The sequence below is a fragment of the Triticum urartu genome, chromosome 3A (genome assembly GCF_056163025.1).
Source record: "Triticum urartu cultivar PI428250 chromosome 3A, HENAU_Tu73, whole genome shotgun sequence".
NCBI lineage: Eukaryota > Viridiplantae > Streptophyta > Magnoliopsida > Poales > Poaceae > Triticum > Triticum urartu.
In genome coordinates, this window is record NC_141875.1 from 624,110,817 (window position 1) to 624,182,905 (window position 72,089).

General features: G+C 49.4%; 1 long non-coding RNA gene across 1 annotated transcript; it reads left to right on the forward strand.

Annotated features, from left to right (window-relative positions):
* Positions 1-30,835: 30,835 nt before the first annotated feature.
* LOC125545508 (uncharacterized) lies at positions 30,836-36,072 on the forward strand. Its single transcript, XR_007300058.2, has 2 exons — positions 30,836-31,419; positions 35,881-36,072. It is a non-coding gene; the product is annotated as an uncharacterized LOC125545508 (long non-coding RNA).
* Positions 36,073-72,089: the final 36,017 nt, after the last annotated feature.

Here is a 72,089-nt window from a genome sequence, read left to right on the forward strand (position 1 = left end):
ATAAAAAGGATCATGCCAAGCATTTGCGACTAGTGCCCGACAAGCTCAGAGAGTAATAATTCTACGCAAAGTTCTCCACATGTGAGTTTTGGCTTGATGAAATTCTTTACCTTGGTCACATCATCTCCGCCAAGGGCATTTCTGTTAATCCAGAGAAGCTTTCTGCAATTGTGAATTGGGAGCCTCCTCATAATGTCAAGCAGCTCCGTAGTTTCCTTGGGCTTGCAAGCTATTGTAGAAGGTTTGTGGAAAACTTCTCAAAGATTGCTAAGCCTCTTTCCAACCTCCTCCAGAAACATGTCAAGTATTCCTGGACTCCTAGTGTGACGTTGCCTTCAACACTCTCATAGAGAAACTCGTCACAGCTCCTGTCCTAACTCCTCCTGATGAGTCCAAGCCATAAGAAGTTTTCTGTGATGTGTTGTTGCAAGGTCTCGGTGTTGTGTTAATGCAAGAGAAGAAAGTTGCGGCCTATACTTCTCGTCAACTGAAGCCAAATGAAAGTATCTAACCCACTCACGATCTTGAGTTGGCAGCAGTTGAGGGAGTCCTGGATTAGGGGGTGTTCGGATAGCCGGACTATACCTTCAGCCGGACTCCTGGACTATGAAGATACAAGATAGAAGACTTCGTCCCGTGTCCGGAAGGGACTTTCCTTGGCGTGGAAGGCAAGCTTGGCGATACGGATATACAGATCTCCTACCATTGTAACCGACTTTGTGTAACCCTAACCCTCTCCGGTGTCTATATAAACCAGAGGGTTTTAGTCCGTAGGACAACATACAGAACAACAATCATACCATAGGCTAGCTTCTAGGGTTTAGCCTCTCCGATCTCGTGGTAGATCTACTCTTGTACTACCCATATCATCAATATTAATCAAGCAGGACGTAGGGTTTTACCTCCATCGAGAGGGCCCGAACCTGGGTAAAACTTCGTGTCCCTTGCCTCCTATTACCATCCGGCCTAGACGCATAGTTTGGGACCCCCTACCCGAGATCTTCCGGTTTTGACACCGACATTGGTGCTTTCATTGAGAGTTCCTCTGTCTCATCGCCGTCTGGCTCGATGGCTCCTACGATCATCAATAGCGATGCAGTCCAGGGTGAGACCTTCCTCCCAGGACAGATCTTCATCTTCGGCGGCTTCGCGCTGCGGGCCAATTCACTTGGCCATCTGGAGCAGATCGAAAGCTACGCCCCTGGCCGTCAGGTCAGATTTGGAAGCTTAAACTACACGGCTGACATCCTCGGGGACTTGATCTTCGATGGATTCGAGCCACTGGTGGGGGCAGCGCACTGTCACGACGAGCATGATCTAGCTCTGCCGCCGAACAGTGCCCTGGAGGCCGCACCCGCATCGGCTTCGACCCTTAATTTGGAGCCAACTGCGCCGATCGAGGATGGGCGGTTGGACGCCGCCTCAGGGGCTGCGATCCCAACGGCGATTGAGCCGAACACCAGCCCCGCACTCCGCGAGACTCATGACTCCAAGGAGCCGGACTCCTCTCCGGACTCCGAACCCTCCGTGCCCCTGCCGATCGAATCCGATTGGGCGCTGATCATGGAGTTCACTGCCGCGGACATCTTTCAGCATTCGCCTTTCGGCGATATTCTGAAGACATTGAAGTCTCTCTCTTTCTCAGGAGAGCCCTGGCCGGACTATGGTCAGCAGGGTTGGGATACGGATGATGAAGAAATTCAAAGCCCACCCACCACCCACTTTGTAGCCACTGTCGACGATTTAACCAACATGCTCGACTTCGACTCCGAAGACATCGACGGTATGGACGCCGATGAAGGAGACGATGAAGAACCAACGCCTATCAGGCCCTGGAAAGCCACCTCATCATATGACATATACATGGTGGACACCCCAAAAGAAGGAGATGGCGATGGAACAGCGGAGGATGACCCCTCCAAGAAACAGCCTAAGCGCCGGCGTCAGCGGCGCCGCTCAAAATCCCGCCGAAACAAATGCGGCGATTCCAGCACGGGAGATAATAATACTCCGGAAAGTGCCGAAGAAAACCCCCTCCAGCTAGATTTAGCACAAGAGGATGGAGAAACCAGCCCTCATGAGAGAGCGGCAGATAGAGAGGTCGAGGACGATAATTATATGCCTCCCTCCGAAGACGAGGCAAGCCTCGACGACGATGAATTCGTCATGCCAGAGGATCCCGTCGAGCAAGAGCGTTTTCAACGCAGGCTTATGGCCACGGCAAGAAGCCTCAAGAAAAAACAGCAACAGCTTAGAGCTGATCAAGATTTGCTAGTCGACAGATGGACTGAAGCCCTTGCGGCCGAAGAGCATAAACTCGAACGCCCCTCCAAGAGCTACCCAAAGCGCAGGTTGCTACCCCAATTAGAGGAGGAAGCGCTCGATGCGGCCGACCGGCCACCTCGTGGCCGCGACAGAGAGGCCTCTCGGCCCTCCACTCAAGCCGCACCCCATACCAAGGCACGGGAATATGCGTCGGACTTACGTGATATGTTGGAGGACAAGGCAAGGCAAACAAGATCGATCTATGGATTGCGTGGGCGCCTCACGGCTCGAGACGGTAACCATCATGCCGGCCACAAATTCGGCAGGGCCGAACACAGTAGACAAAGCTCATTGGAGCTATGTCATGATATAGCCCAGTACAGAGGCGCCGCACACCCACTATGCTTCACAAACGAAATAATGGATCATCAAATCCCCGAGGGTTTCAAACCCGTAAATATCAATTTATATGATGGCACAACAGATCCTGCGGTATGGATCGAGGATTATCTCCTTCATATCCACATGGCCCGCGGCGATGATTTCCATGCCATCAAATACCTCCCACTCAAGCTTAAAGGACCAGCTCGGCATTGGCTTAACAGCTTGCCAACAGGATCAATCAGTTGTTGGGAGGACCTGGAAGCCGCATTCCTCGACAATTTCTAGGGCACTTATGTGTGACCCCCAGACGCCGATGACCTAAGTCACATAATTCAGCAGCTAGAGGAATCGGCCAGGCAATTCTGGACACGGTTCCTAACAAAGAAAAATCAAATAGTCGACTGTCCGGACGCTGAGGCCCTAGCAGCCTTCAAGCACAATATCCGTGACGAGTGGCTTGCCCGGCACCTTGGACAGGAAAAGCCGAAGTCTATGGCAGCACTCACGACACTCATGACCCGCTTTTGTGCGGGAGAAGACAGCTGGATTGCTCGTAGCAACAATATGACCAAGAACCTTGGTAATTCGGATACCAGGGACAGTAGTGGCAGGTCGCGTCGCAACAAGTAGAAGCGCCGCATTAATGGCGACAATGCTGAGGATACGGCAGTTAATGCCGGATTCAGAGGCTCTAAATCCGGTTAGCGGAAAAAGCCATTCAAAAGGAATCCTAGGGGCCCATCCAGTTTGGACCGAATACTCGACCGCTTATGCCAGATACATGGCACCCCTGAAAAGCCGGCCAATCACACCAACAGGGATTGTTGGGTGTTCAAGCAGGCAGGCAAGTTAAACGCCGAAAATGAAGACAAGGGGTTGCATAGCGATGACGACGAGGAGCCCCGACCGCCGAACAACAGTGGACAGAAGGGTTTTCCCCCACAAGTGCGGACGATGAACATGATATACGCAACCCACATCCCCAAAAGGGAGCGGAAGCGCGTGTTAAGGGACGTATACACGGCAGAGCCAGTCGCCCCAAAGTTCAACCCATGGTCCTCCTGCCCGATCACCTTTGATCGAAGGGACCATCCCACTAGCATCCGTCATGGCGGATTCGCCGCATTGGTTCTAGACCCAATTATTGACGGATTTCATCTCACTAGAGTCCTTATGGACGGTGGCAGTAGCCTAAACCTGCTTTACCAGGATACATTGCGGAAAATGGGCATAGATCCCTCGAGGATTAAGCCCACCAAAATGACCTTTAAAGGCGTAATACCAGGTGTAGAGGCCAACTGTACAGGCTCAGTCACACTGGAAGTGGTCTTCGGATCTCTGGATAATTTCCGAAGCGAAGAGTTAATCTTCAACATAGTCCCATTCCGCAGTGGCTATCACGCACTGCTCAGGCGAACCGCATTCGCCAAGTTCAATGCGGTACCGCACTATGCATACCTTAAGCTCAAAATGCCAGGCCCTCAAGGAGTAATTACGGTCAATGGAAACACCGAACGCTCCCTCCGAATGGAGGAGCACACGGCGGCCCTTGCAGCAGAAGTACAAAGCAGCCTCTCCAGGCAGTTCTCCAGTCCGGCCATTAAACGACCGGACACCGTCAAGTGCGCCCGGAGTAACCTACAACAAGACCGCCTGGCACGATCCGAGCAGGCGTAGCAATGTGGCCCCAACCCCAACCCTCGCAAAAAGGCGACACCAGTACTTCGCGTACATAACTACACTCTAGAAATACCATGGGTACAGCGGGAGGGGCACCATCACGGCACGCCCGAAACATGGCTTAAACCGTACCAGGGGCTGCCGATTTTTTAATTTTCTCTTACTTTCAGGACTCCATCCTTCGGAAGGCCTGTTCGGCAGTTCAATTGCCGCACAAACGATGCAAGAACCAGGGAAACAGACAAGCCGCGCCACATTACGGAACTCCCAGGTGGTCTCTATCACGAGGAGTATACCTGTTTCGCATACTATTCCGCAGCTTGCCCCTGGAACGGACATGTTACATAGTCCAGCCTTTTGCTTATCGCATTATTTGTATCGTTCTGCTTTGATTGCAGCCCTCTTTAATAAACAGTGCATAGATTTTGTCTATTTTTGCATTACTCTTTTATATATATATGTGTGTGTGTGTGTGTGTGTGTGTGTGTGTTCCTTAACGACATATTGCACCCGTACATTTTGGTACGGCCTAAATACGCCAGGGGCTTTAGTACCCCTCAATATGGTGTGAGAAGTACGAACACTTTAACAAGTGCGGCACCCCGAACTTATAGCATTATATGCATCGGCTCCGAATCATGTCTTGGGTCAATAGTTGGGTTTGCCTAGCTCCTATGTTTTGGTGCCTTATGTTCCGCTATATCGGCTAAGGTAGCACTAGGAGAGCCACTGCGATTGTGCCCCAGTTGAGCTGAGTCGAGCACCTTAGTGGAGAAAGCTAAAACTGGCTGTCATGATGAAGCGAGAGCTGGTCGCTGTTCGAGAGGTTTTTGGAGTCCCTAAAGACTTATGCCGCTTAGGGCGAGGAGCCGGCTCTGTCCGGCCAAGGCGTGGATAGCGCCCCGAACTCGGTCTTCCAAATACCAGGGGCTTCGCCGAAATTTAAAATTATAGAATTCTATGGCTAAGTGAGAGTGTTCACGCATTATAGTCTGATTGCCTTGTTCGTTGGGCTGAGCGCCACCCACGAAGGACCCAAACATGGGAAAAAGAGCGCTCAGGTTTATCCCTGAACACCCCAGCACTAGCGGCACGGGGGCAGAAGCCGACGACTCGCCATCTCTCAGAATTGATAAACAGTCGCACAGAAGGTAATATTTTAAATTCCAACAGCATTGCTTAGCGCATATGAACAAGTTTTCAGCGCACAGGACAAAACGAGCAAGTTTCACTCAAAAATTACATCCCTAGAACATTCATCCGCCACAAGGCAGGCACCCTTCAGAACATCCTTATAGTAATTCTCGGGCTTGCGATGCTCTTTCCCCGGCGGTGGCCCGTCCTTCACAAGCTTCTCAGCATCCAGCTTGCCCCAGTGCACCTTAGCACGGGCAAGGGCCCTACGAGCACCTTCAATGCAGACGGAGCGCTTGATGACTTCGAGCCTTGGACAGGCCTCCACCAGCCGCCGCACCAGCCCGAAATAGCTCCCAGGCAGAGCCTCTCTAGGCCACAGCCGAACTAGGAGGCCCTTCATGGCCTGTTCGACCGCCTTGTGGAGCTCGACCAGTTGCTTCAGCTGGTCACTCAGGGGCACGGGGTGTCCGGCCTCAGCATACTGAGACTAGAACACCTTCTCTGTCGAGCTACCCTCCTCGGCTCGATAGAACGTGGCGGCATCGGATACACTCCGGGGAAGATCTGTGAACGCTCCTGGAGAGCTCTGGATTCGGGTAAGTAACAAGTAACTCACGTTTATGTGTTTGCTTTGCATAAAGAATGCCTTACCTGCTGCTATCTTCTTCACCTCATCCAACTCCTAGAGGGTCTTCTGGGATTCGGCCTTGGCAGACTTGGCATTTTAAATGGCCGCCGCGAGCTCAGACGCTCGCGTCTTTGAGTCAAGCTCCAAACTATCATGCTTTTTCATGAGAACCTGTAGCTCTTGCCGCACCTTGCCAACCTGGGCCCCATACTTCTCCCGCTCGGTGCGCTCCGTGGCCGCCTTCTTCTCGGCCTCGAGCAGCTCTTGCTTAAGGGTCGCCACCTCAGACGTGGCCCCTACAATAGCCACGATAATCCTGTCATTTTTTGCAATTGCACCTTTTAATATATATTTAAACAAGGTATTTCTTACCTTCATTGTCCTCGAGCTGCTTCTTGGCACGCCCGAGCTCTTGATCGGACCGCTCGAGGTTCTGCTTTAGCGCATCCACTTCTGCAGTCAGTGCGGCGGACGCAAGCAGAGAAGCCTGCATACGCATATTGACTGCTTTTTGTTAGACTCTTGCGAATTTTATTTGATCCTCTATTCGGCTTTTCTTCCCGAACACCAAATAGAGCATCAGGGGCTACTGTCTATGCGGTAATATTATTTACACATTCTTTACTTACCTCAAAGCCTGTTAAAAGGCTAGTACAAGCTTCAGTCAGTCCGCTCTTGACGGACTGAACCTTCTGGACCACCGCGCTCATAATGGTGCGGTGCTCCTCGTCGATGCAGGCGCCTTGGAGCGCCTCCAACAGATTGTCCGGCGCCTCCGGTTGGACGGGGGTCACCGGCACGGTGGGCTTGCTCCTCTTGGAAGGAGGTCCCCCGCCGGACTCTGGAACCTTTGAAGGTTCCGAAGCGGTGTCCGGCCTAGAGCCGGACTTGGAGCCCTGGGGGGTTTCATCCCCTTTACTCCTGGAGTCCGGGAGTTCGCCTTGCGGCGCCTCCAGGACCACCTCCTCCCGGCTTGGAACCTGTTGGGACAACACTTCGGTGTCGTCCGTAGGGCGGGGGGAGGAAGCCGTCGGAAGCGAGTTCACATCCGACGAGTCTAGTGAGCCGCTCGACGACGCGTCGAGCCGGTCTTTGGGTGGGCTGCATAAACATATTTCGACATAAGGGAAAACTGTGCAATAAACGAATACTATGAATTACTCTGGTATCCGGATACTTATGATTTTGCCAGGGCTTGGCCCTAGGCGGCCACTCCTCTCCGCCGTCGTCGGCGTCGGTGGAGTAGTCCGGAGGAAGGGTTTTCCCCTTCTTGGACCCTCCGGCCTCCCCAGAGAGGGCGGCCTTCCTTTTCTTCTCTCCTCCCGCTGGAGGGGGAGAGGTCTCTTCTTCTTCCTCCTCATCTTCACGGGAGGAATACGCCTCGGAACCATCGGATGATGGATCCGACACCTCCTGGCGCCGGGCACTCTTTCGAGTCCCCGTGGCCTTTTTCGCGGCCTTCTTCTCCGGAACCACATAGGGTGCCGGAACCAGCAGCTTTGCCAAGCGAGCGTCCGCTGGGCCTTCGGGCAAAGGAGCCGGACAGTTGATCTGTCCGGACGTCACCTGCCAATCCTGTCAAAGGTAAGGGAGCTTAGATCCCGCATAGAGTCAAACTATGAAAAACTGATACCCTGTAAAAGGAAAAAAATAGCTTACCGCATGAGTGTGACGCTGCGTACTGAATCCGTGATCCTCGGTAGCGGATGCGGGGGCCTCGGCGCCCTTGAAAAGCACCTTCCAGTCATCTTCGTACGTCATGTCGAAGAGCCTGCTCAGAGTTTGGTGCCATGCCGGGTCGAACTCCCACAGGTTGAAAGCCCATTGTTGACACGGGAGGATCAGGCGGATGAGCATAACCTGGACTACATTGACAAGTTTGAGCTTCTTGTCCACCAGGGTTTGGATGCAGGTTTGGAGTCCGGTCAGCTCTCCTTTTTTACCCCATGACAGGCCCGTCTCCTTTCAGGAGGTGAGCCGCGTAGGGGGTCCGGATCGGAACTCGGGGGCTGCGACCCATTCGGGGTCGCACGGCTCGGTGATGTAAAACCACCCCGATTGCCACCCCTTCAGGGTCTCCACAAAGGAGCCCTCGAGCCATAAGACGTTGGCCATCTTGCCCACCATGGCGCCCCCGCACTCTGCCTGGTTGCCGCGCACCACCTTCGGCTTGACATTGAAAGTCTTGAGCCATAGGTTGAAATGGGGGCGGATGCGGAGGAAAGCCTCGCACACGACGATAAATGCTGAGATGTTGAGGACAAAGTTCGGGGCCAGATCGTGGAAATCCAGGCCGTAGTAGAACATGAGCCCCCAGACAAATGGGTGGAGAGGGAAGCCCAGTCCGCGGAGGAAATGGGGGAGGAACACCACCCTCTCATGGGGCCTAGGGGTGGGGATGAGCTGCCCCTTTTCGGGAAGCCAGTGAACGATGTCGTTTGACAGGTATTCGGCCTTCCTCAGTTTTTTGATGTGTCCCTCCGTGACGGAGGAGACCATCCACTTGCCTCCCGCTCCGGACATGGCTGGAGAAGGTTGAGGTGTGGGAGTGCGGACTTGGGCGCTGGAGCTCGAGTGCGCGAGAATGGATAGGCAAAGGAGAAAGAAGGCGTGGGTGAAAGGGTGGATCCTTATCCCCTTATATGGGTGGACGCAACTACGTGTCCCCACCAGCCTGGTAAACTCGCTTATCTCCAAGCGCCGTAATCAAGGGCGCGGTTGGGTTACCCACGCCCGTATTGATGAGAATCCAGGAATAAGGGGACACGATCTCTGCTTTGACAAGACGTGCCAAGGAAACCGCCTCGCATGACGCGCTAAGGTCGGATAATGAAACAACTCGGATAAAGGCTTGGCTGTGGTGTGTCACACTATGGAATACGTCAGCAGATTAGATTTGTGTAAATATTATTCTCTCTATGGCGATATGTGGAAACTTATTTTGCAGAGCCGGACACTATCTTTGTGTTCAAAATCTCCTATGAAGTACTTGGAGGAGGAACCCGCCTTGCAATGCCGAAGACAATCTGCGCACCGGACTCGTCGTCATTGAAGCCTGGTTCAGGGGTCACTGAGGGAGTCCTGGATCAGGGGGTGTTCGGATAGCCGGACTATACCTTCAGCCGGACTCCTGGACTATGAAGATACAAGATTGAAGACTTCGTCCCGTGTTCGGAAGGGACTTTCCTTGGCGTGGAAGGCAAGCTTGGTGATACGGATATACAGATCTCCTACCATTGTAACCGACTTTGTGTAACCCTAACCCTCTCCAGTGTCTATATAAACCAGAGGGTTTTAGTCCGTAGGACAACATACAGAACAACAATCATACCATAGGCTAGTTTCTAGGGTTTAGCCTCTCCGATCTCGTGGTAGATCTACTCTTGTACTACCCATATCATCAATATTAATCAAGCCGGATGTAGGGTTGTACCTCCATCGAGAGGGCCCGAACCTGGGTAAAACTTCGTGTCCCTTGCCTCCTGTTACCATCTGGCCTAGACGCACAGTTCGGGACCCCTACCCGAGATCCGCCGGTTTTGACACCGACAACAGTTGTCCATGCATTAATAACATGGAGACATCTCTTGTTGGGAAGGCAAGTGGACATTTTCACCGATCACAAGAGCCTCAAATATATCTTCACTCAACCCAACCTCAACCTCCGGCAAACTCGTTGGGTAGAAATGATTCAAGAGTACAATCCAAGCATTGAGTACACTCCAGGCAAGGAAAATGTGATTGTAGATGCCTTGAGCATAAAGGCTTATTGCAACAGCTTAATCCTCAAGCCATTCCAACCTGATCTTTATGAAGCTTTCCGCAAGCTCAACCTCCAAGCTGTTCCTCAAGGTTTTCTTGCCAACCTTCAAGTCACTCCAACTTTGGAAGACCAAATTCATGAGGCACAACTCCTTGATACCATGGTGAAGAAGGTGAAACATGGTATTGCCAAGGGCCTTCCCAAATACAAGTGCTATCGCATTGATGACAAGGACACCTTATTCTTCGAGGACCGGCTAGTGGTTCCTAAGGGCGATCTAAGGAAGGTCATAATGAACGAAGCACACAATTCTCTCCTCTCCATCCATCCAGGCAGTTCAAAGATGTACCATGATCTCAAGCAGTCGTATTGGTGGACTCAAATGAAGCGAGAGATTGCTCAATCCATGAATGAATGTGATGTTTGTCGAAGGGTGAAAGCAGAACATCAATGACCAGCTGGTCCCCTCCAACCTCTTGCTATTCCAGAATGGAAGTTTGATCATATCAAAATGGACTTTGTCACTGGCTTTCCCAAGTCCAAGCATGGGAATGATGCTATCTTCGTTGTCATTGACAAGCTTACAAAAGTGGCTCATTTCCTTCCAATCAAAGATTCTATCACGACAGCTCAGTTGGCAGAGCTATACCCCTCCAGAATTTTCTCGTTGCACGGGATCCCGCAATTGATCTCTTTAGACCGTGGAAGCACTTTCACTTCCAAGTTCTGGGACTCTTTCCAGAAGGCCATGGGCACAAACATTCGTTTCACCACGGCCTTTCATCCTCAAATGAGTGGCCAAGTTGAAAGAGTAAATCAAATCCTCAAATACATGCTCGGAGCTTGTGTCATCTCTTTTGGTATGAAGTGGGAAGATTGCCTCCCATATGCCAAGTTCTCCTATAACAACAGTTACCAAGCAAGTTCGGGCAAGGCTCCTTTTGAAATTCTTTATGGTAGAAAGTGTCATACTCCTCTAAACCGGTCCGAGACTGATGACCGCCAACTTCTTGGCAATGACTTGATCACAGAAGCTGAAGAAATGTGTAAAGTCATCCGTGAAAATCTCAAAGCCGCGCAATCGCGCCAGAAGAGTTACTATGATAGCAAGCACCGTGACTTGGCTTTCGAGATCGGAGACCATGTCTATCTCTACGTCTCTCCCATGAAAGGCACTCAACACTTTCATATCAAATGGAAGCTTGCCCCAAGATATGTGGGTCGTTTCAAGATCATTGGCAAAAGAGGCGACCTTGCTTATCAACTTGAGCTCCCTTCCAACTTCTCAAATGTGCATGATGTGTTTCACATGTCACAACTTCGCAAGTACTTTAAGGCGCCCGAGCGCACTATCAACTTCGCAGAGATTAACCTCCAAGAAGACTTGTCTTATCATGAGCATCCCGTTGCCATTCTTGAAGAAAGCGAGCGCAAAACTCGCAACAAGTCAATCAAATTCCTCAAAGTTAAGTGGTCTCACCATTTCGACCGAGAAGCTACTTGGGAGCACGAGGATCGCCTCTGTTCTGAATATGCAGAGTTCTTTCAGTCCTAGATCTCAGGACGAGATCCTCTTGTAGTGGAGGATAGTTGTAACACCCCAGTTGTAAACTTCCATATTTGGCAATATAACCATCTTGTTCTTCATCAATCCCAAGTGGTTTCCTCCTCGTGGTTTCATTTTGGGGTTTTGCGTTGTCTTGTCATTTCTTGTCATGTTTCTTTTTGCCTTTATTTGTTGCATCATGGCCTCGTCATAGTATTGCATTTGTGCCTCTTGTCATTTTGCATTCCATCCTCATCATTTGCATTGTGTGATTGTCTTCACACATGTTGTATTGTTGCATGCTCCATGTGTGGTTCTTGCACCATCACCCCCTTCCTCTCCTTCTCTTTCCTTCTTTTGGCAAGTGCCATTTTTCACTCCTCCTTTAATGTTCATATTTTCCCCAAAATTCTAGCACCATGCCCTAAACCTCTGTGCCAAGTTTCACCTATTTTGGAGTTGATTTTGTTAGGTTTTAAAATGGCTCAAGTTTGAATTTAATTCAAACTTGAGTATTTTACTTCCTTTAAAAATCTCCAAAGCAATTTTGTAAAATAGTGCACATTTCTAGGAGCATGAGGATTTTCTCACCTCCCCCAAACTCCTCTTCTAGCCTCCTGCACTTTTCCTATTGCTTTCTGTTTAAGGAAATATAGAAAGGGAAGAGAAGAGAGCAGCAGTAGCCTACCTGGGCCGGCCTCTTAGCGCTCCAGCCCAGCAGCGCGCCCGCAGCCCGCCTGGCATCTATGTCCTTTCCCCTGTTTTTCTCACCCGTTCGCCCCAGACGCAGCATCGCCACGTGGCCAAGTCGGGCCCGTTCGTCAGCGACCCCGCTCTCCTTCTCACCCACCTTTCCCCTTCCTTGGTCCCCTCTCGCAGCTCACGCACATGGCCACGGCCGCGCCACCGCGAGCTCGCCCCACTCGCCCTAGCCCCCTTTAAGACCCATCTCATTGTCTACCCACTCACTAGGGTTTCCCTCTACCTCCAGCCGCCGCCAGGCCACCATAGCCCACCAGATCCGCTGTCCCGACCGCATCCCAAGCGCATCCAGGAGCGCGTCAGCTTTGTCGATGAGCTCCCCGTCGACCTTCGCCCTGCTTACCGTGTCTGTCATCTTCCCCGACGTCGACTACGTGGAGCCGAGGGCCCCGTCCGCGTCATCTTGTTCCTCATCTTTGACTCCGGCCAACGCGAGTGTTCGTTCATCGCTGTGGCCTGCTCCAACCTCTTCCCGTCGTCCCGATCATGCTAGCGTGTTCATGGTGAGCCCCTGCTCCTCGCTGACCTTTTCCCCCTCTCTTTAGGCTGCTCTATCGCCGTGTTCATGTAGGCTGAACTCGTCGCCGCCGGGACTTGTTTCCGGCAAGAACCCAGACCCCTGTTTGTCGCTCGCTAGTGTCCCTCTCGTTCGCCGCGCTGCATAGGGTCGACCCGCGCCCTCAGTCACTCACCTAGACCTGTCACGCATCACCGTGCTCATCGTTGTGGCCACCTCTGTCGCATGTCGCCAGCGTCACCGTAGACGTCGTTAGGTGCGGCACGTCCCAGTCTCGTGTGCGGGTTCCTCCCGCGCACCGTTTCCACCCCTCCGCCGTGTTGTTTGGTCTCTATAGCCAACTCCGGCGAGTTCCACCGCCACGCCTCGCTCTTCGTCGGCAGACCATGTTGGGTTGGTTCAAATAATGCCGGGCCCCCTTCTGTCACACACGCACACGTAGCCGAGCTGGTCGACCGCCCGTGCACCCACCGTAGCGACCTGGCTTCGAATCCCAGGCGCACTCCTTTTTCCTCTGTGGGCTATTAACTGTTGTCTCAATGACAACTGGGGCCCACTGCTCAGCCTCACAGGGATCAGGACCCCACCTGTCATACCCTCTCCTCTTTTCTTCCTTTTTCTTTTATTTATTCCCAGCGAATATTCCATTTCTGGCATAGAGCATCTTTCCAATTCGGGCAAGTCCAATTCTAGACATTTCCAAATTTGGAAATTGCCATTTCTGTATATTCCATTTTAGGCTGGTTATGTTTTGCATATTTGTGATGATTTTTCTACAGTAACCTAGACATATTATATATGTTGTTGGGGTAGAAAAATCCCACCAATCCATTGGTGGCATTAGTTTTTGCATTTGAGCAAGTTCATGAGCATGTCATTTTACATCATGTTGTTGTTTTGTCTTTTATGTATGATTGAATTCTAACATGCTAAGTGGTATCTTCACACATGTGTAGCTTCCTTTTCATATCTACTCCATGCTATAATTTATTTCATTCCATGAAGTGCACTGTGCTGAGTGCCACAAGCTTGTAAACATGCTATCATGAATCTGGTATGACATGCCATTATTTCTTCTAAGATTTGTTCATATCTTTTTTCATGTTTGCATTGGTGATGTCATCAATTCTGTAGATCTTTGGGACAAGTTCAGTAAGGGAGTTTTATTAAGTGGATTTAGTACTATCATGCCATGATCTTGTGTACTGTAATATTTTCCTATAGCATATAGTTTACTGGGCATAAACAATGCAACCTGATGTTGTTCTGTCATGGCCAATGAATTTCTGCTAAGTCTGTTAAACTGTTAACTTTTTCATTTTTGCCATGCTGTTTTAGACTTGTTCAAGGGGTTTCTAGCAGTAGCTCAGTGTTCATGATTTGTAGAGCTTCACCTATACTTCACTGTCATATATTTTGTTTTCATGTAGAAGTGATGTAGCATATTTTTTAAGATGCATCTTAAGTGCTATGTTGCTGTTAAGCGCAATTTTGCATTGTTCCTGTTTTGCTCATCATTTGCAAACCGTGCATTTGTTTCCGGTGATCTTCATATCGAAATCTCTCAATCTATCCGGTGGCATGCTTGGTTTGCCATGTTAATGCCATGAACATATTTCCCCTTCCGGAGTACCCATATGCATTGCACATCATATATTGCATCCCATGCCATGTCTTGCATCATGTTGCTTACGCATTGCAGCGTGGTTGATTGTTGTTCCCTTGCTTGTGTTCTTGCTTTGGGTAGAGCTGGGAGACGAGTTTGTGTTTGAGGACCCTGTCGAGTATGTTCACGAGGAGCAAGGATTCGATACCTCTGAAAACATTGCAGGCAAGATGATCATTACCCCCGATATCACTTCTATCTTTGCTTTCTAGTTGTTCGTTCTATCGCTATGTCGCGCTACCTACCACTTGTTATCAAGCCTCCCATATTGCCATGTCAAGCCTCTAACCCACCTTCCTAGCAAACCATTGTTTGGCTATGTTACTGCTTTTGCTCAGCCCCTCTTATAGCATTGCTAGTTGCAGGTGCAGTGCAGGTTGTTCCATGTTGGAACATGGATATGTTGGGATATCACAATATCGCTTATTTAATTAATGCATCTATATACTTGGTAAATGGTGGAAGGCTTGACCTTTTGCTCGGTGTTTTGTTCCACTCTTGTCGCCTTAGTTTTTGTCATACCGGTGTTATGTTCCTTGAATTTTGTGTCCCTAACACGGTGAGGGTTTATGGGCCCCTCTTGACAGATCGCTTTGAATAAAACTCTTCCAGCAAGGCCCAACATTAGTTTTACCATTTTCCTAATAACAACTAAAATTTGCATAGGGAGTAATTAACCCGAGGATTCTTAATCAACCCCCGGGCCAATGCTCCTCCTGAGTGTTGGTCCAACCTAGAGCACTATGCGGGGCCGCCCCAGGGCAACCTAGGTTATTTTGGCACCTGTACGCGTCGCTCATCTGCCGTGGCCTGAGACGAGATACGGACGGCTATTATCAAGGTGTCGGCACGTCAGGAGGTCTTGCTGGACTTGTTTTACCATTGTCAAAATGTCTTGTGCACAGGGATTCCGAGTCTGATCGGAGGGTCCCGCGATGTACGATTGTATTCATGGATCATGAGCTTGTCATGGGCTAAGTTGGGACACCCCTGTAGGGTTTAATCTTTCGAGAGCCGTGCCCGCGGTTATGTGGCAGATGGGAGTTTTTATTATCCAGTTATTGTGAACTTGAAACCAAACTCTTTAAAATACACCAACCGCGTGTGTAACCATGATGATCTCTTTTCGACGAGGTTAGGGAAGAGAAAACGGTGGGGGATGTTTGAACGTAAGTAGTTCAAGATCACTTCTTGATCGTTACTAGTTTGCGACCGTTGCGTAGTTTCTCATCTTATTCTTGAATTCATAAGCTAGCCACCATACAATGCTTAGTGCCTGTTGCAACTCCACCATATACCCATATTTTTCCTATGAGCTTAAATAGTCTTTCTATCATGGGTTTTGAGATTGCTGAGTCCTCGTGACTCACCAGATACTACAAACACAATTGCAGTTACCGACAAGATTGATGCAGGTGATGCCACTGAACTCAAGTGGGAGTTCGACGAGGACCGTGGTCGTTACTATGTTTCCTTTCCAGATGATTAGTAGTTGTGCCCAGTAGGGTCGATCGGGACTTAGCATGGGTGGTTGTCTTTTATTCGTTTGATTACGTCTGTAGTCGGACTTTGTGTTCATATTGAATGATTGTATAACTTGATGATATTGTGTGACATTGTGGCGATTGTAAGCCAAAGCTCGTATTCTATCTATTCCGTACATGATATGAGCAAAGATACAACCACTCTTGCGACCATACCAATATGCACTTATACCCCAAGTCATGCCTCGACATGTATGGAGTATAGTCGCATATTGGGCATGATAAGTGGGTAATCAGAGCCATCCCGACTTAGGAGCCCCCAGCTTGGCAGACTAAACCTTCTCCACCACCACACCCATCAAGGTGCAGTGCTCTGCCACGATGGAAGCACACTGTAGTGCTTCCTCTACATTGTTGGGCGCCTCTGGATTAGTGGAGGTCGCCGATGGAGCTGATGCTCCTCCCCTCTCCTTCAAAGGGGGCTGCTCGCCTGATCCCGGAGCCGTGTTGATCCCTGGGACGGTGCTCGGCTAGGGCACGATGGAAGCACGCTGTAGTGCTTCCTCCAGAGCGTTGGGCACCTCTGGATTAGTGGAGGTCGCCGATGGAGCTAATGCTCCTCCCCCCTCTTTCAAAGGGGGCTGCTCGCCTGATCCCAGAGCCGTGTTGATCCCCGGGACGGTGTTCGGCTGGGGCCTGGATTTCTAGGGCTCCCCGCCGTCGGTGGTCATAGGGGTCGTCCCCCCTAGGTCTTTAGCGACCGAGGTATTATACTCGGACACTTTCTCGACGGCCTCGCTCGCCCCCCTCGTCTAGGAGAGGTCCTTCGGGACGACACTTCGGTGTCCTCCATGGTGATAGGCGAGGGGGCTCGCGGCGGCATGTCACTCTCTTGTTGGGGAACGTAGCAGAAATTCAAAATTTTCCTACGTGTCACCAAGATCTATCTATGGAGAGACCAGCAACGAGGGGAAGGAGAGTGCATCTACATACCCTTGTAGATCGCTAAGCGGAAGCGTTCAAGTGAACGGGGTCGATGGAGTCGTACTCGTCGTGATCCAAATCACCGATGATCAAGTGCTGAACGCACGGCACCTCCGCGTTCAACACACGTACAGCCCGGTGACGTCTCCCATGCCTTGATCCAGCAAGGAGAGAGGGAGAGGTTGAGGAAGACTCCATCCAGCAGCAGAACAATGGCGTGGTGGTGGTGGAGGAGTGTGGCTATCCTGCAGGGCTTCGCCAAGCACCACAGAAGAGGAGGAAGAAGAGATGCAGGGCTGCACCAACGAGAGATCGAATCACGTGTGTTATGGGCAGCCCCCTAGGCCTCATATATATAGGGGAAGGGGAGGAGGCTGCGCACCCTCTAGGGTTCCCACCCCTAGAGGGGCGGCAGCCCCAAACCCATCTAAGGGTGGCGGCCACAAGGGGGAGGAGAGGGAGGCGCAGGGTATATGGGCCTTAGGGCCCATCTGCCCTTAGGGTTTGCCCCCTCTCCCCTTCTAGGCACATGGGCCTTAGTGGGACTGGTGCCCTTGGCCCATGTAGACCAAGGAGCATTCCCTACAGCCCATGTGGCTCCCCGGGGCAGGTGGCCCCACTTGGTGGACCCCCGGGACCCTCCCGGTGGTCCCGGTACATTACCGATAAACCCCGAAACTTTTCCGGTAACCAAAACAGGACTTCCCATATATAAATCTTTACCTCCGGACCATTCCGGAACTCCTCGTGACGTCCGGGATCTCATCTGGGACTCCGAACAACATTCGGTAACCACATACAAACTTCCTTTATAACCCTAGCGTCATCGAACCTTAAGTGTGTAGACCCTACGGGTTCGGGAGACATGCAGACATGACCGAGACGTTCTCCGGTCAATAACCAACAGCGGGATCTGGATACCCATGTTGGCTCCCACATGTTCCACGATGATCTTATCGGATGAACCACGATGTCAAGGACTCAATCAATCCCGTATACAATTCCCTTTGTCTATCGGTACGATACTTGCCCGAGATTCGATCGTCGGTATCCCGATACCTTGTTCAATCTCGTTACCGGCAAGTCTCTTTTACTCGTTCCGTAACACATCATCCCGTGATCAACTCCTTGATCACATTGTGCACATTATGATGATGTCCTACCGAGTGGGCCCAGAGATACCTCTCCGTTTACACGGAGTGACAAATCCCAGTCTCGATTCGTGCCAACCCAACAGACACTTTCGGAGATACCTGTAGTGTACCTTTATAGTCACCCAGTTACGTTGTGACGTTTGGCACACCCAAAGCACTCCTATGGTATCCGGGAGTTGCACAATCTCATGGTCTAAGGAAATGATACTTGACATTAGAAAAGCTTTAGCATACGAACTATACGATCTAGTGCTATGCTTAGGATTGGGTCTTGTCCATCACATCATTCTCCTAATGATGTGATCCCGTTATCAATGACATCCAATGTCCATGGTCAGGAAACCGTAACCATCTATTGATCAACGAGCTAGTCAACTAGAGGCTTACTAGGGACATGGTGTTGTCTATGTATCCACACATGTATCTGAGTTTCCTATCAATACAATTCTAGCATGGATAATAAATGATTATCATGAACAAGGAAATATAATAGTAACTAATTTATTATTGCCTCTAGGGCATATTTCCAACAGTCTCCCACTTGCACTAGAGTCAATAATCTAGTTCACATCGCCATGTGATTAACACTCACAGGTCACATCGCCATGTGACTAACACCCAAGAGTTTACTAGAGTCAGATCATGTTGCTTGTGAGAGAGGTTTTAGTCAGTGGGTCTGAACCTTTCAGATCCGTGTGTGCTTTACAAATCTCTATGTCATCTCCTAGATGTAGCTACCACGTTCTATTTGGAGCTATTCCAAATAACGATTCTACTTGGAGCTATTCTAAATTGTTGCTCCATTATATGTATCCGCATCTCTACTCAGAGCTATCCGGATAGGTGTTAAGCTTGCATCGACGTAACCCTTTACGACGAACTCTTTTACCACCTCCATAATCGAGACAATTCCTTAGTCCACTAGTTACTAAGGATAACTTTGACCGCTGTCCCGTGATCCATTCTTGGATCACTCTTGTACCCCTTGACTGACTCATGGCAAGGCACACTTCAGGTGCGGTACACAGCATAGCATACTGTAGAGCCTATGTCTTAAGCATAGGGGACGACCTTCGTCCTTTCTCTCTATTCTGCCGTGGTCGAGCTTTAAGTCTTAACTTCATACCTTACAACTCAGGCAAGAACTCCTTCTTTGACTGATCCATCTTGAACACCTTCAAGATCATGACAAGGTATGTGCTCATTTGAAAGTACCATTAAGCGTTTTGATCTATCCTTATAGATCTTGATGCTCAATGCTCAAGTAGCTTAATCCAGGTTTTCCATTGAAAACACTTTCCAAATAACCCTATATGCTTTCCAGAAATTCTACGTCATTTCCGATCAACAATATGTTAAAACATATACTCATCAAAAATTCTATAGTGCTCCCACTCACTTCTTTGGAAATACCAGTTTCTCATAAACTTTGTATAAACCCAAAATCTTTGATCATCTCATCAAAGCGCACATTCCAACTCCGAGATGCTTACTCCAGTCCTCAGAAGGATAGCTGGAGCTTTGCATACTTATTAGCATCTTTCAGGATTGACAAAACCTTCCAGTTGTATCACATACAACCTTTCCTCAAGAAAAACGTCGAGGAAACAATGTTTTTGACATCCTTTCTGCAAGATTTCATTAATAATGCAGTAATCGCTAATATAATTCCAACAGACTCTTTGCATCGCTACGAGTGAGAAAGTCTCATCGCAGTCAACTCCTTGAACTTGTCGGAAAAACATCTTAACGACAAGTCGAGCTTTATTAGTGGTGACATTTACCATCATTGTCCGTCTTCCTTTTAAAATCCATATGTACCCAACAGACTTACGACCATCAAGTAGTTCTTCCAAAGTCTACACTTTGTTTTCATATATGGATCCTCTCTCGGATTTTATGGCCTCGAGCCATTTATCGGAATCCCGACCCACCATCGCTTCTCCACAGCTCGTAGGTTCATTGTTGTCTAGCAACATGACTTATAATACAGGATTACGTACCACTCAGAATTAGTACGCATCCTTGTCATCCTACGAGGTTTGGGAGTTACTTGATCCGAAGTCTCATGATCAATATCATAAGCTTCCACTTCAATTGGTGTAGGTGCCACAGGAACAACTTCCTGTGCCCTGCTATACACTAGTTGAAGTGACGGTTCAATAACCTCATCAAGTCTCCACCATCCTCCCACTCAATTCTTTCGAGAGAAACTTTTCCTCGAGAAAGGACCCGATTCTAGAAACAATCCCTTATTGCTTTCGGATCTGAGACAGGAGGTATACCCAACTGTTTTGGGTGTCCTATGAAGATGCATTTATCCGCTTTGGGTTCGAGCTTATCAGCCTGAAACTTTTTCATATAAGCGTCGCAGCCCCAAACTTTTAAGAAATGACAGCTTAGGTTTCTCTAAACCATAGTTCATACGGTGTCATATCATCGGAATTACGTGGTGCCCTATTTAAAGTGAATGTGGTTGTCTCTAATGCCTAACCCATAAACTATCATGGTAATTTGATAAGAGACATCATGGTATGCATCATATCCAATAGGGTGCAGTTATGATGTTCGGGCACACCATCACACTATGGTGTTCCAGGCTGTACTAGTTGTGAAACAATTTCCACAATGTCTTAATTCTGTGCCAAACTCGTAAGTTAGATATTCATCTCTATGATCATATCATAGATCTTCTATCCTCTTGTCACGACGATCTTTCAACTTCACACTGAAATTACTTGAACCTTTCAATAATTCAGACTCGTGATTCATCAAGTAAATATACTCAACATCTACTCAAATCATCTGTGAAGTAAGAACATAACGATATCCACTACATGCCTCAGCACTCATTGGACTGCACACATCAAAATGTATTACTTCCAACAAGTTGCTTTCTAGTTCCATTTTACTGAAACCGAGGCTTTCAGTCATCTTGCCCATGTGGTATAATTTGCATGTCTCAAGTGATTCAAGATCAAGTGAGTCCAAACGGTCCATTTGCATGGAGTTTCTTCATGCATATACACCAATAGACATGGTTAGCATGTCTCAAACCTTTCAAAAACGAGTGAGCCCAAAGATCCATCAACATGGAGCTTCTTCATGCGTTTTACACCGATATGACTTACGTGGCAGTGCCACAAGTAGGTGGTACTATCATTACTATCTTTTGGCATGAACATGTGTATCACTACGATCGAGATTCAATAAACCATTCATTTCAGGTGTAAGACCATTTGAAGGTATTATTCAAATAAACAGAGTAACCATTATTCTCCTTAAATGAATAACCGTATTGCGATAGACATAATCCAGTCATGTCTATGCTCAACACAAACACCAATCTCAATGGTAGAGGGAGCGTGCGATGCTTGATCATATCAATATTGGAAACACTTCCAACACATATCGTCAGCTCACCTTTAGCTAGTCTCCGTTTATTGAGTTACTAACACTTAGCAACCGAACCGGTATCTAATACCCTGGTGCTACTAGGAGTACTAGTAAAGTACACATCAACACAATGTATATCAATATACTTCTATCGACCTTGCCAGCCTTCTAATCTACCAAGTATTTAGGGTAATTCTGCTCCAGTGGCTGTTCCCCTTATTACAGAAGCACTTAGTCTCGGGTTTGGGTTCAACCTTGGGTTTCTTCACTAGGGCAGCAGCTGAATTGCCGTTTCATGAAGTATCCCTTTGTTCCCTTGCCCTTCTTGAAACTAGTGGTTTCACCAACCATCAACAATTGATGCTCCTTCTTGATTTCTACTTTCGCGGTGTCAAACATCGCGAATATCTCAAGGATCATCATATATATCCCTGATATATTATAGTTCAACACGAAGCTCTAGCAGCTTGGTGGTAATGACTTCGGAGAAATATCACTATCTCATCTGGAAGATCAACTCCCACTCGATTCAAATGATTGTTGTACTCAGACAATCTGAGCACAAGCACAACAATTGAGCTTTTCTCCTTAGTTTGTAGGCTAAGAAAAATGTCGGAGGTCTTATACCTCTTGACGTGGGCACGAGCCTGAAATCCCAATTTCAGCCCTCAAAACATTTCATATGTTTCGCGATGTTTCAAAACATCTTTGGTGCCTCAACTCTAAACCGTTTAACTGAACTATCACGTAGTTATCAAAACGTGTATGTCAGATGTTCACAACATCCACAGACAACGTTCGAGGTTCAGCACACTGAGCGGTGCATTAAGGACATAAGCCTTCTAAGAAGCAATGAGGACAATCCTCAGTTAACGGACCTAGTCCGCATAATTGCTACTATCAACTTTCAACTAATTTTTCTCTAGGAACATAACTAAACAGTAGAACTAAAGCGCGAGCTATGACATAATTTGCAAAATCCTTTTGACTATGTTCAGGATAATTAAGTTCATCTTATGAACTCCCACTTAGATAGACATCCCTCTAGTCATCTAAGTGATTACATGATCCGAGTTAACTAGGCCGTGTCCGATCATCACGTGAGACGGACTAGTCAACGTCGGTGAACATCTTTATGTTGATCGTATATTCTATACGACTCATGCTCGACCTTTCGGTCTTCTGTGTTTCGAGGCCATGTCTGTACATGCTAGGCTCGTCAAGTTAACCCTAAGTGTTTTGCATGTGTAAAACTGTCTTACACCCGTTGTATGTGAACGTAAGGATCCATCACACCCGATCATCACGGCGTGCTTAGAAACGACGAACTGTAGCAACGGTGCACAGTTAGGGGAGAACACTTCTTGAAATTATTGTAAGGGATCATCTTATTTACTACCGTCGTTCTAAGCAAATAAGATGTATAAATATGATAAAACATCACATGCAATCAAATAATAGTGACATGATATGGCCAATATCATATAGCTCCTTTGATCTCCATCTTGGGGCTCCATGATCATCTTGTCACCGGCATGACACCATGATCTCCATCATCATGATCTCCATCATCGTGTCTCCATGAAGTTGTCACGTCAACTATTACTTCTACTACTACAGCTAACGGTTAGCAATAAAGTAAAGTAATTACATGACGTTTAAGTTGACACGCAGGTCATAAATAAATAAAGACAACTCCTATGGCTCCTGCCGGTTGTCATACTCATCGACATGCAAGTCGTGATTCCTATTACAAGAACATGATCAATCTCATACATCACATATATCATTCATCACATCCTTTGGCCATATCACATCACATAGCATACCCTGCAAAAACAAGTTAGACGTCCTCTAATTGTTGTTTGCATGTTTTACGTGGCTGCTATGGGTTTCTAGCAAGAACGTTTCTTACCTACGCAAAACCACAACGTGATATGACAATTGCTATTTACCCTTCATAAGGACCCTATTCATCGAATCCGATCCGACTAAAGTGGGAGAGACAGACACCCGCCAGCCACCTTATGCAACTAGTGCATGTTTGTCGGTGGAACCGGTCTCACGTAAGCGTACGTGTAAGGTTGGTCCGGGCCGCTTCATCCCACGATGCCGCCGAATCAAGATAAGAATAGTAACGGCAAGCATATTGAACAAAATCAACGCCCACAACTACTTTGTGTTCTACTCGTGCATAGAATCTACGCAATAGACCTAGCTCATGATGCCACTGTTGGGGAACGTAGCAGAAATTCAAAATTTTCCTACGTGTCACCAAGATCTATCTATGGAGAGACCAGCAACGAGGGGAAGGAGAGTGCATCTACATACCCTTGTAGATCGCTAAGCGGAAGCGTTCAAGTGAACGGGGTCGATGGAGTCGTAATCGTCGTGATCCAAATCACCGATGATCAAGTGCCGAACGCACGGCACCTCCGCGTTCAACAAACGTACAGCCCGGTGACGTCTCCCATGCCTTGATCCAGCAAGGAGAGAGGGAGAGGTTGAGGAAGACTCCATCCAGCAGCAACACAACGGCGTGGTGGTGGTGGAGGAGCGTGGCTATCCTGCAGGGCTTCGCCAAGCACCACAGAAGAGGAGGAAGAAGAGATGCAGGGCTGCACCAACGAGAGATCGAATCACGTGTGTTATGGGCAGCCCCCTAGGCCTCATATATATAGGGGAAGGGGAGGAGGCTGCGCCCCCTCTAGGGTTCCCACCCCTAGAGGGGTGGCAGCCCCAAACCCATCTAAGGGTGGCGGCCACAAGGGGGAGGAGAGGGAGGCGCAGGGTATATGGGCCTTAGGGCCCATCTGCCCTTAGGGTTTGCCCCCTCTCCCCTTCTAGGCACATGGGCCTTAGTGGGACTGGTGCCCTTGGCCCATGTAGACCAAGGAGCATTCCCTACAGCCCATGTGGCCCCCCGGGGCAGGTGGCCCCACTTGGTGGACCCCCGGGACCCTCCCGGTGGTCCCGGTACATTACCGATAAACCCCGAAACTTTTCCGGTAACCAAAACAGGACTTCCCATATATAAATCTTTACCTCCGGACCATTCCGGAACTCCTCGTGACGTCCGGGATCTCATCCGGGACTCCGAACAACATTCGGTAACCACATACAAACTTCCTTTATAACCCTAGCGTCATCGAACCTTAAGTGTGTAGACCCTACGGGTTCGGGAGACATGCAGACATGACCGAGACGTTCTCCGGTCAATAACCAACAGCGGGATCTGGATACCCATGTTGGCTCCCACATGTTCCACGATGATCTTATCGGATGAACCACGATGTCAAGGACTCAATCAATCCCGTATACAATTCCCTTTGTCTATCGGTACGATACTTGCCCGAGATTCGATCGTCGGTATCCCGATACCTTGTTCAATCTCGTTACCGGCAAGTCTCTTTTACTCGTTCCGTAACACATCATCCCGTGATCAACTCCTTGATCACATTGTGCACATTATGATGATGTCCTACCGAGTGGGCCCAGAGATACCTCTCCGTTTACACGGAGTGACAAATCCCAGTCTCGATTCGTGCCAACCCAACAGACACTTTCGGAGATACCTGTAGTGTACCTTTATAGTCACCCATTTACGTTGTGACGTTTGGCACACCCAAAGCACTCCTACGGTATCCGGGAGTTGCACAATCTCATGGTCTAAGGAAATGATACTTGACATTAGAAAAGCTTTAGCATACGAACTATATGATCTAGTGCTATGCTTAGGATTGGGTCTTGTCCATCACATCATTCTCCTAATGATGTGATCCCGTTATCAATGACATCCAATGTCCATGGTCAGGAAACCATAACCATCTATTGATCAACGAGCTAGTCAACTAGAGGCTTACTAGGGACATGGTGTTGTCTATGTATCCACACATGTATCTGAGTTTCCTATCAATACAATTCTAGCATGGATAATAAATGATTATCATGAACAAGGAAATATAATAATAACTAATTTATTATTGCCTCTAGGGCATATTTCCAACATCTCTGCCATTTTGGGTGGTAGAGAGTTCCCCTACGATAATGGAGTTTGCGGGAGCTCGCATGGAGGGCTGAAAGGAAAATAACAAAATAACTTATATAATGGAAACAGGAAGACCAAAGATAAACACTAGGTTTCTGAATACTTACAATTCGGCCAGGGGCTTCACCCTAGGAGGTCTCTTGGGGACTAGTTCGGACTCTGAGTCCGAACTGTCCAAGAGGATCACCTTCCCTCTCTTGGGCTCCTCCCCCTTCGGGTCCTCGGAGGCGCCCTCTTCTTCTTCGTCCCCTTACATGGGGAGTCGCTTTCGACCACCTCCTCCTCTTCTTCCTCATCTCCCTCATGGGAAGAGAAGGCTTCGGTCTCTACGGACACCGTGTGCGAAGGACCTTTGTGGCGGGGGCCTCCCTTGGCCTCCTTGCATTTCTTCTTCCTGGCCTTGTTCTCCGGCGCCTGATAAGGCGTCGGGACCAGCATCTCTATTAGCTAGGGTGTGGCTGGGTCTTCAGGCAGCGGTGCCGGATAGTTGATCCACTCCGCCTTTGTCGTCCAGCCCTGTACAGAAGGCAGGCAATACATTATATCTAACTTATTGACCGAATAGGTCTTCAGAAAAATTATGCTTACCGGCGAGGCCGGGTTCTCGATGTCAAGACTGATGTCTTCGGTCTTCATCAGCCAACTTTTATGGGCCTTGAAGAGTTGCTTCCATATATCTTCGTGCATGGTGCCGAATAAGCGCTTCAAGGTCCGTGGCTCCTCCGGATTGAACTCCCACATGTGGGAGGCCCGGAGTTGGCAGGGAAGGATACGACGGAAGAGCATCACCTGAATCACGTTTGTGAGTCCGGTGTTCAAACCCAACATGTTGGAGATGCGTTTCTACAACATTTGCACCTCTGATTGGGACCCCCAATCAAGGCCCTTGGAGGTCCATCAGGTGAGTCTCGTGGGGGGTCCGGATCTGAAGTCAGGCGTGGCCGCCCAGTTGGTGTCGCGGGGTTCGGTGATGTAGAACCACTCCTGCTGCCACACCTTGACTGTCTCCACAAATGCCCCTTTAGGATAGACGGCATTGGGAAGCTTGCTTACCATAGCCCCGCTGCAGTCTGTGTGCTGTCCGTCGACCACCTTCGGCTTCAGATTGAAGACCTTGAGCCACAAGCCGAAGTGTGGTGGGACGTGGAGAAGAGCCTCACACACGACGATGAACACCGATATGTGGAGGAAGGAACTTGGGGCTAGATCATGGAAATCTTGCCCGTAATAGAACACGAGTCCTCGAACAAAGGGGTGGAGGGAAAACCCTAGCCCTCAGAGGAAATGGGGAATGAACATGACCCTCTCGCCAGCCTCCGGAGTGGGGATAACCTGATCTTTGTCAGGGAGCCTGTGTGCGCTGTCCGCGGACAGATAGCCCGCACTCCGAAGCTCCTTGATGTCCTTCTCGATGACGGTGGAGGTTTCCCACTTGCCCTTGGAACCGGACCCATCCCTTGCTGGGGGTGGCAGTGGTGGGAAAGATGCGAGTTTTTTGGGCACTAGAGCTTGAAGATGGGAAGGCAGAAGCTAGAGGAAGGCATGGGGAAAAAAGAAGGGATTTTTGCACTCTTATAGGCGGCGAAAATACCAAACTCCCCCCTCTCAATCCGTAAACCTCGCCTGTTCCCCAACGAGATCGTGCGTTAAGGCGCGGTTGGCTTACCCAAACCATATTGATGAGAATCCCGTAATAGGCGGGCACGATCTCTGTTTTGACAAGATGTGCCAATAAAGGTTAAGCCTCGAAACACGAAACGGGAGGCGTGAAAAGGGTTCAAAATGTTAAAGGGTCAAGTGTGACGATTCGCCGAAAAAGTTGTCAGTAAAAAACACTGTTCCTGTTTTGATGTCTTGCCTTCGTGGCTGTGGGTTGTATTGATTATGCAGAGCCGGACACTGCTCCTTTATGCAGGAAGCTGACTTAAAGGATTCAGGAGGAGGAACTTGCCTTGCAATGCCGAAGATAATCTGTGTGCCGAACACATATTCATCGAAGACTGGTTCAGGGGCTACTGAGGAGTCATGGATTAGGGGGTCCTCGAGTGTCCGAATTATTCAATATGGGCCGGACTGATGGGCCGTAAAGATAAAGCAGAGGACAATCCCCCGTGTCCGGATAAGACTCCCATATGCGTGGATAGCAAGTTTGGTGTCCGGGTGTACTTTTTCTTTCCTTTGCAAACCGACTATGTACAACCCTAGGCACCTCAAGTGTGTATATAAGCTGGAGGGGTTAGTCTGTAGAGGCTATCAGAATACTCATAGGCTAGACAACTAGGGTTTAGCCATTATGATCTCGAGGTAGATCAACTCTTGTAACCCTTATACACATCAAATATAATCAAGCAGGACATAGGGTTTTACCTCCTTTAAGAGGGCCCGAACTTGGGTAAACATCGTGTCCCTTGTTACCATCGATCCTCAGATACACAGCTTGGGACCCCCTACCCGAGATCTATCGGTTTTGACACCGACACCTGTATTTACAAGAAAGTGAGTGCGAGCTCTGTAGCATTTCTGATATTATATGTGGATGACATATTGTTCATTGGAAATGATGTAGAATTTTTGGATAGCATAAAAGGATATTTGAATAAGAATTTTTCAATGAAAGACCTCAGTGAAGCTACTTACATATTGGGCATCAAGATCTATAGAGATAGATCAATACGCTTGATAAGACTTTCAATGAGTACATACCTTGACAATATTTTGAAGGAGTTCAAAATGGATCAGTCAAAGAAGGAGTTCTTGTCTGTATTGTAAGGTGTGAAGTTGAGTAAAGACTCAAAACTCGTCCATAGCAGAAGATAAAGAGAGAAGAAAGTCATTCACTATGCCTCAGCCATAGGTTCTATAAAGTATGCCATGCTGCGTACCAAACTTATTGTGTACCTTGCCATGAGTTTGGCAAGGGGGTACAATAGTGATCCAGGAGTAAATCACTGGACAGCGGTCAAAATTATCCTTAGTTACCTTAAAGAGGACTAAGGAAATGTTTCTCGGTTATGCAAGTGATAAAGAGTTCTTCGTAAAGAGTTACGTCGATGCAAGCTTTGACACTGATCTAGATGACTCTAAGTCTCAATCTAGATACGTATTGAACAAGGGAACAATTATCTAGAGTAGCTTCATTTAGAGCATTGTAGACATAGAAATTTGCAAAATACATACTGATCTGAATGTTGCAGACCCATTGACTAAACTTCTCTCACAAGCAAAACATGATCACACCTTAGTACTCTTTGGGTGTTAACCACATACCGATGTGAACTAGATTATTGACTCTAGTAAACCCTTTGGCTGTTGGTCACATGGCGATGTGAACTATTGGTGTTAAATCATATGGCGATGTGAACTATTGGTGTTAAATCACATGGCCATTTGAACTAGATTATTGACTCTAGTGCAAGTGGGAGACTGAAGGAAATATGCCCTAGAGGCAATAATAAAGTTGTTATTTTATATTTCCTTATATCATGATAAATGTTTATTATTCATGCTAGAATTGTATTAATCGGAACTTGATACATGCGTGGATACATAGACAAAACACCGTGTCCCTAGTAAGCCTCTACTAGACTAGCTCGTTAATCAAAGATGGTTAAGTTTCCTAACCATAGGCATGTGTTTTCATTTGATGAACGAGATCACATCATTAGGAAAATGATGTGATGGACAAGACCCATCCGTTAGCATAGCATATTGATCGTTCAGTTTTATTGCTATTGCTTTCTTCATGTCAGATACATATTCCTTTGACTATGAGATTATACAACTCCCAGATACCGGAGGAATACCTTGTGTGCTATCAAACGTAACAATGTAACTGGGTGATTATAAAGATGCTCTACAGGTATCTCCGAAGGTGTTTGTTGGGTTGGCATAGATCGATATTAGGATTTGTCACTCCGAGTATCGGAGAGGTATCTCTGGGCCCTCTTGGTAATTTACATCATAAGAAGCCTTGCAAGCAAAGTGACTAATGAGTTAGTTACAAGATGATGTATTAAAGAATGAGTAAATAGACTTATCGGTAACGAGATTGAACTAGGTATGTGGATACCAACGATCGAATCTCGGGCAAGTAACATACCGATGACAAAGGGCATAACATATGTTGTCATAACGGTTTGACCGATAAAGATCTTCGTAGAATATGTAGGAGCCAATATGAGCATCCAGGTTCCGCTATTGGTTATTAACCAGAGAGGTGTCTCAGTCATATCTACATACTTCTCGAACCCGTAGGGTCCGCATGCTTATCGTTCGATGACAATTTAGTATTATATGAGTTATGTGATTTGGTGACCGAATGTTGTTCGGAGTCCCGGATGAGATCGTAGACATGGAGAGGAGTCTCGAAATGGTCGAGATGTAAGGATTGATATATAGGACGATGGTAATCGGACACCGGAAGTGTTCCGGAGGGTATCAGGTACTTATCGGGTCACCGGAAGGTGTTTCGGGTACCCCGGCAATCCTATGGGCCATCTGGGCCTTGTGAAGGAACACACGAGCCCACAAGAAATTTTACGGGGAAGGTGTTTCTTTCTTTCTTTGTGATGTGGAAATTAAGCAGCTACTCCTAGCTAGCATCGGTAGGAAGACTTGTATTATTGTTGTTCTTACATGTATATATACTAGCACAAATGCTCGTGCGTTGCAACGGGAGACATTGTTACCTCCCTAATATGTCAGCGAGTTTCTTCGGTTTCATCAATGCAGTTTTCCATTCATCTTTATAATTGTTCACCACTTAATTAGCATATAGGACAACATATTCCTTCATTCCTTCTTTTTGCGGGACTCGTTCTCTTCTTCTCGCGTCATCATTCTCATTCCCTACTTATTGATTCACAAGCTGATTTATTGAGTCTATCGATAACTGGTAACTTCAAGAAATATATAAATTTATGGTTTTGGTTCTAAGAAGGCGAGGTGGCACTATTTATTTAATGATAATAGGAAGAGCCGAATTAGTGAGTTGTATTATTTTCCAGACACAACTAAACATAATTTATGTAATTGCAATCGATCTACTCAGAGCATATGTTACAAAGAAAACACTAAGTGTTTTGTGTATTTTTTCTACTGCCCAATCAAAAAATATATTGTGACAGGCCATGGCCCAAAGCATGCCGAGCCCAGTTGGTTTACAGTGCCTATCACGAGGACACACGCATGCGGCTCGGCCAACGCGTGCAAGTATGTATGCGGCTCGGTAGCCAGCACGCCCGGCCAGAGCACGCGAAGGCGGCGCCTAGCGAGCACACAAGTCGTAGTTCACGCCGCTTGCCTGCCCGCCAGCACATAACCTGCACGCAGCTCGTCCGCCCGCCCGATCCAACTTTAACCAGCACCACGCACCGCTGTGTGTCGCTCCATCCAACCTTATCTTCTCGGCCAGCACCGCTTATCCTCGTCTCCTACCCAATCCTATGGGCCAGGGGCTGGTGCACCCTATCAGGCTATAGGAGGAGGAGAAGGAAAGGAGGGAAGGGAAAGAAAAGTGTGAATTAGGATTCCCACGTCCTTCCCTCACCCCCTCCTTTCCTTCCCCTTCATGCATACATGGAAAGGGGGGCGCAGGGCAAGGCAGGGCCCCTAGGGGCGGCGACCAACCCTAGGGCGCCCCTGGCTGCCTCTCCTCCCCCTCTCACCTATATATATATGGGGAGGGGTTGCCTAGAAGACACACCAACAATCTGTTAGCCATGTGTGGCGCCCCCCTCCACAGATTACACCCTCGGTCATATTCTCCGGTGCTAGGCGAAGCCCTGCGTGGATCAGTTCACTATCACTGTCATCACGCCGTCGTGCTGACGGAACTCATCTACTTCCACGACAATCTGTTGGATCAAGAGTTCGAGGGACGTCATCGAGTTGAACGTGTGCAGAACTCAGAGCTGTCGTACGTTCGGTGCTTGATCGGTCGGAATAAGAAGAAGTTTGACTACATCAACCGCGTTGTCAAACACTTCCGCTTTCTGTCTACAAGGGTACGTAGACACACTCTCCCCCTCTCATTGTTGTGCATGTCCTAGATAGATCTTGCGTGAGCATAGGAATTTTTTTGAAATTGCATGCTACGTTCCCAACAAAAAAAACACCATCAGAAACTCTTTGCAGCTTTTGCGGTGATTTCTTACTAGTTTTCCATCAGCCAATTTTCTGCTCTTCTTTGGCTTCGATACTCTTACTTATTGAAAATGCTATGGTAGACCCCCTATATTTGTGGGTTATCACTTGTCTAGTGAGATGAAGGCATCAGTTATGAAAGCATATCTCAAGGATGGAGACTCTACTTGGAAACCAAGGACACTGCAGAATCATACCATAGCTTGTCGATTTCTTCAACATCACATCGAGCCTAAACTACTGCAAGGTCACACATTTTCCAAGAATGAAGAATATCCTTGCTCACTCTCCAGCTAAAAAGACTTTCTTTTGTAAATCTTTCTCTAGTTGCTCTACTCGATGCAATTTCAAAAATAGCTTTTGAAGCCATTTCCTTTCCTTTAGGGAAACTCCTCTCTTTACTTTGGGATGTTGATATTAGTAATGTTGAGCCCTCTTTGAGGGCTTTAGTTTGACAAAAAAAGCAGAGGACGAACACTCAATAATGGCTAGAGATAGTGGGTAACGGTTATGGTTGTTCGGCGAGCTCCGAAACTTAGTTTGATGTCTCAGACGTCGAGCCGAAGTAGAGGTACTACAAGGTGAGGTAGTCACGTAAGCACACCAAAGACTGAGGTGCAACTCAGGTTGGCTCAAGGCATAGCTTTGCAACTAGAGCGGAGCACGGATATCCAATCAGGAGTGTTTTGGGTTTTAAGTGAAAATTTGATCACTAAATTACTAATCTATCCGAAACTACCATCCAAATTTTAGCTATTTTCTCCAGGACATCTAAAAGAACAAAAAAATAACACTATAAGTTTCCAATTATATGATAAAACACTTACTCATTTGGTTTTTGTATTGTAGTGGCAACAAATGTGGGAAGAAGACACATATACATCCAAAGGTTAATAGAAAAAAACAGTGTTTAATGAAACCAATCGCCAGATGTGAAAATAACATGTTGTTGTGCACTAAGTAGTCCCTAAAACAAATGGTAATACTATGAGGTCCGTCGAAGGGGTAATCACGGAGCAACATCTCAAATTTCAGTGTGGCGATGATGACATGCTAATGTGTTGTGGCCTTGCAGCGAGATCTGCTTTTCGATCCTGGACTAGTGGACATGTGTCCATCAAACTGGAACTAGCATATTTAGTGTAGGTTAACCCAGTGAGATAGTATCTGGTCAAAACCAAGTTGCAATAAGAACTTCGTGAAAACCGTGTTTGAAAGTTGTAAAAAATTCTCGCAAAAATACATTAAGTCATTATGTCATAACAACTACAGAGGACCTACGAGAGTTTCACATGCTAGGTTGATGTGGCATGTTTTGATTGGTAATCAGGGGAAGAGAGACCCACCCTGAAATTCGGAGGATGGGGGATATTGATTAGTGAGGGAAGAAGGGTCAGCCTGTTAAACTTATTAAATCTCTCCCTAATCTTTCCCTAATAATAAAGCACGGATTGACTCCGTGGGTTCACCGTCACAATATGCTTCTTCCCGTGAATTTACGCTTTCAGTCCATATTTTTTCCAAAATCCAAGGTGGTACTAATTGAAGGTGGATTTATTGTACGTTGGCGTTTTTTTCGTCGCTAGACTGGGCCGAACCATAATAAGTCAACATATGGGCTTTTCTTCGTCGTTAGCCTATGTGAGCCATCGAGGTGTTTCCTAAAATTTGTGCGTGCATTGTTCGTCGAACGGAAGGAGCTATACGAGGTGCATAGGAGGGAAGAGAGAAGGAAATAATATAGAAGGAGGACATCACTATCGAAATTCTTCATGCGATCTCTCCTTTATTTATTTATTTATTACTGCCATTAGATGAAAAATACATCACAACCCACTCCAAAATTAACAAAATTGTCCATTAGATATATCTTTTTTGGAAATTGATCTCTCCTTTAGTAATTAGATTTATTTTGAGAAATTATAAAGTTATTATAGATGAACAATTCCATGAAAAATACATTAGGAAGTCCTCCCCCACTGTCCTACATGCATAATTTCACGTTAAATAAAAAGGCAACTCCTCCTAAAAGTCATTCGTTCAGCCTTTCCTGCTCCACCGAGGCACGGAAGAATCTGTCATGAACTTCCATCAAGGTTTCTTCGATCCCCTCCACTCCAACAATTGATTCGCCTCCGGACTTAGCATGCTCCAATCCATGATGGCTTCAACCCATGATTATTGACACTGCACATGAGGTAGGGCCATTTTATCTTCTCAATGAAAATTTGACCAAATTTTTTTACGTGCGACTTAAAGAGACATACATTTTCACAAATAAAATGTCGAAGGTGAATTACTGCCAACGTCTCTTCCCAAGAATTATGATGGAAAAAGTGACAATTCAAAAGGAATGGATCCAACATTATGTTACTATCAAAATTAGAAATCCTTTTATTTTCATCTATTAAAGAGTAGTACTTCCTCTGTTCATTTTTATAAGACGTCTCAGACAACATACATTGAACTGTTTTGACTTCTGTCTGAAATACCTATGACGTCTTATAAAAGTGAATAGAGGGAGTAGTATTTAAGTTCTTGAAGTACTTGGAAGTCTTGACCAAAAATTAGCATGTATGTACCATTGCTCATAATTCAAATAATATCTGAAAATCCTTTAAATTAGTAATTAAATTCTTGAAGAATATGCTTCGAAGTTGAGAAAATAGGCACCCGACATGAAGTTCTCCCCTTCCTCTCCAACCGCAACCCTTCCACCATATGTTTATCCCACTCAAAAACTCTTCCACGCACAACTCAAATTCAACCCTAGGGTAGCGGGGTTCTTGAAGGAGGCATCGTTTGAGGGAATGAGTACAATTCTTCACATCTATGGCCCATGGTCCAGATAATGGCAATCCTAAATGGGCCAACCGCCAAAATGAAGACTGAACTCCGGTTAAATTCTCCGGTCAAAACATCCAAATAAATCAACCCGTAGCAATGCACGGGCCCTTTTGCTATTAATAAAGCACGGATTGAGTCTCCGGGTTCACTGTCGCGCACCTTTTGCAAAAAAGCCCCTGGTATTCCCTGGAATTAACCCGCACTCCGTGATGTTCTTCTGCAAAAGACACGATTCGACAATCCCTGTGTCTTCCGCAAGATAACTCGAGACGCCTGGTGTTTGGGTTGCCTCCGCCGCCAGGCCCCCATCCCTCCCACACCGCGGTAGGGCAAGCTCCTGTAGGTATGCGCCAAACCAGAGAGAGAGGGATTGAGAGAAAGAGAGATGCAGGGGAGAGAGAGAGAGAGAGAGAGAGAGAGAGAGAGAGAGAGACTGGAGGGAAGGAGAGGACGAGGAGCAGGAGAAGTGAGGCGCATGATAGAGAGAGGACCGAGGGAAGGAGGAAGAGGAGAGATGGTGGGACGGCCGGTGTGGTTGCTCCGGTGACGGAGTCCGGCGGGATCGGCGGCGTTTATCGCCCTTGCCGCGGTCGGGGAAGAGGAACGGAGCCATGGGTGTGGCTAGAACACGGGCGGGCGGGGGGAGCACGGGGATCGTGCGGCAGCAATCGCCCTGGCAATGGTCGGGGTAGAGGAACGGAGCTATGGGTGTGGCTGGAACACGGGGGGACGTCGTGGCATGGGGATGGAGCATGACCGGCCGTAGGTTGGAAGAAGCTGGGAGCGAGGCAGCTCGTAGGCTGGATGGAGAAGAGGATGAGCGGCGCTGGCTGGTGGATAAGGTCAAGGGAGAAGGAGCGATGGTGATGTGTGGAGAAGAGGCACAAACTGGTCAAATGGAGCTCTCGGTGGGGATTGCTACTGCTATTTTTTAATGAACTGTTGCTAGATATGGCTGCTGCTAGATGTCGCTTTGCATACAATTGCGACGCTGCTGTTTGTCTGGACTGCCATGGTTTATTGTTTCTGCTAGAAGATGATGCTCTATTGCCATTGTTGCCAAGTACAACATATAAAGTAAATTTCATGGGCATTGGTGTACGCTTAAGTTTCATTATCATATGAAGTGTGCACATGCTTCAAAAAGTCATTTTTTTCTTCCTGTCAGATAAATTATCTGCAACAGTGATTGAATCTTTGCAAAAAGTAAATATTTTCTCGGGAAGTATTTATGTTCTATCTGAATATGTGATGTCGCACGTAGCACTATAGTCTTCGATGGAGTTTTTATACTGAAAGACGCTTTGTGATTATTTTTTGTGCAGGGATACACTTTGTGAACTCTTTATATTTTCATTTACCTGAAGTTTGTAGCCCTCAAGCTAAAAGTAAATGCGTATTCCTCTTTGTCTGAAGAAATTTTTATCATCAATCTTACAGCCTTTTTACTTCTGGCGACGTCCTTTTTCTTGCAGGGATACACTTCGTGAAGTCTTCATATTTTCATTTACCCGAAGTGTGTAGCCCTCAAGCTAAAAGTAAAAACTTATTCCTCTGTCTGAAGAAGTTTTTAATCAGCAATCTTGCAGCTTTTTACCAAGGTCCCTTTGTGAGTTGTAAACTTTAAAATGTCCTTTGTTTGTTTGAAGATATTAACAGTTTCATCTTCCGGCTTTCCAAATTGTAACATTTCTTAGTTAGTGAATTACTTAATTAAATAACTTGTGCATTTTGTATACCCAAGGGTGATGGTTCCTCGCACAAATGTTGCTTAGCTTTGGCTGAACTTGCTCGGAGGGGTTTCTGTTGCCTTGTAACTTTTCTGATGTTTGAAGCCCATGCTCCTGCTATAACCACATCCACATCTCCCTGGACGGTCAGTGTTTTTTTTTGCTAACTTTCTTTTCTAAGAATATATAATATACACACTGGATGACCAGCTGCACATCCACATGAGTTGTTCCACCCATAATAATTTATAAATTGCAACATTTGAAATTCAAATATATACTTACTTGAACGATATAGTTGATTGAATTTTGCAGTGCATATTTGGTTAATTTTATATACACGTCAAAAAAATTGTTCCGTTGCAACACATGGGCATATGTGCTAATATCACCTATAAGTCTAGCATTTTTGTATCTCAGGTATATAAGAGCAACTCTAACGCATCCCCACTACTAGGGAAAAGGCTAGCAGCAGCGCCGGTGCCCGCGCTCCCAATAAGGCGCTACAGCTAACTTTTAGTAGTAGCGCTGCTTGTACCCGCGCTACCACTATTGACTATAGCAGCAGCGCTTTTCAGGAACGCGCTGCTATTACTTAGCTGTAGCGATTTCCCGGTCCAGCGCTACTGTTATATCTTTCACCATTTCCCCATTCCAGCTTCGATAAACTGCAATTTCCAGATACTAGGTACTACTAGATATCAATTTCATAAAGCATTATAGGTACTAGGTAGTACTCCATCGGTTCGAAATTACTCGTCGTGGTTTTAGTTCAAATTTGAACTCAAACCACGACGAGTAATTTGGAACCGAGGGAGTACTAGATAACAATTTCATATATACTCAACATGCATCCTCAAGCAGTACAAGGTGACATCGACGACAATCATCATATTTAGTTCTAGATGATATCGACGACGATCATCATATGTAGTTCTACATGATATCGACGACGATCATCATATGTAGTTCTAGATGATATAGCCACACACACATATGTAGTTCTAGATAATATCGACGACGATCATCATCCTCAAGCCTGGGCGGTGGGTGTTCCTGATAGTAATTAGGATGGCCTGTCCACCACGAAGATTCTTGCCAACGAGGAATCTCTTCCACCCAGCCGAGTTCAAGTGTGTGCGACCATCTGTGCCCATGCGATAAGTACATGTGGTGACGGAGCCCCTTGCGATAAGGCGTAGTCCAACTGAGCCTTCTTCATCAGGCTCGATACCACAACTCACAGATAGGTTCTTTGGCAATCTCTGAATAAGGAAAACATATCAATTAATAAATAGCCTCACACATACTCTTGCAAAAATATTTCTATTAAGTCTAGATTTCTACACTATCAAAAGACACAGTACTACACATTTGTACTAATTAATCATGAATTCTACTAATAAGTATATATATGGATTATCTACACTATTAATAGTTCCTTGGATTCTACACTAATAAGCATGTGATCAGACTCTACACTAAAGTATATCATCGACTAGATTCCACAAAGCATATCATTGGATTCTACACTAAGCATATCATCGGATTCACTAAGCATATAATCGGATAATTTGCATTTGTAAGTATAACAATAAAGCATATATATATATATCATCAAATTGCTACATGCAGTACGTATAACATACCATTTCATGCCGATCGACCATGGTACTTGTCAGGCGGGTCACGAATGGCACCCCGACAAAGTCATCACGTGACGGAATTATGTCCAATAGGTTGCACACCTCCTCCTCGCTCAGCCTCATTCTTTGAGCTATGATGGCTTCATGAAGTGGGTTCTCATCATCTTCATTGAGTGGGTCCTCATTATCTTCATCATCTTCGTCATCTTCATCATCTTCCACCAGGTTGATATAAATGACAACCAGCTTGGGTCTTTCTGCTCTGAAGAAGAATCTAATCAACTCACCACCAGTAAGACGCATGCGAGCGAGGAAACGGGCCCATCCATCTCCTCCAATCTGCAACATATTGCGTCCTTTCTCGACCTCCATAGTGTACGGCTCCCCAGGAGCCTCAAATGTCACAGTGTCTCCTGTCAGCTTGTTGAATTTCAACCTCACATTGCATGGGACGATCTGTGTAAGAAAAGCAAAATGACACAATGCAGTAATGCCAACACTAAAAATAAAATAGTTGTTACATTTCATCTAATTTCTTACCGCCGCATGACGAAAACTCGGATGGAAGTAGATGACGAATAGCTTGCCACTTGCAAGGCTGCTGGCGCACCTTGACTTGCACAGTCGACATAGTGGTGCTGGTGGTGGCGCCATTTTCCTAAAGCAATATGAGCAAAGGATTAACGATTCACTTCACAGGAAACAAGTGGCAAATTTAACTAAATTGGCACCTACATTTTGCCAAAAAATAACTTATTACAAAAAAACTAAATCGAGCATACTAAATCAACTAAATCAAAATGTTCTAAATAAACTAGCCTACTAAATCAACTAGCCTACTAAATAAACTAAATCAAAATGTTCTAAATCAACTAAATCAACTAGCCTACTAAATCAACTGAATCATATCAACTAAATCAAAATGTTACATATGAAAGCCTACTAAATCAAAATGTATCAGGGAGGAGGGACAAGGAGGGGCAACTCAAGGAGGGAGAAGATAGTAGGACGGAGGAGGAAGGCGGAGTGAGGAGGGGCCGGCCGGCGGCGAGTGGAGGGAGGACGGATCGAGGAGGAAGGCGGAGCGAGGAGGGGGCGGCCAGTGGCAAGTGGAGGGAGGACGGAGGAGGAGGCCGGCACCGAGTCCAGCGAGGAGGATGAGGCGACAGCGGCGCAGATCGGGGGAGGGGCGACGGGGGAGGACCGGCGGCGCGGGAGGTGAGGAGGAGACCGTGAGTGTGTGTGAGTGTGATCTGTGGATGAGGCTAGTGAGTGGGGGGAGATGGAATGGAATAGCAGTAGCGCGCTATAGGTAAACGCGCTACTGCTAAACTACCTATCAGTAGCGCCTTTCGGCCTGAACGCGCTACTGCTATGTGTCAGTATGTAAAAATAGACATAGACATAAAAAATACGCTGCTGCTACGTTACGCTGAATGCGCTGAATGCTCATTGATTTTTGTAGTTAATTTAGCAGTAGCGATTATTGCCTGAATGCGCTGCTGCTACGTTACGTAGCAGTAGCGCTGTTTATTTTAACGCGCTGCTGCTATAACTGGCCTCGCGGCGGCGTCGTGGGAATTTTAGCAGTAGCGCTTCTTGGAGTGCACGCGCTACTGATAAACTTGTTTCAGCAGCGAGTTTTCATGGCCCGCGCTACTGCTACTTAGCAGCAGCGCCTAATTTTAAAGCGCGCTGCTGGTAAGATTCTGTGTATAGGCTTTTCCCTAGTAGTGGCCCTTTTGTATATTAGAAGATGATGCTATATATAAGAGCAACTCTAACTCATCCCCTGTAATTTAGAGGAGTAAACGACTCAGTATCCTTTAGAGGAGTACATTTGCTCCTTTTAAAAAGTGTTGTTTCTAACCGATTCTCTGAACTTAAGGGAGTAAAACTTACATTTTGCTCGTATATTTCGTCGAACACTTGTTATGCGCTTTCGTGGTGAGCGACAACGATGGTGACCACGTCGGAGTCATGAGTCCTCGTCTGCCGTCGAACTCATCGCACACATCGCACGTCGCCCGCCTGATTGTGTTGTGCTCACTGCCGCACACTTTGCTCATGCTCCCCTAGTGGACACTGAGCCGCCAGAGTGGTGGGAGTTGCGTAGCAGCCCGGGATACTCAGAGGCGCCATCCGCTCCATCCCATGTCGCGCTTCCTCCGGTGGCCGGACCTTGAATCCGCTGCAACCACCACCTTCAAGGCCAACTTCGAGGCGAGTGATACGTCTCCATCGTATCTATAATTTTTGATTGTTCAATGCCAATATTCTACAACTTTCATATACTTTTGGCAACTTTTATACTATTTTTGGGACTAACATATTGATCCAGTGCCCAGTGCCAGTTCCTATTTGTTGCATGTTTTTTGTTTCGTAGAATATCCATATCAAACAGAGTCCAAACGGGATAAAAACTGACGGAGATTTGTTTTGGAATATATATGATTTTTGGGAAGAAAAATCCACGCGAGACGTGCCCGAGGTGGCCACGAGGCAGGAGGGCGCGCCTGCCCCCCAGGCGCGCCCCTGACCCTCGTGGGCCACCCGTAAGGCGGTTCATGCCCTTCTTTCGCCGCAAGAAAGCTAATTTCCGGATAGAGATCGTGTCAAAATTTCAGCCCAATCGGAGTTACGGATCTCCGGGAATATAGGAAACGGTGAAAGGGAAGAATCTGAGAACGTAGAAACAGGGAGAGACAGAGAGACAGATCCAATCTCGAAGGGGCTCTCGCCCCTCCTGTGCCATGGAGGCCATGGACCAGAGGGGAAACCCTTCTCCCATCTAGGGAGGAGGTCAAGGAAGAAGAAGAAGGAGGGGGGCTCTCTCCCCCTCGCTTCTGGTGGCGCCGGAACGCCGCCGGGGGCCATCATCATCACCGCGATCTACACCAACACCTCCGCCATCTTCACCAACATCTCCATCACCTTTCCCCCTCTATCTACAGAGGTACACTCTCCCGCAACCCGCTGTACCCTCTACTTGAACATGGTGGTTTATGCTTCATATTATTATCCAATGATGTGTTGCCATCCTATGATGTCTGAGTAGATTTTCGTTGTCCTATCGGTGGTTGATGAATTGCTATGATTGATTTAATTTTCTTGTGGTTATGTTGTTGTCCTTTGGTGCCCATCATATGATTGCGCGCGTGGATCACATCCGAGGGTTAGTTGTATGTTGATAGGACTGTGTATTGGAGGGCAAGAGTGACAGAAGCTTCAACCTAGCATAGAAATTGATGCATACGGGATTGAAGGGGGGCCAATATATCTTAATGCTATGGTTGGGTTTTACCTTAATGAACATTAGTAGTTGCGTATGCTTGCTAATAGTTCCAATCATAAGTTCATAGAATTCCAAGTCAGAGATGACATGCTAGCAGTGGCCTCTCCCACATAATACTTGCTATCGGTCTAGTAAAGTAGTCAATTGCTTAGGGGCAATTTCACAAATCCTACCACCACTTTTCCACACTCGCTATATTTACTTTATTGTTTCATTATCTAAACAGCCCCTACTTTTTATTTATGTACTCTTTATTATCCTGCAAACCTACCCGACAACACCTACAAAGTACTTCTAGTTTCATACTTGTTCTAGGTAAAGCGAACGTCAAGCGTGCGTAGAGTTGTATCGGTGGTCGATAGAACTTGAGGGAATATTTGTTCTACCTTTAGCTCCTCATTGGGTTCGACACTCTTACTTATCGAAAACTGTTGCGATCCCCTATATTTGTGGGTTATCAAGACCTTTTTCTGGCGCCGTTGCCGGGGAGCAATAGCGTGGGGTGAATGTTCTCGTGTGTGCTTGTTTGCTTTATCACTAAGTAATTTTTATTTGCTGTTCTTTATTTTTAGTTATGGATATGGAACACGAAATACCAAAAAAATTAGGTGTACTTTCTGCTCATGGAGATGGGGAACCTCCTAAAACCCTCGATGCTGGTTATGTGAAAAATATTATGTACTACTTTAATAATCCTGAGAAAACCCCATTCAATTATGTAATGGGAGTAAGGTTGGATCAACGTGAATACTTTAGGGATTAGCGCTTGACACAAAAAGGGAAACTATTATGGGATCAAATTCATATATTGAATTAGTATGCTAGGCAACTATGCTTGAGATATGATTATACTTGTTGCTCTAAGGTGAAGGCTCCACACCTTCCCTTTTCATGTGAATTTAATGATAATGAAACCTTAGCTTCTTATGCTAATGGTATATATGATTACTATGATGTGGAACAAATAGAATAATTTGTTATTTTAAGGGTGCTTATGAAATTGAATCTATGTTTAAAGAGTTTGAAGATTTTGATGATGATGTTTATATACCTGAAAATTTAGCTATCCTGAAATATTGTTATGAGAATTATGAATATAATTACGAAATTAATGCGCTTATTAAGAAAGTCTCCGCTGTCCAAGAAGAGACTAATATTTTGCAGGAGTCTATGGAAGAAGAAATTGATGAAACTGTGAGCTCATTGGGTGAAAAAGATGAGGAAGGGAGCGAAGAACAAATGGACGAAGAGCGGATTGATCACCCGTGCTCACCTTCTAATGAGAGTAACTCTTCAACTCATACATCGTTTAATTTCCCTTCATGCTTACCGAAGGATGAATGCTATGATAATTGCTATGATCCCGTCGATTCTTTTGAAATATCCCTTTTTGATGATGCTTGCTATGCTTGTGGCCAAGATGCCAATATGAATTATGCTTATGGAGATGAACTTGCTAGAGTTCCTTATATTAAACATGAAATTGTTGCTATTGCACCCACGCATGATAGTCCTATTATCTTTTTGAATTCTCCTGACTACACTATATCGAAGAAGTTTGCACTTATTGATGGGTTGCCTTTTACCGTTACACATGATGATTTTGATGAATATAATATGCATGTGCTTGTTGCTCCTACTTGCAATTATTATGAGAGAGGAACTATATCTCCACCTCTCTACGTTTCCAATATGACAAAATTGCAAGAAACTGTTTATACTATGCATTGGCCTTTACTATGTGTGCATGAATTGTTCTTTTATGACATGCCGATGCATAGGAAGAGAGTTAGACTTCATTGTTAAATGATATATGTTACTTTGTGCTCACTACTTAATGCTAAATCATTGTTAATTAAAATTGGCTTTGATATACCTTGAGATCCGAGTGGATTCATTACTTGAGCACTATATGCCTAGCTTAATGGCTTTAAAGAAAGCGCTGCCAGGGAGACAACCCGGAAGTTTTAGAGAGTCATTTATTTCTGTTGAGTGCTTTTATATAGTTTAAAAATAACAAAAATAAAGAGGGGAACCCAAAACTTTTTCAAAAAGAAAAGTGAAAGTGAGAGAGACGAGCATTGTGAAAGTGGGGGACGTCCTTGAACTTTGTTCATGCCCATGGGAACTTTGTGAATCTTAATTACAGAAACTTTTCAATAAAAATAATTATCCCCTTGTACAATTCCATTGTATTATCTTTCCCTAATAATAAAGCACGGATTGACTCCGTGGGTTCACCGTCACAATACGCTTCTTCCCATGAATTTACGCTTTCAGTCCATATTTTTTCCAAAATCCAAGGTGGTACTAATTGAAGGTGGATTTATTGTACGTTGGCGTTTTTTCGTCGCTAGACTGGGCCGAACCATAATAAGTCAACATATGGGCTTTTCTTCGTCGTTAGCCTATGTGAGCCATCGAGGTGTTTCCTAAAAATTTGTGCGTGCATTGTTCGTCGAACGGAAGGAGCTATACGAGGTGCATAGGAGGGAAGAGAGAAGGAAATAATATAGAAGGAGGACATCACTATAGAAATTCTTCATGCGATCTCTCCTTTATTTATTTATTTATTTATTTATTACTGCCATTAGATGAAAAATACATCACAACCCACTCCAAAATTAACAAAATTGTCCATTAGATATATCTTTTTTGGAAATTGATCTCTCCTTTAGTAATTAGATTTATTTTGAGAAATTATAAAGTTATTATAGATGAACAATTCCATGAAAAATACATTAGGAAGTCCTCCCCCACTGTCCTACATGCATAATTTCACGTTAAATAAAAAGGCAACTCCTCCTAAAAGTCATTCGTTCAGCCATTCCTGCTCCACCGAGGCACAGAAGAATCTGTCATGAACTTCCATCATGGTTTCTTCGATCCCCTCCACTCCAACAATTGATTCGCCTCCGGACTTAGCATGCTCCAATCCATGATGGCTTCAACCCATGATTATTGACGCTGCACATGAGGTAGGGCAATTTTATCTTCTCAATGAAAATTCGACCAAATTTTTTTATGTGCGACTTAAAGAGACATACATTTTCACAAATAAAATGTCGAAGGTGAATTACTGCCAACGTCTCTTCCCAAGAATCATGATGGAAAAAGTGACAATTCAAAAGGAATGGATCCAACATTATGTTACTATCGAAATTAGAAATCCTTTTATTTTCATCTATTAAAGAGTAGTACTTCCTCTGTTCATTTTTATAAGACGTCTCAGACAACATACATTGAACTGTTTGGAATTCTGTCTGAAATACCTATGACGTCTTATAAAAGTGAATAGAGGGAGTAGTATTTAAGTTCTTGAAGTACTTGGAAGTCTTGACCAAAAATTAGCATGTACGTACCATTGCTCATAATTCAAATAATATCTGAAAATCCTTTAAATTAGTAATTAAATTCTTGAAGAATATGCTTCGAAGTTGAGAAAATAGGCACCCGACATGAAGTTCTCCCCTTCCTCTCCAACCGCAGCCCTTCCACCATATGTTTATCCCACTCAAAAACTATTCCACGCACAACTCAAATTCAACCCTAGGGTAGCGGGGTTCTTGAAGGAGGCATCATTTGAGGGAATGAGTACAATTCTTCACATCTATGGCCCATGGTCCAGATAATGGCAATCCTAAATGGGCCAACCGCCAAAATGAAGACTGAACTCTGGTTAAATTCTCCGGCCAAAACATCCAAATAAATCAACCCGTAGAAACGCACGGGCCCTTTTGCTAGTAAAAATAATGTGCCAAGGTTTGCCTTTAGGATGTTTACATTTGCTTGATGGTTTGTACGGTGCAGGACAGAAACTTTGGCTGTAGTGCGCGATTTTACATTTTTAGCTGGAACGTCAAATGGTTCTGATTCTCTTTGCACTGTCTTCCTACACAAATTTTTTATTTTTCCTAATTTTGGTAGAATTATTCAAGTATCATAAGTATGGTGAATGTTCAGATTATTACGGACTATTCTGTTTTAGACAGATTCTGTTTTTGATGCATAGTTTGCTTGTTTTGATGAAACTATCGAGTCATATCAGTGGATTAAGCCATGAAAAAGTTATATTACAGTAGACATAATTCAAAAACAAAATATGAATTAGTTGGCAACAGTACTTAGAGTAGTGATTTGCTTCATTATACTAATGGATCTTACGAGTTTTCTGTTGAAGTTTTGTGTGGATGACGTGTTCGATGATCGAGAAGGTCTTGATGTGAGAAGAATGAAGAGAGGCAAGAGCTCAAGCTTGGGGATGCCCAAGGCACCCCAAGTAAATATTCAAGGAGACTCAAGTGTCTAAGCTTGGGGATGCCCCGGAAGGCATCCCCTCTTTCTTCCATAAGTATCGGTATGTTTTTGGATTCGTTTCGTTCATGCGATATGTGCAATCTTGGAGCGTCTTTTTCATTTAGTTTTCATTTTTCTTTTATGCACCATGATGGTATGAGATAGTCCTTGGTTTATTTATAGAATGTTCTTTGCACTTCACTTATATCTTTTGAGTATGGCTTTATAGAATGCTTCATGTGCTTCACTTATATCATTTGAAGTTTGGATTGCTTGTTTCTCTTTACATAGACAACCGCCATTTGTAGAATGCTCTTTTGCTTCACTTATATTTGTTAGAGCATGGGCATATCTTTTGTAGAAAGAATTAAACTCTCTTTCTTCACTTATATCTATTTAGAGAGATGACAGGAACTGGTCATTCACATGGTTAGTCATAAAATCCTACATAAAACTTGTAGATCACTGAATATGATATGTTTGATTCCTTGCAATAGTTTTGCGATATAAAGATGGTGATATTAGAGTCATGCTAGTAGGTAGTTGTGGATTGTAGAAATACTTGTGTTGAGGTTTGTGATTCCCGTAGCATGCACGTATGGTGAACCGTTATGTAACGAAGTCGGAGCATGATTTATTTATTGATTGTCTTCCTTATGAGTGGCGGTCGGGGACGAGCGATGGTCTTTTCCTACCAATCTATCCCCTAGGAGCATGCGCGTAGTACTTTGTTTCGATGACTAATAGATTTTTGCAATAAGTATGTGAGTTCTTTATGACTAATGTTGAGTCCATGGATTATACACACTCTCACCCTTCCACCAATGCTAGCCTCTCTAGTATCGCGCAACTTTCGCCGATACCATAAACCCACCATATACCTTCCTCAAAACAGCCACCATACCTACCTATTATGGCATTTCCATAGCCATTCTGAGATATATTGCCATGCAACTTCCATCATCATCGTATACATGACTTGAGCATTCATTGTCATATTGCTTTGCATGATTGTGAGATAGCTAGCATGATGTTTTCATGGCTTGTCCATTTTTTGATGTCATTGCTACGCTAGATCATTGCACATCCCGGTACACCGCCGGAGGCATTCATATAGAGTCATATCTTTGTTCTAGTATCGAGTTGTAAGTAAATAAAAGTGTGATGATCATCATTATTAGAGCATTGCCCCAGTGAGGAAAGGATGATGGAGACTATGATTCCCCCACAAGTCGGGATGAGACTCCAGACTTTAAAAATAAATAAAAGAGGCCAAAGAAGCCCAAATAAAAAATGAGGCCAAAGAAGCCCACAAAAAAAGGGAAAAAATGAGAGAAAATGTCAGAGTAATGAGCCATGGGTAGGCTAACCCGAGCCCCAGAACCTTTCAACACATCGGGGCAGGCTGCGCCCCTCAAGACCCCAGGACGAAGAGCCGCCTTCTGAGAAGTCGACGGCAAGGCGACCGACTGCCCACTCACAGCCGAGTCCCGGGGACGACTTCAGGATAAGCCGACTCCTGACTGGCGACTTCCAGAGAAGCCGGCCATGGGGAGTCGGCCCACGACTCCAGCAGAACCCCATGTCCTCATCAAGAGGGATAGGACAGGGGAGTGGCTACAGTGAAGACTGCTCCCACCCCTTTCCAAAGGCAAGCATGGTCACAGCACGCCGTACCCGCGGAGATCTCCGTGCGGCGTGGCACTATCGCCATGCTGGCCTTGACATCAGCACCGGTGGACCGAATCCTGCGCCCACGACGGCTTGTCTGTACGATCTTTGGGCGGCGGGTCCCACCGGCCAGCAGGATCCCAGAAGACGGCGAGTGCGCCACAAGTCGGACCCGTCTGGAGTCGGCCCCCGAGAGTCGGCCGGCTCCTCCCCCGGGGCCCACGCGCCATTAACCAGATGTGATGGAGAGTGGCAATAGTGATCGCCCGCCAGGCGGCGGGGCTGTTGCCACGACTCCATGACGAAGCCCGCGTCATTAGAAGCACGGCTACAGTAATCAGCAGCCGACAAGACCCGCCCACGGTGGACGCGGCCTGTCGGCTCCGTACCTAGCCAGTCGGCGGGGCCCACCAGTCGGTGGGCCCCAGCAGTCGGCGGAGAAGACAGAGGCTGGAGGCACTGACGGCTGGGCCCGCGCCCAGCCGGATTACCATTGTACCCCTGGGGGTAGGCCTATATAAACCCCCAGGGCACCCATGCAAAGGGTTGGAACCCATTAGCTCTAGACCAGATCATATAGGAGCGAGAGAGCTAGCCTTGACCTCTCCTACTTCCAGGAAACAGCTCAAGGAGCAATCGTGTAAACACTTTGCCATAGTGAACATGCGGAGACCCCGTAGAGCAGCAGTAGGGGTATTATCTCCCCGGAGAGCCCTGAAGCTGGGTAAGATTCGCCGACGTGCATGTCTACGCCTCATCCCGTTTCCAGGCACCGGCGACGTTCTACTCGCCCCCACCATGATAAGCCATCCTTTGGCATATGTCGCACCCAACCCCCGACATTTGGCGCCCACCATGGGGCCTGGTGCACCGCCATCCGGAGACCTGTTCTGGACGGGAACCCTTTTCCTTCCTGGCGAGCGCAGCCAGCCAGGCACGCCAGACGGAGTTTGCGCTGATGCGCTGCACGGTGTTGAGATCGCCTGCGCAGCCAACCGCCTCGCCGAACTTGTCGGCGAGGTTCGCATCTCCGACGAACCTGCATCCGACACAGGCACGGGCGGCTCCGAGAGCCTCCTCGCGGGCCTCCTCGATCAACTCCACGTCGCCGGCGAGTCTGTCGTGGACTTGGAGTCTGTAGGCTCCACCGACCCGATGCTGGTCGACTCCGACACCGCGTCACTCGACGCATTCCCCACTAATCTGGTGGTCTACGACGTACCTCTCCCTCACGCGGAGAGCGACGGAAGGACCGTCACCGAGGTGCTCGTCATCAGTCATGACGAGCTCCCCGGCGAAGGAGCGCATGATCCGCTTGGCGTGGCGCTACAAGACCTGACTGCGCCCATTCCGGAAGACGCTGACGCGGAGACGGTGGAGGTGCGCCGCCTTCAGCTCGTCGAAGGCGTGAAGAAGCCGGCTAGCATGAGACGCTTGTCAGAAGCCTACCAGCGAGAGATGGATCGCGCTGTTGGCGGCTCACCGGCCCCAGTGGGGCCCAGCCGCCTTGGCGCGGTCCAGCAGCGCGGCGTAGCCATCGCCGACCTGTTCGGGGCAAGCCGCCCTGTGTACGCTACGCCAGCGGAGAACATCCGAGCCGCCCAGGCGGCGGCGGACGAACTGGACAATTTCGAGGGCGAAGAGCGCCACCTGATGATGGAGCGAGTCCAGCGGCTCCTCGACGCGGCTGCCGCGTAGAACGAGGCCGGCTGCCGCACGGAGGCGCCGCAGCGGCAAAACGATGACCTTCGCCGAGACCAAGGCGCGACGTCTCGGACGCCGACCGGCGGCGCCCGAGGAAGAAGAGACAAGGATCCGACTGTCAGCCATAGTCGGACTCACATTACCATAGAGCACGACCGAGACGGCCGCCCGAGAGCAGGGGAATGACGGGACGACTGTCCGCCTCGCCCTCCGCGCAAGGAGTGGCGAGTCTCCCTGCCGCCTGTTGACCATCTGACTCTCGGCGACTGCCTTGGCCACCGAGAGGGAGTCAGAGAAAATGACGCCCGCCACCGGATCGACCGGCTTCACCGATCCCTGGCGCTGGAAGAAGAAGACGAGTTGGGTCTGCCTTGTTTCGGGCCCCACATTCGAGAAGAGCCCTTTCCCAAAGGGTTCACGCTCCCACGAGACACGCCCAAGTATACCAGCTCCGTGAAGCCAGAAGACTGGCTGGTCGACTACTCCACGGCTGTCAGCATAGCAAACGGCAACAAGCGTGTCGCCGTAAAGTACGTTCCGCTCATGCTCCAGGGCACGGCCTGGACATGGCTGAACAGCCTGAAGCCCCGAAACATCAATAGCTGGGTCGACTTCACCGAGGCATTCGTCCGCAACTTCACCAGCACGTACAAGCGCCCTCCCAAGCCTCGTCAGCTTTCCTTGTGCATGCAAGGTCCCGACGAGTCGACTCGCGACTACCTCACGCGTTGGGCTGAGCTTCGGAACTCCTGCGAGGGCGTGCACGAGGTGCACGCTATCGAGTACTTCACAGCCGGGTGCAGAGAAGGCACCCTCCTCAAGCACAAGCTCCTCTGCGACGAGCCAGAAACCCTCGATGAGCTGCTGATCATAGCAGACAAGTACGCCACGGCCGACTCCTCCATGAAGGCGGAGATTCAAGTCAGCGCAACTGGCAAAGTGGCCCCTCAGGCTCCAAGAAGTCCGGCGGGAGACGCCAGTCGGCGACAACAGCAGAGCAACCACAAGCGCAAGGCCCCGCAGCCGGCTTCCAGCAGCCGGCAGGTCGCGACAGTTGAAGCCCAGCAGCCGGATGGGCTGCCTCTGCCCAAGCGACAGAAAGGCGGCAAGACCAACTGGTTGCCGGCCTTCTCCTACGAGCAGACTCTGGATGGACCTTGCAAGTTCCATAGCGGCTTGAAGCCGTCGAATCACACCACCCGGAAATGCCACTGGCTCACCAGGATCGCCAAGGGAGACGGCCTCCTACCTCCCCCGCCTGCTGGGCAGCCGCCGCCGCCTCCGCCCCAGCAGCCGGCTATCAGGTCAGTCGGTGCAGTACAAGACGAATACCCCAAAGAACATGGAGCCTATGTGGTATTTACCGGTATGGCTGATGATCGACGTAGCAGGCGGCTGCAGCGACAAGAGGTGAATGCAGTAGCATCAGAGACACCAGAGTTCATGCACTGGTGCGAGAAGCCTATCAGCTGGAGCAGAGCTGATCAACCAGAGGTGATGCCGAGTCCAGGCTCCTATGTCTTGGTCTTAGATGCCACCTTTGCCACGGATAGACGAGCTGCTCGTTTCTCGCGAGTTCTGATAGACGGAGGCAGCAGCATCAACATCCTGTACAAGGACACCATGGAGAAGTTAGGAATCAAGCAAAGACAGCTTCAGAACAGCCAGACTGTGTTCCACGACATTGTTCCTGGGCTTTCCTGATCACCAATCGGCAAGATCCTAATGGACGTCCTCTTTGGAGACAAAGATCACTTCCGCCGAGAGTCAGTTTGGTTTGAGGTGGTGGACCTTGAGAGCCCATACCATGCACTACTCGACCGACCCGCCTTGGCCAAGTTCATGGCGGTCCCCCACTACGCCTACCTCAAAATGAAGATGCCCAGTTCCAGGGGAATTCTGACCGTAGCCGGCGACTACCGGAAGTCGTCTGCCTGTGTGATTGAGAGCAGTCGGCTAGTCGAGTCCCTAGTGATCGCAGCCGAGAAGCGGCTCCTTGAGCGGGTTGTGGCGATGGCCGGCAAGCAGCCAGAGGTCTCGCCAAGCCCAAAGGAATCGGAGGCTGAGGGTTCGTTCAAGCCGGCCAAGGAGACAAAGAAGATACCCTTGGATCCAGAGCACCCAGAGAAGTATGCTGTCGTAGGCGCAAACCTCGACAGCAAATAGGAAGGCGAGCTCGTCGATTTCCTCTGTGAGAATCGGGACATCTTTGCATGGTCCCCCAAAGACATGCCAGGTGTATCGACGGAATTCGCCGAGCACAAGCTACATGTCCGATCTGATGCAAAGCCGGTCAGGCAGCCCATGTGCCGCCTATCAGAAGAGAAGAGAAGAGTTGTCAGAGAAGAAATAGCCCGACTCCTAGCAGCCGGCTACATTATGTAAGTATTCTTTCCAGAGTGGCTAGCAAATCCGGTCCTGGTACTGAAGAAGAACAAGCAGTGGCGAATGTGTATTGACTACATGAGCCTCAACAAAGCCTGCCCCAAGGACCCGTTTGCTCTACCAAGAATTGATCAGGTGATAGACTCCACCGCCGGATGCGAGCTGTTGAGTTTTTTGGATGCATATTCAGGATATCACCAGATCAAGCTGAACCCGGCTGACAGACTGAAGACCGCCTTCATCACGCCATTTGGAGCTTTCTGCTACCTCACCATGACGTTCGGCTTGAGGAATGCCGGCGCCACCTTTCAGCGTTGTCTACGTGGAACTCGGCAGGAACTCGGCAGGAACGCCCACGTCTACGTGGACGATGTGGTGGTGAAGACGGAAAAGCGTGGAACTCTGCTAGAAGACCTCAAGGAGACCTTTGAGAACCTGCGCCGATTCCAGATCAAGCTCAATCCCGAGAAGTGCGTCTTCGGAGTACCAGCCGGCCAGCTCCTTGGCTTCCTGGTCTCTGAACGCGGCATAGAATGCAACCATGTAAAGATCAAGGCCATTGAGAGGATGGAGGTACCCAGCCGACTGCTGGACGTACAAAAGTTCACCGGCTGCTTGGCGTCCATCAGCCGGTTCATCAGTCGGCTGGGCGAGAAAGCTCTCCCCTTATACCAACTCATGAAGAAGACCACTTTCTTCGAATGGAACCACAAGGCGGACGAAGCTTTTCTCCAGCTGAAGAAGGTGCTGACTACTCCACCCGTTCTGGTGGCTCCGACTCCTAAGGAACCTATGCTCCTGTACATCGCCGCCACTAGCCTGGTAGTCAGCACGGTCATTGTAGTGGAACGCAAAGAGGAAGGCAAGGTGCTACCTGTCCAGAGACCGGTATATTACCTGAGCGAAGTACTGTCAGCCTCCAAGCAGAACTACCCTCACTACCAGAAGATGTGCTATGGCGTGCACTTTACCGCCAAGAAATTGAAGCCTTACTTTCAAGAGCATCCAATCACTGTGGTCTGCATGGCCCCACTTGCCGAGATCATTGGAAGCCGAGATGCCTCTGGCCGAGTGGCCAAATGGGCCATAGAGCTGGCTCCCTACACCATCTACTACCAGCCCCGCACCGCCATCAAGTCGCAAGCACTGGCCGACTTCCTCGTCGACTGGGCCAAGACTCAGTACCTACCTCCAGCGCCCGACTCCACCCATTGTCGGATGCATTTCGACGGCTCCAAGATGCGCACCGGCTTGGGAGCCGGCGTTGTCCTCACTTCTCCTAAAGGCGACAAGCTCAAATACGCACTGCAAATCCATTTTGCCACCTCCAACAATGCCGCCGAGTACAAGGCACTCATTAACGAGCTTCGGCTTGCCAAAGAACTCGGCATTCGCCGGATCCTGTGTTATGGCGACTCGGACTTAGTGGTCCAGCAGTCGTCTGGCGACTCGGACGCCAAGGATGCGAACATGGCGAGCTACCGTTTCCTCCTGCAGCAACTCAGTGGGTATTTCGAGGGGTGCGAATTCCTCCATATGCCAAGAAACGACAACGACCAAGCAGACGCCTTGGCACGAATCGGCTCTACACGCCAAGCAATACCATCAGGCGTCGCCCTTCAACGCCTCCTCAAGCCGTCTGTCAAGCCTTCACCAGAATCAGACTCCATCTTCATGCCGGCTCCTCCCAAAGAAGTCGGATCCAACTCCAGAGCCCAGGAAGACGGTACGGGGATTTTGGCAGATGGCCCCAAAGCCGCCACAGTCGATGCCGGCCCAGGGACTGCAGTACCCGGCCCGGGGACTGCGGCGGTGGACTTGAAGACTCCAGAACTCGGCTCAAGAGCCGCGCCAGTCGGCCTGGGGACTTCATTAACCCAGCAAGCGGCTGTTGACTCCAACCCACCGCCCCCAGCCCAGCCGCCCTCGTCCAAGTCGCAGTTCTGGCAGTCGAAGAAATAGCAGCACCCTCATGGGCCCAGCCCATCCTCAAATTCCTGGTGAGCAAAGAGCTGCCGACTGATGAGACCTCAGCTCGGCAAGTACAACGCCGAGCGGCAGCCTACACCATAGTCAACAGAGAGCTGGTCAGGCGCAGCATCACTGGTGTCTACCAGCGCTGCGTAGAGCCAGAGCAAGGCCAAGCAATTCTCAAAGACATCCATCAAGGCAAGTGCGGCCACCATGCGGTTTCAAGAGCACTCGTCGCCAAAAGCCTTTCGACACGGTTTCTTCTGGCCGACTGCCTTAGAAGTGGCTAAGGAATTGGTCCAAAAATGCAAAGGGTGCCAGAAGTTCAGCTCCAAGCCGCACCAGCCGGCTTCTGCACTCAAGACCATCCCCATTGCCTGGCCTTTCGCAGTTTGGGGTCTAGACATGGTGGGACCATTCAAGACGGCACGAGGTGGCTTAACTCACTTACTTGTCGCAGTGGACAAGTTCACCAAGTGGATAGAAGCGAAGCCAATCAAGAAACTGAATGGTCCGACTGCCGTGACTTTCATCTCTGATATCACAATTCGGTACGGCATACCACATAGCATCATCACTGACAACGGCACAAATTTTGCCAAGGCGCCTTGGCTCGTTTTTGCGCAACACAGGGCATCTGACTGGACCTAGCGTCCATCGCCCATCCACAGTCAAACGGCCAGGTGGAGCGAGCAAACGGCCTCATCCTGTCCGGCATCAAGCCCCGGCTGGTCGAGCCTCTGGAGCGCTCGCCTGGCTACTGGCTCGATGAGTTGCTAGCCGTCCTCTGGAGTCTGCGCACGACTCCAAACAAGTCAGCCGGCTTCACGCCTTTCTTCCTCCTCTACGGTGCCGAAGCCGTCATCCCAACGGACATAGAGTTCGACTCCCCGTGAGTCACCATGTACACCGAGGAGGAAGCAGAAGAAGCACGTTAAGACGGCGTCGATCTGCTGGAAGAGGGCCGGCTGTTGGCACTCAACCGGTCCAGCATCTACCAGCAGAGCCTGCGCCGATACCACAACAGGAAGGTCAAGCCAAGATCTTTCCAAGAAGGCGACCTTGTGCTCCGGCTGATCCAGTGAATAGCTGGCCAGCACAAGCTGTCGGCACCTTGGGAAGGCCCTTTCATCATCAGCAAAGTGCTGGGCAATGACTCCTACTACCTGATTGACGCTCAGAAGCCCCGAGCACGCAAGAGGGACGACTCCGGCAAAGAGACAGAGCGGCCATGGAATGCAAATCTCCTCCGAAGATTTTACAGTTGATGCAGTATGTACCACGCTACCTTTTGTATTAAAGTACCAAGACTTCGGGCCCCCGACAGATTGCCGCAGTTGATGCAGATTGCCGCTGGGCACCGGACTCGACAGGTCGGCCCGGGGACTTGCCGCCTTGCACTATGAAATGCTTCCTGCAGCCGGACAAGTAGTGTGTGACGTCTAAGCCGTCTCCTGTCAGAAGCTGCAGCTCGCAGAGCGACTGTACGGTGGGCAGGAGTAAGGTAGAATGGGCGCTCACATGAAAAATGGCTAAGGACTCAAAGCATAAAGCATAGCTTAAGCCGGCTTCCAGCCTTCCTTTTTCTTTCCACAAACCGACTATTAACCAGTCGGCTCACCGCCTTCTATCCAACTTGCTAAAAAACTCTAAAATGGCTAAGTACTTGCCTTCCCAAAGTAGCCAAACATTTGATCCAACGGCAGTCCGCAGAGTGGCTGACCGACTGGCAAGACAGGCAACTAAGGGAAAGCGACAAAGGAGCAAGCCAAAAGAGCAATGAGCAAGAGAAGATAGAATTCAGATAAATATTTACATAGCATAGGCCCTTGGCCGAATCTTCGAGCAGAAGTTCAAAATACACCCCACGGGTGGAATTGTGCGAATTAACAAGTTCTTCAGAGACTACTAAAGCAGATAAAATAAAGATAAGGCGGCAGCCTAAGATGCGCCAGACGGATTCGGAGGGTCGGAGGAGGCGGCAGCGTCAGGCGTTGGGGCGGCCGGCCGGGCAGTCTCGGCTTGATCGCCTCCGGCGGCAGTCGGCTCAGTCGCACGCGGCTCGTTGCTGGAGGCGCGGTCGAGCTGAGGCTGGCCGTCTGCCCCATCTTCTGGTGCCTCCGTCTCACCTCCGTCCTCCGCCTCGCCTTCCTCCTCGACGCTGGAGCTGATCACCTCCGCCGAGTCCTCGCCGTAGTCTGGGTTCATCCCAAACCACTCCGGCAGTACCTCCTCGCCGTCTTCAGACCGCTCGGGGACGAAGATGCTGGTGTCTGTGTACTCAGTGATCACCGCGGCACGCTTGACGACGGCGTCTTCCGCGGCTGCCAGCTCCGGCTGGGCCTCTGACCGGAGTGTGGCCAGCCGGTCTAGATCCAGCCCCGGATAGCACGCCTTGACGAACTCCAAGGCCCGGCGCGCTCCAGCTCAGGTCGAGGAACCCTTCCAGGCCTCAAGACGGCCAGCCGCGACCTCTAGCCAGTCGGCAGTCAGGCTGGGGTGCGCGGAGCCTGCATGTCCGGCCACAGGCCGGCAATCGCCTGGGCACTGACACGTTGAAGCCGGCGCAGCATCAGGTGAGTCGACCGAAGGCGAGCCTCGATGCTCAGGATATGCTCATCAAGGCTTCGGGGGGCGTCGGCGGCGATCTCTGCGCCTTCCGCCCTCCGACCTTCACGGTCAGCCTCGATGGCTTGGATGGCGGCCTGCGAGTGCCCAGGGAAGAAATCTGCCAAGACAGAAGAAACGAAGAAACAAGTCAAAAACCAGGAGTCGGCACGATTTGTAATCGGCAGCTCGAAGAAAGAAAGTAAAGAAACTCACCATCAACGATGTCTTCAATCTCATGGAAGCCGGAGGCTAGCATTGCCTCTTTGTCAGTCCAGGAGGAGCGCTCGCTCGTGAACTCGGCCAGGAGGGCGGTTTCTGCCTCTTCCGCCTCCTTCCGCGTCTTCGCAAGCAGATCCCTCTACTCTGCCAATTGAGTGGCCAGCAGATCGCGCTCTGTGGCGAACTTGCTGCACTCCTCCCCCTTGGCGCGCAACACGGAGTTGGCGTCACTCAGCTGCTGTTGAAGAACAACATTGGCTTCTGAAGAGAAGGAAGAAAGAAGGCGTTAAGTCATCAATAAAGAAGGTCGCCGGGGAGATCCGGCCTGACTGCTCAGCAGTCGCCCCGAATCTCGGGGACTACAGCCCGCGGGTGTGCCAGCACGCCCCCGCAAAGAAGAAAAAGGACTTACTCCGGCTCTCCGACAAGTCGGCGGTCCGCTTGCCCAGCTCTTCAACGTTATGGATGAAGGCAGTAACGCGGAGGTTGTGGTAGTCCTGCGACAAATATTTCAGACAAAATTTAGTACCCGGAGCTCACCAATTGGAGTTCTGGGCCGCCTAATGAAGTTATGTACCTAGGGTAGGGGCATGGACCTGTCCAAACTGACCTACCCAAGGACATCTCCAGAACAAATCATCTTTCAATCGACTTGGAGGTGTTCCACTCGACAGACTCGAAGGTACCCGACCAAGAAGCAACCACTCGACCAAGACCAAGCCACTCGACAGTCAGGAGACCTAAAGGCACTCCGCATGCTAACGGTCGGTTATTAAGTAGCTTTTATGGTCATCATAGCACTTTATTACTAGCGTTACCAGTAAGGCCCTGCCTTAATGTACATTGAACCCTTTGTAACGTGGGCTGGCTGGGGTCCTCGCACTCTATATAAGCCACCCCTCCTCCGAGACAAGGGTTCGCACCCCTGTAATTCATACACGCATAATCTAGTCGACCGCCTCTAGGCTCCGAGACGTAGGGCTATTACTTCCTCCGAGAAGGGCCTGAACTCGTAAACCCTGCGTGCTTACTACTTCTCCATAGCTAAGATCTTGCCTCTCCATACTTACCCCCCTACACTACTGTCAGACTTAGAACCACGACAGTTGGCGCCCACCGTGGGGCGGGTGTTTTAGCGTTTTGTTGGAGGAGTTGCGATCTTTTCCGACCCGAATCATCATGGTTTTCGGCGGAGTTTTGGTGGAGGGCCGCGAGATCCGTCTCAGCGCACTCACGTTCATCGCCGACGACTCCGCTTGGCTTCAGGAGGCTCCGCTTGACGTGGACGCACTCCCTGTCCGCGGGGCAACACACTTTAGCGCGTGCGTCCACGGCGTTCTCCTGCGGCAACCATCGACCCCCTACCGGTCGGCTCCTGCGTTGTCCTCCCTCCCTGTTTCCCGCCGGCGCAAGCGCTCCGGTCGGTTGAGACTTCAGCGGTGGGTGAGACACGCGGTGGCACGCCATTGGGCCACCCCGCAAGTCACGGCGATCGAGCCTGATGAATCCGTTTACGGCCTGTTCGACCTGTCAACTGGCTCCGCAGAGAATGCATCCGAGTGGGACAGCAGCGATCCGGCGGCGGAGGTTCTGATGGTCGATGGACCGCCCAGTCCTCCCGGTTTTCCCCGCACCGACGGAGGCGCGGGTGGAGGCGACCCGTCGCGTCCCCATGAGGAATATCTTCCCGAGCCTCTCACGTTGCTGCAGAGAGAAGAACTTCGCCGCCGGAACATGGATGCACTGCACACTCCTATCGTTGGAGAAACCCCCGAGGCTCGTGCCTTGGAAGACGCGCGCCTGGCAAACTTAGCCGAGCGCACTCGACTGGAGAACCTCCAGCGAGCACTCGACGAGCGTGCGTGACAACGGGTTCTTGAATCCAGTCGACGTCAGCTCTTCCAGCCCCCACAGGTATATCGAACTCCGATTCAGAATTTAGCAGCTGCAGCCCGTATAGCAGAGTCGATTCAGCCTTCCCAGTCGGAGGCTGGCAGAGGCTTGCTGCAGATCAGAGCGTTACTCCGGGAAGCAGGAGACCAGAATTCCGCTGTTTCTCAATCGCGGAATAGGATTCACAGCAGATCCGTTGCCGCGGACACAGTCCAGTCGGCTCATAGCCCAGGATCGCCCCCGAGGCATGAAGGACGTGGGGACCGGCGTAATCAGTACGGGAACCGTGAGCAATATGATCACCGATTCGATTGTGATGATTGATGTCGAGTGCCCACCCCTCCCCCGAGGAGTGGGTCGTATGCGCCTCGACAACAGGATGACAGGCGCCCTCGTAGTGTTGGGCGAAGGATTCCAGTCGACTCCAGGGAGACAGGCTTTGATGCGAGATCCATTCTCGTTCAAGGTTTGGTCGACAGGAACAGAGCTCACCGGGAAGGTCACGACAGAGATGCTCCTGCCAGCAGCAGAGCACATGTTTCGGGGCCAGAGTGCTTTAGAAGAGCCATCAGGGCCGCTGTGATTCCTCCCAACTTCAGGTTGGTGACTGGAGTCAGCAAGTTCACTGGCGAGTCCAAGCCCGATACTGGGCTTGAAGACTATCGAGTGGCCGTCCAGATTGGCGGCGGAAATGATGAAGTGGCCATGAAACACCTGCCTCTCATGTTGGAGGGCTCGGCCAGAGCATGGCTGAACCAGTTAGCACCCAGCAACATTTACACTTGGGAAGATCTCGCCCGAGTGTTTGTCACCACATTTGAAGGAACATGCAAGAGGCTGGCAGGGCTGACGAAACTGCGGTCTTGCGTGCAGAAGCCGAATGAAACCTTGAGGGATTACATTCAGAGATGGATCACGTTGCATCACACGGTAGAGAATGTGCCTGACCACCAAGCAGTCTGTGCCTTCAAAGAAGGCGTCAAGTACAGAGAACTGAATCTGAAATTCAGTCGGACCGGAGATATGTCTCTGAACCGGATGATGGAGATTGCCACCAAGTACGCTAATGGCGAAGATGAGGATCGACTCAGGAGTGGCAAGCTCAAATGAGTCGCCCAAGAAACCGGAGGAAATCCCAATCGGAAACAGAAGCGGAAAGCCGAGCCGGCTGCTCCTAGGGAAGCCTTAGCTGTAACCCCAGGAAAGTTTAAAGGGAAACCTAAAGGACCTTGGAACCCCAAGAAAGTTAAAGACCAGGATGGAAATGATGTGTTGGATTTGCCATGTCTCGTCCACACCAAGAACGATGAAGAGGGTAATTTCATTTACCCGAAACATACCACTCGACAGTGTCGACTCTTGATCCAGCAGTTCCAGGGTAAGCAGCCCAAAGATAAGGAAAAGGAGTCGGAAAAAATTGAGGACAAGGAAGATAGTGATGACGGATACCCTCAGGTCAATTCCACTCTGATGATTTTTGCTGATGTTGAAAGCAAAAGTCGACTGAAAGTTATCAACTGAGAGGTGAATATGGTCGCTCCGGCAACACCCAGTTATCTGAAGTGGTCTCAGACTGCCATAACATTCGACCGGTCCGATCACCCAACACACATCGCCACCCCTGGGAGGCAAGCTTTGGTGGTCGACCCAGTTGTCTAAGGCACTCGACTGACCAAAGTCCTGATGGATGGTGGTAGTGGTTTGAACATATTATATGCTGAGACGTTGAAAGGGATGGGCATTCCGATGTCCAGACTCAGTGCCAGCAACATGAGTTTCCATGGAGTCATTCCTGGGAAGAAGGCTGGATCACTCGGCCAGATTGCTCTTGATGTGGTTTTCGGTGATTCCAAGAATTACCGCAAAGAAAAGTTGACATTTAAAGTTGTAGACTTCCAGAGGGCCTACCACACTATTTTGGGCAGGCCGGCTTATGCATGCTTCATGGCCCGACCATGTTAGGTGTATCTCAAATTGAAGATGCCTGGCCCAAAGATGTGATCACTATTACGGGCAATCGGAAGAAAGCGGAAGAATGTTTTCAGAAAGGTTCGAAGATCGCCGATGCTCAGATGGCAGTGGTGGAGTTGCAGGAATACCAGAAGACTGCAGACCCGAGTGATTTGTTGCGAGCCAAGAAGCCCGCTACAGAATCAGCTTTTCAGTCGACTCGCGATACGAAGACAGCTCACATCCACCCGACCGACCCCAGCGCTGCTCGAACTCATATCTCGACAACACTTGACTCCAAATAGGAAGAAGCGCTCATCTAGTTCCTCCGTGAGAACTGGGACATTTTCGCATGGAAGCCTTCTGACATGCCGGGTGTTCCCAGGGAGCTGGCTGAGCACCGCCAAAGAGTTAACTCAAAAGTAAAACCTGTCAAGGAACATCTCCGACGGTCCGCTGTCCAGAAGAGAAAGGCCATGGGTGAGGAGGTGGCTCAGCTCTTAGCAACGGAGTTCATCCGAGAAATCTACCACTCCGAGTGGCTCGCCAACGTTGTTATGGTCCCCAAGAAGGACAAGTCACTTCACATGTGCATTGACTTTAAACATATCAGTCGGGCCTGCCCAAAAGATCATTTTCCTCTCCCCCGCATCGATCAGATAGTCGACTCAACTGCGGGATGTGAGCGACTGTCTTTTTTAGACGCCTATTCCGGGTACCATCAGATCCGTCTGTATGGACCTGACGAGATCAAAACAGCCTTCATCACTCCATTCGGGTGCTTCTGTTATGTTACCATGCCGTTCGGCCTCAAGAATGCCGGAGCCACATTCATGAGGATGATTCAGAAGTGTTTGCTCACCCAAATCAGTTGGAATGTGGAGGCGTACATGGATGATATTGTGGTCAAGTCAAGGAAGGGTTCTGACCTGCTGACTGACCTTGCTGAAACCTTTGCCAACCTCAGGAGGTATGATATCAAGCTTAATCCTCAAAGTGCACATTCGGAGTTCCTGGTGGAAAATTACTCGGTTTTCTCGTTTCTGAACGAGGAATCGACGCCAATCCAGAAAAAGTCGGTACTATACTCCGAATGAAAAGTCCTGTGCGAGTGCACGACGTCTAGAAGCTTACTGGTTGCTTGGCCGCCCTAAGTCGATTCATATCTCGTCTCGGTGAAAAGGCATTGCCTCTTTACCAATTGATGAAGAAGTCCGACAAGTTCGAGTGGACTCCTGAAGCTGATGCAGCGTTTGCAGAGCTCAAAGCTCTGCTCTCCACCCAGCCGGTGCTTGCTGCCCCAATCAGCAAGGAGCCTTTGCTGCTTTACATTGCAGCCACAGGACAAGTCGTCAGTACGGTACTTACGGTCGAGCGGTAAGAAGAAGGAAAAACCTTCAAAGTTCAGCGCCCAGTATATTATATTTCTGAAGTCTTGACCCCATCGAAGCAAAGATATCCTCATTATCAGAAGCTTGTATATGGGATTTATATGACCACAAAGAAAGTTGCTCACTACTTCTCTGATCATTCCATTACAGTCATCAACGATGCTCCATTGTCAGAGGTCCTGCATAACAGGGATGCAACTGGTCGAGTGGCAAAATGGGCGATTGAAATCCTTCCTCTAGATATCAAGTTTGAGGCAAAGAAAGCTATCAAGTCCCAGGCAATCGCAGATTTCGTCGCCGAGTGGATTGAACAGCAACTGCCGACTCAGGTTCACTCGGAGCATTGGACCATGTTCTTCGATGGCTCCAAGATGCTGAATGGTTCCGGTGCCGGAGTGGTGTCGGTCTCCCCCAGAGGAGATAAACTCAGATATGTTCTTCAAATCCACTTTGATTCCTCCAATAACGAGGCAGAATACGAAGCACTTTTATATGGGTTGCGCATGGCCATTTCACTCGGCATCCGTCGCCTCATGGTCTATGGCGACTCAGATTTGGTGGTTAATCAGGTGATGAAGGAATGGGACATCAGAAGTCCAGCCATGACTAGTTATTGCAATGTAGTGAGAAAGCTGGAGAAGAAATTTGAGGGGTTAGAGCTTCATCACATACCCCGACTGAAAAATCAAGCAGCTGATGATCTAGCAAAAATAGGTTCCAAAAGAGAAGCCATTCCTAGCAATGCGTTTTTGGAACACATCCACACACCATCAGTTCAGGAGGATCCCTTCACTGAAGAGGCCCCGCAGCAAAAAAGTGCCACGGATCCGACTGAAGTTGAAATTCCAGCTGTGGTCGACCTGATCATGGAACTCTTGGTCATCACTCCCGTCTGGACAGTACCGTGCATCGCGTACATCCTAAGGAAAGAACTCCCAGAGGACGAAGAAGAGGCTCGACAGATCGTCCATCGATCCAAGGCCTTTACAGTCATAAAGGGACAGGTATATAGAGAAAGCGCGACTGGGGTCAGCCAGAAGTGTATTACACCAGAAGAAGGTCAGATGATCCTTGATGATATCCACTCGGGGACCTGTGGTCATCATGCATCCTCTCGGACCATTGTGGCTAAAGCATACCGAGCGGGATTCTACTAGCCAAGAGCCAATGAAATGGCAAAAGAGATAGTCGACAAATGTGAAGGATGTCAGTATTACTCCAATATGTCGCACAAGCCCGCGTCAGCCCTGAAAACCATTCCACTTGTCTGGCCCTTCGCTGTTTGGGGGCTGGACATGGTTGGACCACTGAGAACGAGTAGGAGCGGATACACTCATGTACTGGTAGCAGTCGACAAGTTCACCAAATGGATTGAAGCCAAGCCTATCAAGAATCTTGATGCTTGCACTGCTATCAGTTTCATCAGAGAGTTGATATTCAGATATGGAGTTCCGCACAGCATCATCACTGACAATGGGTCAAACTTCGATTCCGACAAATTCAGGGCCTTTTGCGCCTCTCAGGGCACTCGGGTCGACTATGCTTCAGTCGCTCACCCCCCAGTCGAATGGGCAAGCAGAAAGGGCAAACGGCCTAATTCTCAAAGGACTGAAACCCCGATTGATGCGCGATCTCAAGCACGCAACAGGTGCATGGGTCGATGAGCTTCCATCAGTCCTTTGGGGATTGAGGACAACCCCAAACCGATCGACTGGAAGAACCCCATTCTTTCTGGTCTACAGAGGCGAGGCAGTCTTGCCGAGTGACCTGCTTCACAACGCTCCCCGAGTTGAGCTCTACTCTGAAGATGAAGCAGAACAAGCCCGGCAGGACGTAGTCGACCTCCTGGAAGAAGAAAGAGAAATGGCCATGATCCGATCGACCATCTATCAGCAAGACTTGCGTCGATTCCATGCCAGAAATGTGAAGAGTCGAGCCTTCCAAGAAGGAGACTTAGTCCTCCGAGTGGATCAGCAGAAACCACACAAACTCGCTCCTACTTGGGAAGGCCCCTTCATAGTCACCAGAGTCCTCCACAATGGAGCATACCACCTCTACAATGTCGATCGCTAGATTGATGAGCCGCGAGCCTGGAATGCGGAGCTCCTCCGCCCCTTTTATACTTGAATTCTCACTCGGATGAGATGTAATAAGAAAAAACTCATGTAGTTTATTTATCAAAGACAAGAGCGTTATAATTTTCCCAGTGATTATTATTGTTTTTGTTTGCGTGAGAAATCCCCCAGTGGGTGGCTTAGCTGCGAACCCGCTTCGCCTAAGTTTGTAAAAATAATTTCCTACCGAGTGGCGAGCCAGCCTCCCACTCGGGGGCTTAGCTGCGAATCCGTTTCGCCTAAGTATTTAAAAAATCCTACCGAGTGGAGAGCAACCTTCCCACTCGGGGGCTTAGCTGCATTCCAGTACTCGCCTAAGATTCTATCACTTGGAGACTTAGCTGCAGTCCGACACTCGCCTAAGTTTGAAAAAATCCTACCGAGTGGAGAGCAATCCTCCCACTCGGGGGCTTAGCTGCAGTCCTGTACTCGCCTAAGTTCTCTCACTTGGAGACTTAGTTGCAGTCCGGCACTCGCCTAAGTTTGAAAAAATCCTACCGAGTGGAGAGCAATCCTCCCACTCGGGGGCTTAGCTGCAGTCCAGTACTCGCCTAAGTTCTCTCACTTGGAGACTTAGCTGCAGTCCGGCACTCGCCTAAGTTTGAAAAAATCCTACCGAGTGGAGAGCGACCATCCCACTCGGGGGCTTAGCTGCAGTCCAGTACTCGCCTAAGATTCTCTCACTTGGAGACTTAGCTGCAGTCCGGCACTCTCCTAAGTTTGAAAAAATCCTACCGAGTGGAGAGCAATCCTCCCACTCGAGGGCTTAGCTGCAGTCCAGTACTCGCCTAAGTTCTCTCACTTGGAGACTTAGCTGCAGTCTGGCACTCGCCTAAGTTTTAAAAAATCCTACCAAGTGGAGAGCAATCCTCCCACTCGGGGGCTTAGCTGTAGTCCAGTACTCGCCTAAGTTCTCTCACTTGGAGACTTAGCTGCAGTTCGGCACTCGCCTAAGTTTGAAAAAATCCTACCGAGTGGAGAGCAATCCTCCCACTCGGGGGCTTAGCTGCAGTCCAGTACTCGCCTAAGTTCTCTCGCTTGGAGACTTATCTGCAGTCCGGCACTCGCCTAAGTTTGAAAAAATCCTACCGAGTGGAGAGCAATCCTCCCACTCGGGGGCTTAGCTGGAGTCCAGTTCTCGCCTAAGTATCTGAAAATCCTACCGAGTGGTGAGCCAGCCTCCCACTTGGAGGCTTAGCTGCAGTCCAGTACTTGCCTAAGTACGAAACACATCTGAATCCTCAAGGACGATGAGGTGCAGGTCGACTGCCACCTTCTCTGTGAGAGCTTCGCCACAAATACAATGTGCGCTCCATCCTGCTCTGCAGTAACGAGGTGCAGGTCGACTGCCACCTTTTCCTTGAGAGCTTCGCCACAAATACAATGTGTGCTCCGTCCCGCTTTGCAGTAACAAGATGCAGGTCGACTACCACCTTCTCCTTCGGGGCTGCGCCACAAATACAAAAGTTGTCTCGAATGAAGAACGATTCCCACTCGACGCAGGATTCATGAAGATATTTAAGGATAAACCAAGTTCAGATAAACCCTAAAGGTTCCGGACCACAGATCGAAGTGCTCCGGCTTTCTGCCCGAAAGAGTTTAGCGGTTACAAAAACCACTTGGCATCCCGAGGCAAATTTAAGGTGAGGCATAAAAGTTTGTTCACTCTGCGGGAGGAGGACTAGCAGGCTCGACGAACTCGTGTAGGTCGACGCCGTCGGCGATCCGAGTGGCTGCAGCGATGAAAGTCTCCATAAAAGATCGGAAGTCATGCTTCTGGGTGTTGGCGACCTTGATTGCCGCTAGCTTATCTTGACGCACCTCCTTGCAATGGACGTGAACCAGAGACAGGGCCACATCAGCTCCACACCAGGCAGAAGATTTCTTCCACTCCTACACTCGATCAGGGATTTCGTTAAGTCGAGTCATCAGGGACTCGAGATCATTCTGGGGCGTGGTCTCTGGCCAAAGTGCCGGGTCGAGCCGTGACATGGCGACCTTCAGTCGAGCCAAGTAGTCCACGACACCGTCGATGCGAGATTCCAGTCGGAGCAGATTCATGGCAGTTTCATCTTTTATGGGAGAATTGATTGGGTCCAAACCTAGCTCAATCCGACCAGTCTCCTCCTCGAAGTTCTGGGAAAACTCTGCATTCACGATCCAAGGATAAGTCAATTTTCATACACTGAGTCGACATAAAAAAATCAGTTGGAACAAAATGTGCACCTTCAAGCTTGATGAACAACTTCTTGGCAAGGCTCCTCAGATAGCTCTCCAGATCGTCCCTCCTGCGAGCAATGCTTTCCATCTTCTCGCCCAGGATGAGATTCTCCTTCTTCCAGCACGAGCACTCCTTGTAGGCATCATTCAGAGCAGATTTCAGCCTGGTATTCTCTTCTTCCAACCGGCCGACCGAAGCCAGTTTCTGTTCAGCTAGAGCGGTTCTGTCGTCAGACTCCTTTCGAGCAGCATCCAAATCCTGATCCTTCTTCGCCAGAGCTTCTCTCAGTTTTTCTACAAAGAAATGATGCCTGATTCAGAAAGAGTAGAAGGGTACTTAAGCCTAAGACAGACCAGTCGACAAATTCGTTTTACCAGTGGCGTCGTCCTTGACCCTTTGCAGCTCTGTCTTGGCCAGCTCCAAGTCAAGGTTCAGTTGGATCTGCTGTTTCTCCAAGTCAGCAAAGCGAGCTCCAAGATCACAAGATTTCTGAAATCAAAGGGGAGAAGTTATTTTTACAGCAAAAACAACAAAGTCAATAAGTACTAAGGCTACGGTCGACTGCCTGCAGTCCACCATAGTCTTGCGGACTACACCCAGTGGGTGCACTTTGCGTGCCCCCACCGGTTCTGATCCCACTCGACCGGCCCGCCAGAGTCGAGTGCAGGGAGTAAAAAAAGAAGAGAGAAAGAACTCAGACCACAATCGACTGCTAGCAGTCGACCGCGGTCTCGGGGACTACACCCGGTGGGTGCACTTGGCGTTCCCCCACCGGTTCTGACCCCACTCGACCAGACCGAGTGGAAGAGACAAACTATCAGTTCGGTTTACACTCGACAAAATACAAAGACTACAGTCGACTGCCCGCAGTCCACTGTAGTCTCGGGGACTACACCCAGTGGGTGCACTCAGCGTGCCCTCACTAATTCAAAGTTCAATCAACGCACCCAGTGGGTGTACTAACACAAAGATTTTCGGAGCAAAGATTTTCGGAAAGAGTCTTCAGATATCATATCCTAACAGAACAAGCGGCGACCAACTAACCTGAACGTTGCTTTGGAGAGCCGAGCTGGCGTCGTAGGCAGCCCGGCTGGCGTCCCGCACCATCTTCATCTTCTCCATCATGACGCCCGCCTGGTGTATAGCTTCCCTGGAAGCATTCACTTCATCTTCTGGGACATGATGGGTCGCAAAAACTGAAGGTGGGTCGACAGGGGCCTGAGCAGTCGACGAAGAAGGCAAGTCACTCGACAGTGGCATGGCGAAGGTAACAGAACCTCGATTGGCATCGCCAGTGTCCTGAACGACAGGTTCCGCCCTCGACGTCGACTGTAGCGCCTCGCTTGCAGGAGCTTGCCTATTCTTCCTCGTCAAAGACCTCTCGGGCTCTTCATCATCATAGGGGAGGTCAATAATGTTGGGAGCTATGCAAAGTTCAATTGCCAAAATCACGTCACCCAATGATGCACATTGCAGTTGAATCGACCGAACAAAGACAGTATGGCAGAAATCATACCCAGATTAGAAGTGACCGCATCCTCCATCACCTCATCATCGTCCCTGTAAGCTGAGGTCCCGGAAGTGGCAGCGCTGACGGTTCCAAAGTTCGTCCAGTTAAAACAAGAAAAACAAACAGCGGAGCATCGAGTGAATACAAAGAGAGACAGTCACGCGGAAGCGATGGGGATATCAATCTTGATCTTCGGCAACGCCTTCTGAGTCTTCGGCTCTGCAACTTTGGGGTGCTTTGGCGCCTTCTCAGTCGGGGTTGGTGAAGAGATCCGAGGACGCTTCGAAGACTGACCAGCCTGGGCAATTGCCTTTTCGCGGGCGCTCGGTCGTTCTTGGTCAAGCTTGGATCGCCTCTCCCTGCGAGGGGGCGACTCGACTTCTTCTCCATCGCTTGAGTCGTCGCTTCCTCCATCCCCTTCACCGTCGGAAGTCCACTCGCCACTGTCGCCACCACTCGCCTCGCCTTCCAGAGCTTGCTCTTGCTCTCCGTTGGGCATTGAATACATTTCAATAATGGCCTGAAAGAAAGCAGGGAGAACAAAGTCAGTCGACGCAGTATAGGCAGCTGCGCAAGTGAATTTAGATTACAAGCAAAAACTAAGAATCAGACCTTTTCTGGTGCATGAGACTGGTCGAATGGGGGAACTCTCTTGGCTCCCCTGGGGTTATCCTTGTTTCCGGTAATGCCCGACAGCCACTTCTCCAGTGCGTCGTCATCGACCTCCTCCGGGTGAATCCGAGTGGAGTCTTCAAGACCCGAATACATCCACATCGGATGGTCTCGGGCTTGAAGAGGCTGGATGCGCCGCTGAAGGAAGACCTCCAAGAGATCCATACCGGTGACCCCGTCACGGATAAGCTGGACCACTCGCTTGACCAGCACCCACACCTACGCTTTCTCCTCCGGGAGCACCTTCAAAGGGGATGGTTTCCTCACTCGGTCCATGGTAAAGGGAGGGAGGCCAGTCGACTGGTCTTTATAGTAAAACCAGGTCGACTGCCATCCGCGAACTGAGTCGGGAAGAATCATGGCCGGAAAGGAGCTTTTCCCTCTCATCTGGCTACCAAGACCCCCACACATCTGGATCACTTGAGTCCTCTCATCACTCGGATTAGCCTTTTTCACTGTCTGGGAGCGACAAGTGAAAATATGCTTGAAAAGAACCCAGTGAGGCCGGCAACCCAGGAAATTCTCACACAAAGAAATGAAAGTGGTGAGATAAACGATTGTGTTGGGAGTAAAATGGTGGAGTTGTGCCCCAAAGAAGTTCAGAAATCCTCAAAAGAAAGGGTGAGGAGGCAAGGAAAATCCACGGTCGACGTGGGTGGCAAGAAGAACGCGCTCACCCTCCCGGGGTTGCGGCTTGGATTCCTTCCCCGGAAGCTGCGCCGAGTCATAGGGGATCAGCCCTCACTCGGCCAGGTCGTCGAGGTCTTCTTGGGTGAGCTTCGAGTGGATCCAGTCGCCCTGGATCCAGCCCTTCGGCAGGCCGGTTCGCGAGGAGGATCCGCCCCGACTGGTCGCCTTCCCCTTCGACCTCGCCGTTGCCTTCTTTGCCCGCTCCAGAGCCGCCGTCTTCTCCTTCCCCATCGTCGCCGGCGAGACGCGTACGGAACGGTGGCACGAGGGCGAGAGCGAGCGCAGCGGAGGAGCGTGAAGAGGAGAAGAGATAATGGGGACGCACTGTTCGGGAGACCCCGGTCCAACGCCTTATATGAGGCCGCTTCCGAGTGGCTGACTGGTAGGCCCGGGTGGTTCTATCAAATTCCGTAACAATCGCGCGCGCGATACGTGGCGAAAAAGGTGGCGCAGGGATCGAGGCGGCTCCGCTCTATCCCATCCGATTACTGCGGCCTCCCCCGTCCCGCGCGCCTCCCAAAATTCAGATCCCACAAAATCTGCGGGCAGCGGAACAACTTGTCAGACCAAAGATCTCCTCCGCACCGACACTCGGAGCCTTTCAAGTAAAGAAACTCACTCGACAAAAACCTAAGAATGGATCAAGGCGACTGGAAAGGAAGTCGCTGCCATCGCTCAGGTTCATTGATCCGAAACAAGAAATGCTCACGGCATGAAAAATGAGTCGGAGAAGTGCTCAATCCCTTTCCCACTCAAACCTCGATCCATTCGGGGGCTAATGATGAAGCTATGTACCTAGGGTAGGGGCATGGACCTGTCCAAACTGACCTACCTAAGGACATCTCCAGAAGAAATCATCTTTCAATCGACTTGGAGGTGTTCCACTCGACAGACTCGAAGGTACTCGACCAAGAAGCAACCACTCGACCAAGACCAAGCCACTCGATAGTCAGGAGACCTAAAGGCACTCCTCATGCTAACGGTCGGTTATTAAGTAGCTTTTATGGTCATCATAGCACTTTATTACTAGCGTTACCAGTAACGCCCTGCCTTAATGTACGTTGAACCCTTTGTAACGTGGGCTGGCTGGGGTCCTGGCGCACTCTATATAAACCACCCCCTCCTCCGAGACAAGGGTTCGCACCCCTGTAATTCATACACGCATAATCCAGTCGACCGCCTCCGGGCTCCAAGACGTAGGGCTATTACTTCCTCCGAGAAGGGCCTGAACTCGTAAACCTTGCGTGCTTACAACTTCTCCATAGCTAAGATCTTGCCTCTCCATAATTACCCCCCCTACACTACTGTCAGACTTAGAACCACGACACCGCCTGCTCAGCAGCCGACCCGAAACTCTGGGACTACACCCAATGGGTGCGCTGGCGCGTCCCCACAGAAAGGAACAAGAAAACAAGGACCAAAGAAAAAACATACCCGGACGGCTACCCGCGATGTCAGGTACACCTTGGTGCAGTTCTGGATGGCGTCGCCCTTAGCTCGAAGCTTCGTTTGGACATCCAGAAGCGCCTGGTTCAGCGGCCCTGTGTCGCCTCCCCGCACCCACCCAACGGGCGCGGCACTCATCGCTTCGGTGTCTGGGATCGCCTAGCTGGCGGTGCCGGCCTCCAGGGGGCGTGGCGCCAAGGTCGCCTTCTCAAGACGGCGACGCGTTGGCGAGCCGACTTGAAGGAGTAGCCTCGCTACGGCCTCGTCTTCGGTCGGCGGCACCGGAGGGTCCGCTGGCTATTTCCCTTGCACGCTCCCAGACGGCGGCGGAACGATCATGACCGGCGTGGAGGAGTCGCCGCCTTCCCTCTCCATGAGGGGGTTCTCGCTGCCGGCTTCCCCAGTCTGCCCCGTGAACTCTGGAGGCAGCGGCGCAGAGTTCAGCGGGGTGACGAACACCGCCGATTGGCGGTGCGCGGCCTCCTCAGCCTACCGCTTTGTCGCGGCGACGGCTTCAGCCTCCGTCAGTTTCTTCTTGGCGGAGGCCTCTGCCTTATCGGCCTCCACCTTCTCCAGGCAGGTGGCCTCTTCCTCGTTGCGCTTCTCCTGCGCATTCTGCTCCATCGCCTGCCGGAGGTCAGCAGCGGGGTCAATCCGCCGAGTGGTGGCGGACGTCTCCGCTGACCCCATGACGGAGGCGGTGGCAACCCTCTCAAGAGTGAGGGGAGCCCTGAAGCGAGGGAAGCAAGTAAAAGACTTAGACAAAGCTACAGAGAAAGAATAAAGCATCAAGACGGAATACTCACGCGGAGACCAGTGGCGGCTTCTTCACTTCCTTACGGAAGCGGATGGCCTTCGCAGCCGCCTCGTCCCGCCGAGTCGCCGTAGCCGAACTCTTGGGCTTCGACTGCCGAACAAAGTCGGCACGGCCCTGCGCTTCTTCCCGCCGCCTGGAGCACCCGGCGCGGCAGAAGAACCCGCGCCGGGATGGCTGGCTCCTGGCCGGGGGCGGGGGGCGACCTCCTCATCATCGTCAGGCCAGTCCTCTAGACTGGCCCCGAGCCGCGGGCCGCCTCCTCCCTCGGTGTTGTCTTCCAAACCGCCACCCCCAGATCAGGGTCGTCGACGTCGCTCTCCGCCCGGTCGGCAAGGAACTCGCGGGCCAGCGGGTCCCCAAGGTGCCGGCTGGTGGATGGAGGAGGGGATTCTGACCAAAGCCGACTGGTCTGGTCGCACAAAACAGACTCGGCAAGAAAGAAGACAACTCGAAGATAGAGAGAAAGGGCAACTCACTGTAGGTGGGGAGTTGGCGCGGGAGTACGGCTCCTTGCCAAACTGCCAGTTCTCCAGCAGCTTGCTGTCCGAGAGGTATTTCACCATGTAGGCCACCTCCTCGTGAGGCATGTCCTTGGTGCACATCCGACTCGGGTCACGGCGCCCGCTCATTTGGCATATCATGTGGGGCGGCTTTGGAGCGGGAGAACTCGGCGCGCCATGAAGGCGGCCAACAGGTCCGGACCAGTCAGGCCCTCCGACTGTGTCAGCACTTGGAGTCGTGTGACGGCGCCGGCTCCCGCAAGCGTCAGCGACTTGGCCCGGTACGACTAGTTGGGCAGTCTCCCAGCCGGCGGGCCGGCTTCGAAAGGCAGCAGGTTGACCCAATCGCCCCCCGCGAAGACGCTCTTCACGTAGAAGTATGATCGCTGCCACATCTTCACCGACTTTATCAGCTTGATGGTGGGGAAGGGGTTGTTGGCTCCCGATCTCCGCCCGGCGATGAATGCGCCGCATTGAGCCGGCACGCCTGCAGCCTGGGTGCCGAGCTTGCAGTAGAAGAACTCCCCCTAGAGCTCGAGGGTACGACTCTGAGGAAGCCTTCGCACAAGGCCACGAAGGCGGACAGCAGCACCACCGTGTTGTGCGTGAGGTGGTGCGGCTGGAGGCTGTAGAACTCCAGAAGGGAGCGAAAGAAGCTGCTCGTCGGCAGCCCCAATCCGCGCAGGCAGTGCGAGCGGAAGATGACCCGCTCGCCCTCCTCCGGCGCTGGGGAAATCTCCTCCCTCGGTGAAAGACGCACCCACACGTAGTCTTCGCCGGGGAGCCGACGAGTCTTGCAAAGGAACTCGATATGGTCATCATGAACTTCTGAGCCGTCCCAGGTGCCGGAACGCACCGAGGGAGGCGCGGCGGCAGAAGAACTCATCATGAGCTGATCGCCGCGGTGTTCGTCAGAACTTGGGCGCACGGCGGGGTGAGGAATAAGAAGAAGG